Here is a 72,089-nt window from a genome sequence, read left to right on the forward strand (position 1 = left end):
TAGCGATGTCGCTAATGGGTAGCCACCATATGACCTGGCAGCCGTTTTCTGACCTGCACGAAGCCCCACGCGGCTAGTACCAAACTGGAGCGTGCAGGCCTGGTGGTCGTTTTTGGATTCTGGGCTGGCGTCATTGGAGCACCGTAGCATGTGCTACAAGCTCCTCTACCTTCTTTTGTGCCTCTCTCGCTAGTTGCCTTTGCCATTCCCCTCCTTGGCTTCACATTCCATTGCCTTGTGGGCGACCCTTGGACGGCCCAGCCCCTTTTAATATTGGGCGGGTGGCCTCCCTTTGGTTGCCTTTGGGCAGCCATAGGTTGAGGCCCCTTGGATAATTTTTGAAGGGCATCACATTACAACATCTACTTGACTGGGCTAGATGACCATCAAGAATTTGTTGTGCTTCCATGATCACATTGTATTCGGCATACATATGCCAAAAAACACTGCCAAGCACGAAGTATTTCTGGAACAGCTCCATAGTGATCTCATTGTCAACTATCTCACCTTTATCCATGTCTTTCAGATGCCTAGAGGCCACGAACAGCAAGTATTTTTCTTGCTAATGCATTGAGGGCGTCATATTTGGCATACATATCGGCACCGCACTAAATTAAGCATGTATACTGTCCAACTAGAAAATACACTACTAGTGGAGACGGGCCTTCAATTGCCGCCAATTCTGCTTTGACAGCTCCATTTCCCAGAATCTGTCTGAAGCTCAAAAATTACCAGATGAGCTTGACTGACCAAGGCGTTCAAGGCAGTTCGGAACCGGCCCCTGAACTTGCCATATCTTGTCAATCGAAACCCCTATTGATGAACTGGAAAGACCGACATGCTCCTGGAAGTGAGCACTTCAGTCCCATGCATTTATATCATCCTTGACCTTTTATCAGCAGCTACTCAATCCGGTACAAATCTGCTACCGACTCAACTTCAAACTGTCATAACTTCTTATATGTAGCTTCGATTGACGAGCCGTAAAGATAGGCATGCGGAGACCTTCAAGTACTTCAACTTTGATCAATAAAATCCTAGTTATGACCACTTCAAGCATACTCACTGTTTAGCAATACCAAGACATCCTTTGGCCCTTAGAGCCACATCTGGCATATTTTATCTTAAAGTTGGCTTGTTAGCAAGCCCTTATTACTGATGAATAATCATGTAGGATTCAAATAAACATGATTGGCATCCCTTTGCTCATTTTCTTGTCATGGAAGCAGAGTGGCACGACACTGTGGTTTAGTGATTTAGATGCGCTAAGTTGGTTATGAGCAGGAGAGAGGTCGTCAACACCAAACAGCCCATCTTGCTAGACGACGATCTACTCCGACTGCTCCTCTTGCTAGTTGGAACTTGTGGCTTCAACACACACACAAATAAAAGTGTTGTTTTCAATAATTATTTTGGGTTTGTTACCATGCCTTTAGGCTATTTTCCAGGATGTTAAAATTTCTAACTTCCCATATGCTGTCATGCCACGGGTAGGACTATAAGAGGGCACGGCCCTGGCCAAGGTCCGATAGATACACATGTGGTACAGGGGCTATATATAGGAGGGCCAAGGGACTTATTATATGTACGGTTGGGTGGTTAGTGGCATGTCTATCTCCCTATGTCCTTTCACTGGTATCAGAGCAAGGTGGGAGGAGGAAGAAGGGAGCTATGGAAGAGGGGAGATGGAGGTCTCGCATGGAGTTTGTATGCTCTCTCTCTCTCTCTCTCTCTCTCTCTCTCTCTCTCTCTCTCTCTCTCTCTCTCTCTCTCTCTCTCTCTCTCTCTCTCTCTCTCTCTCTCTCTCTCTCTCTCTCTCTCTCTCTCTCTCTCTCTCTCTCGTTCGAGATTATTCGCATGGTGAAGAAGGAGAGCAAGGCGGTCTGCAAAAAGACTTTGGTTGCGAGGAAGGCAAGGCCCGAGGAAGTCAAGGCCCGATAAGAAGGGAGTGGAATCGGTCTCTTGCTTGTTTGGCGGGTATCGATTGAACTGAAGCCGCGGGAAAGCACCCCGAGAGAGGCCCATGCAGATCCAAACCTGCACCAAATTAGGCATGCAGGATCTCATCGGGTTTTCCCTGGGCCAAAGAATCGAAGTCGACACAGGGCCGAAGCCCGGGAGGCATGCCTTGCGGCGCTCGGCCTCTACTTCTCTCTCTGCGTTATTCGACCACCATGGCTGCTGTTAAACTTCGTTTTTTCCCCCCGCTTCATGTTGGGACAACTGCAAGGCCGCACTAGACAAGGGCAAGGCTGGGCTAGGCAGTGTGGAAAGAGAGTCCAACTAGGGCAAAGGGCTAGGAGCCGTGCTATATAGTGGCTGGTTGGGAGGTGGACTCCTAAGTTCTAGTTCCACTTGTCTAACATTGGTATCAGAGCTCAGGGTAGAGGAGGGCTATGGAGGAGGGAAAACTTGCTTGGCATGGCTTGGCATGCTCTCTCTCTCTCTCTCTCTCTCTCTCTCTCTCTCTCTCTCTCTCTCTCTCTCTCTCTCTCTCTCTCTCTCTCTCTCGATTTCAGCATGAGGCATGGCCTCTGAGGGGGTATCTTTCTCTTCCACACCCAAGGAGGCTATGGTGCTGTCAAGACGGGAGGTTCTTCCCTCGATACACTTGCTTGCATGCTCTAGAGCAGGGACGGGATCGTGGGAAACTTCCCCTGCAGGGCCGAAGGGGATGACTGCGGGAATACCCGCTTGCAAGGAAAACGGACTCGGGGTCGACCTCCACAGAATTGCGGGCAGCTCGGCTCAATATGTGCACGCTACTATGGAAGAGGTTTCTCAACACATGGGCAAACGCCCTCACGGTTTGCAGACGATTCCATCATCTTCTCTTTCCCTGCGCTGCAGACCCGCCATGGCGTTTCTTTACTTACACATGGTGGGCGCCCTATGGGTGCCCTAAGGTCACCACAGGGACCTCGTCCCACAGAAAATTCCTCGGATGTAGACATTACCTTGGGCTGCATGCAAGGTCGTAAGAGCAGTGAAGGACAATCTTCTCAGCTTGGGCTGCCAGGATTTGCCAAATTTATGATGTTGCAGCAAAACCACATAAAGGTTTCCACGTTATGTTTGCATGTCAATTCGGTATCGAAATTCAAGGAAATTCGAATGCACAAGTTATGTGCCCGACAAGGAGATTACGACAAGGATGATGTTATTGGTTGATTCAAGACGCGTTGATTGAGGTAAATTAAGAGTTTTGTTATCAAAATTTCATGTGAGCAAGGCTTATTACAGATATACAACACCAAGCAAGGCTACAATCGACAAGGATATACCCTACCATGGTAAGGACCATGGTTACGGCTACAACAAGTACTTAAGCACGACTCAAGAGTCAATAGAGATCATCGCCAAGGTATGCAATAGCTTTTGTTTTGGTTTGATCATGTTTTCAAACATGCTATGTAGCTCTTGCATGCAAGCACAAGCACAGCTTATGACAAGTTCCGTACGCATTAAACTTTTTTCCACTTCTTTGTTTGCAAAGAACCACTGTTTGGTTGAGGGATCAACATCGAGCATGGCTTGAGTAGACAATATTCAAGCCATGCAAAAGGAACTGGTACTTATAGGGATCGGCACGGCCAATAACTCTTATTGCTCGAGGGTACAAAGTTGTTTGGCATGGCCGCTTCTTTGTCGATTCGACAAAGCTCTTTTCCTCACGTCTAGGCTTGATTGATGATGACAAATATGTTCTGCATGGCCGACTATTTGTCACCATTTGCAACAACCGACGGTAGATGTGTTTGCGGATCTCTCGCATAGTGATTTTCCAAGTGCTGACATGACAGCACTTTGCAAGTATTTATGGAGGATCTTTCAGTATGTGTGAAGCCAAGGGGCATTCATTACCTATTGGAAACCATGGCTATGAGCCAGAAGGGCTCCAGTTTATCACGTACACCGCAGTCTACAAGGACACAAAAGTACTTATTGGAAGTACGACTTCCATTTCGGAATCTTGCATTGAGCGTTTCCCCCTCTGGGGTATACTATGAGCACATGTCCTTGGGAACTTCCTCCATATGCCGGCAAAATCTTTCATGGCATGTATATGATACATACGCCAACTCTCCCTTGTGCAACACAAATGGCTATGAACTACATTTGAACAAGCTTTTCTTTCGACATCTCCAGACAACTGGTTACAGCAGGATGACCAAATTAGACCATGTTCAGTATTGTTTATTTTTCCATGTTTATACCTTTACATTGGAAATTAATGCTTTTGGGCAAAGCAAAGTTCTTTGACAATTTTACATAAAGCAAGGCTTCTCCCTTGTACCAAGGTACTGCCCACTGACTTGGAATCACAGGCAGTGGCACACAAGTTTGAAAAACTGGCAAAATAGGGCATATCACCTCACAGAATCCCTACCAGTTTAGACTGTGCAAGGCACTAAAGGTTTTGGCTCTCACATTTGAGGCCATCACGTTCGCCAAGGGCTTAAAAATCTGTATGCAAGGCATGCTAACCAAGTGGCATGAATTCCACCGCTTCAGAGATTACGCTTCCGCTATCACACCAGACACTCTGTCACGGAAAAACTAAGTTCTGGATTGTTTAAATTTTTGGTTGCTGTCAACACAGAATACCACTAAATGGAACCTAAATCTAGGACTTATTTCACAGGCAATATTAAGTCATTTTTGTAAAGTCACGACCCCATACGTGGTAAGAGGGTCAAGCTATGGCTTATGTTTTCTGTTCCCTCTCTCGATGAGAGTGTTATACAGGCAGATTGTTGCATGCTTATAGGATAAGCTGGAAGTAAGGCATAAGATGCGTCAGAGCACACAGATTGGGCACAATATATACAAAGTCATCACGTAAGGAAAGTTACTCAGCCCAGCATTTTCTCTCTCTCTTTCTTTCTTCCCTCCATGAATAATGAAAACTTTCTATGCAGTTTTTGATACATGTTTTGTTTGGGAGTCAGCATGAGCCAAGGTTCTCTAACTCTCAGCTAGCAATTGGGCAAGACGTCCTCTACATCACTCTTCATTGTTTAATGGATTTAATACGAATTTCCATAAGGGCTAGGAGCCACACACGCTGGCTACGAGTCATTGTCAGACCTTGGGTATGACCCAACTGTTGGCATTCCTTGGGTGCTTGTTCTTAAGATCGAACAGACATACCCAGTCTAGTACACAACGACGTTAATGGACAAGCAAGAGTCTTGTCATTACAGATGTTTTTGATGTCATTTTTGCACGACATGGTTTCAGTGTGACACTTGAGTTGAGTTTTTGATAACCATAAACTCAACTCAAGTGTCACGTTGAAACCATGTCATGCAAAAATGACACCAAAAACATCTGCAATGACAAGACTCTCGCTTGTCCATTAACGTCATTGTGTACCACGTCTCTCTCTATAGCACTACGAGTGTCTATGGACGCACTATTTTGGGGTAAGACCCCATGGTTGCTTCCTAAATCACCCATAGGCATTGAAGATCACAGTTTGATCTATTCTTGTTATACTTTCAAGGAAATAATTCCGCAATCTACCACGCGGTAGCGGACAAATTCAACTTTTCAAGTTGATTCTCATCATTCTGTACACAGACTATGTTGGTTACCATTACCTTCTAGTTGAGCAGTTTCTACAAAGGGTCTTACCAAGGGGTTGACTACGTAGATTCTACCCAACGGGTTTGGATAGCGAAGGCAACACCCAAGGTTTTCAGTGCAATGTTGCTTGGTTTTTTTCACAGTGGAAGACGTGCTCCTCTGCATTTAAATACGAGTAACTGAACTTTCAGTTCAATCCCCAGGGCCATGCCAAGGGCATGTCAGAACAAGCATTTTGGGCCGTAGTGTCCAATGTACATTATGCTGTTATGAATCCACTTGTGGGACTCGATTTGGCACATGTTCTCACATGGGATGCAACATGGTCTAGGAAATCAAGGAGTTCGGTTTAGCCAGTGTGGAGCAAGGCTAATGAGGGTCCCTCTCACTTCCATCGTAGAGTGTTTGCAGTTACCTCCACGCACAAGTACATCTTGTACTTGAAGGATGTTCTTTTTTCAGACATCCTTAATTGAGATATATTCCACATGTGGTGAATATGAGTCTCTCGGACTGAAATTGGCGGCCCCTATTTCAAATATGTGTCACGACAAAGTCCCTAGGTGTTGGTCCAATCTGTTTTCTAGACCATTTTCAGCACGACGTATCAGGAGCAATTTGAGTGGCCAAAAATTGTCGGATACTTAGAATGACTACTTAAGGTACAAGTGTTGCTAAACAACATTACAGATAGTTGTTTTACATATAGAAAGGCTATGAGTTGTTAATGAAAAAGTTTCATAGTTTGTACCTAGAAGTGATCATTCTTTCACCTTCTATTATGGTTCAGACGTTTCAACAAGACTTGCAAATGATTGCAACTGAAAGTATTTAGTTTCTTTCCAGAACTATTTACATTCCTCTTTAATGTGTGCTAGGCGCATCATATTTTCCATAACTATTGGCAAGGATGATCGTGGATCGGCGGATCTGTTTTTTGCTAAATGCATGCACACTAGGTGTTATGGGCCCTAGTGTTTAGCAAGAGCTGATTTGGAACGGCATGCGTATTCATCAAGTTGTTGCTTATGAAGCATTTTATACTCTGTGTGCGGTATCTCTATGAGATTACTTTTTGGGTCTACTAATCACCAATAGAGGTCATGGATCGGTTTGCATGTTTGTGGATTTTTCAAGTTAACCACGATGGTTATTCCGGACATTGTTGATTCCTCAGCAATGTTATACGATATTATGATTCCCATTTACCAGTCATCTGGGAAGACTGACAGTAAACCATGAAGAAAACACACCTCAATGCTGTCAGCTATCCAAGGGGATATGCAGATTACAAAGTGTAATCTTGGGCTAAAAGATATGCAAAGTGCGTACATTAGCACCAAGCACTCCAATTAATAAGCATTTATTGCTCCACTTCGAGTTCACTTACTATCAGTTAATGCATGGTTGCGACTAAGTTTAGTCTCTTCATGTATAAGTCAGGTTCACAATCTTGAACACTAGTTATGGTGGGGTTGTTTACTGATGAAATTTGAGAGCATGTCAAGGACTTATACTTGGCGGATGAGTTATGTCACCAAGTACTTTCACGGAAAGTGAAAAGCGGTACTCTTATAGGTACATCTTTGTCGTGATAACTCGTTTAGCATGCTCATGTGCGTTCTAAATGGAGTCTACACACTAGATGGTTGCAAATGGACAACAATGTGCAAAATCGAGATGTTATTCTTGATTTAATTGAACCTCCTACTGCACCGTGTTTTCAGTCAAACAAATAGCCGGATCCATGAGGGATACCGCGGTGGAAAACATTAGTGTTCTTATGAAGATCCTACCACTTTTGTTTTCACGGACGAAAACGATTTTTCAATGGGGGAGTAATGTCATGCCAAGGGTAGGACTATATGAGGGCACGTCCCTGGCCAAGGGCCGATGGATACACATGCGGTACAGGGGCTATATATAGGAGGGCCAAGGGCCTATATATAGGTACGGTTGGGTGGTTCGTGGCATGTCTATCTCCCTATGTCCTTTCATATTCCATCATCCTCAGTCTTCGTTTTCCATCGCCTCTACTCCAAGGTCTCTTGGGATTATTACTTATATATATAAAGCTATTGTGCATTCTTGACCCCTTGTCTTCTTAAGATCTCCCCATTGTGGTAGATTGATCACCAAATTCCCTCTTGCATAGTATCTGTTGAATCTTGAGTACAAGAGTTGTCAAATGCAAAGTAGATCTTTGAATTCTATTGGTATTTGTTAGCATGCAGCTTTCTTATTTAGTTTCTCCATCTCTATCTTTCCCAAAGCCAATATACACACGAAAAAAAAATGGCCTTCTTTTTGTGAAAAGCTCCTCTTATCAAATTCTTATATGGGTACAAGAATTTTGATGTATCTTGTCTAATTCTTGTTCTTCTTCTTGGAAATGCTATAATATTTATACAATTCTATAGATAGTATCTAAATACTAATGATTAGCATGTGTGCTTCATGCTATCCTTGCCAGGTTACAAAAGGCAACAAGGACACATCCTTTCATGCAAAGAGCATCCTTACTTGACTTCTAGAAGAAAAAAATGTAAATAAACAACAACAAAAAGTAAATTTAGCTTTGATTTCTCTAGGAAAACTTCTCCATAGCCATGGTGGTTGCAAACCCAAGAGTTTAGCCATAGCTCTGATACCACTGCAACAATCGGGAGCGTAGGGGGCCTGCAAAATACACAAATAACATTCTACAAATGATAAAATGAACCAATCTGTATTCTAACAAGCCGCACATACGCACAATCAAGAACAGTACATGATCTAAGAGATAAAGAACTAGAGAGAGGGCAAAAGAAGAGCAAGTGTAGGTGCACCTCATAGAGCAGAGTTCTAAACAAGCACGGAGAGAGAAGAGAGGTGAGAAGGGATGAGAAGGACACAAGCACTAGGTGCAATCTTTCCATATGCAAGAGTGAACATTTTTCTCTTGCACGTGTTTATTTATAGATTTCTTGAATACTCAAAATGAGTACAGACTGTCCACATGGACGTAATAATGACCATAGCTCATAAAAAGAACTTAAATAATAAAGTTTCTATGAACCTAATATCCTTTTGCATAGTCCCGAGTTTGCTTATGCTTTGTTATCTGTCAACTGCAATAAATAACTATTTATCAATTTCCGTTACAGCTCATGCGCAATCGTCTCACCATAGATTGTCTCAATTAGAAGATGCAAATCCATGATAGATTACAACCTAATCAGGCCATGCTCTATGATTTTTGTATCGCTAATGTTGTCTTTCAAATGGATCAAAAGCTTTTAAAAGCTGGTTCTACAGAAGTGAACGAGAAATTTAAGAGGATCGTAATGAAAGTCGCAGAAGATAAGAGGATGGAGACAACAATAGATATGATCAACACGATAAAGAGATCGTGGACGACATGAGACCCTAATAATTAATTCCACCTACAATGTCAATGCTTGCCACAATATTCTTCAAGACTTTTCTTAAACCCTTCAAGAAGTATCATGCTAACATCTCATCTATGGGTCTTTCATTGCCTTGCAATCTATCAACCAAAGTTCTAGATTTTTGAGCATAATCTTCCACTAATATATTCCCATGCTTGATGTCTTGATTTTCTTCAAGAAATCTGTTGGAGTCTTCTCTTTTCTGAATCTTTGCGAAAATGCTACTCTTAGTGCGTCATATGTTGCAAAATGTACAATACAAAACCAACTCACGGCTAGTCCTTTCAATGTTGCTGCTTCTTAATATCATCAAGATACAGAACTTGATATCTACTTGCTTCCCACTTGGTCTCAATTTGAGCCACGTGACAATCAGCATAGATAAGAGCAACAGAGCCTTGGACGTGAGGGATTATCTCAAATTTTATCCTGAAGGTTTTGGACTCTTGTATCAAGACGAAAGTGCCAAAGATTGACATGTATTCATAATAGCGGACATTTCAACTACACAACCACAAGTCCACCTCGATAACACTACAGGGTATGTCGTCTACATCCAATTCCCCATGCCTATGCATTTGCTTGGTCCAACACATAAAGCCTATGGCGCAAGGCACGGCTTCCGTTTCTTATCATTTCTGGAGAGACCACAGCGCCAACTCTCCACCATACTTTTCTATGGCACTTCCGCATGACATGCACTATATGTTTAGTATTTTCACTCTGTGACGCTTCATTGCAAGATGAAATGTTTAACTATTCACATTGCTTTTATATAGGTCGCCACAAACACTGTCCTCTAGCTTGCAGAACTAAACGACATCCATACACGATTATCAAGTCGATAGTGTAGTTTAATTTTTATAGTGTGATGATGATTTCCATATTTTTTCACTTTGTCAATGTTTCCTTAAGTTTAATTTAGCTACATGTTTTCCTCCCTCAATCTTGATCATCGTATCTATATATCATATACACATGCACTTCTTTTTAACAATTCGCTAATGCACTAGATGCTTGATGTCAAACTGCATATGTCTTGTTATGTTCTATAGCAATGCCCACCAAGCAAGACTTGTTTAGTGTGATTGTGGCCAAAGCTCAATTCTTGGGGTGTAATCATGGAAAGAATTGTCAAGTATATGTCAACATGGCCATAATAAGGTAATGCTCAATTAATGCCCCTCTCTACGAGAAATAGAAAGAAAGAAATTTTGTTAGCAAAGTGGTGAAGTGGTGCTAATCCACCGAGCGTTAATCCAACGGTCCACAATTACTCCCAAAAGTTGCTTGCTTTGGGGGCCTAAGACATGAATCATGGAGGGTATACACAAAACGAGTAATTGACATACTGTAGTGAGAAGAGAAGGGAGTTAGATTTTCATGTATACAAAACTTGGACAGGGGCACGGGGGCACCCCACCCTACAACTTATCTTTGATCGGAATGTCATGGAGCCTTAATTGAAGAGACTTGCGGTCCCTTTGAAAGGCTTGCTGCAAACTGCTGGGCTTGCCCTTTGAATTTGTTCTAGAGCTGTAGTCTATTGTTTGCGCCTTTCCAAGGCCCCCTTTGTTCTGCAAGGAAGTAGCTTTCTTCTCCATGGACAACTTTGATCCCTTCTTGCCTCGCATTGCACTCATGGGCTCCTTTGCCATCACTTCCACCTCCTTAAGTGCACTGCTTATATTTGGCTTGCTGTTCTTCATGGTACTCCCTTTCCCCGCCGCCACTGCCGTCGTCGCTCTCGCTTGCTTCTCGTCTTCCAATCCTGCACTCGGCCCTGCCGCATCATCTCTGCTCATGTCATGAAACCGTGTCCTTTGCTCGACCTCTACTGGCCTGCTCAGCCCGTCCTTTTTAATATGATTGCCCAGGACAACCACAGAGGAAGAATGGGCCATCTTCCCACTGCCTGCATTAGCCCTCTTGTCATCAAATTCCTTGACACATGCATCAACGGCGGCTGATCCGGCATCAGGACCAGCATATGTGGCTCTTCTGGTGTACAAAAGCGATCCTCGCGGTCGCGGCATAGTTCCGGACTTTGTAGCTTGCCATTGTGGTTCAAGCCAGTTCTTGATACCATGTATGCTAACACATGCATTTCTCAATGCCCTGTCATTGTCCATCTCGGAGTCGGTTATCATGAGTGCCAAATTGCCCTTTTGATCGAACCCTGCCGATCCGCGAAGCCAAGCCTCCTCCCTCGACCTCATCATAAACCCGGCATTGTCCTTTGTAATGACATAGCCGCATCCGACTGAAAGCCTAATAGGAGATCCCCTGTTTCTGTCATGCCCCAAAACATACACTTTGCTGCCCACTTCATATGCTTTTAAGTCCACTTTGCTGGAGTCAAGCCCTAGAGGCTGCATTTCTGGGTTCACAAACTCACAAGCTATGACTGTTACATTGAGCTTCGAATCAGTGGCAAAGAACCTGTGCCATCATTACAAAACTAGTCAGAAGGAGGAATGGCTTGAACTACTACGAGAAAAGGTTCATTATGAAATATGTGTGTGTGTGTGTGTGTGTGTGTGTGTGTGAGTGAGAGAGAGAGAGAGAGAGAGAGAGAGAGAGAGAGCAGGTGCACAGTTTGCGCATAAAGTCCAGAGTGCGAAACCGCTCTGGCATGTGCAACAGCTCGTTTAGTGGAGAGAGAGAGAGAGAGAGAGAGAGAAGAACACTTAGAGAAGTTTTAACGTTGTAGGAAATTGGAACAATCCCAAAAGACTTTGAACCCAAGTCGTGGGTGGAGAGAGAGAGAGAAGAAGAAGAAGAAGAAGAAGAAGAGAGTTTTAACGTCGTAGGAAATTATCCCAAGAGACCTAAAGATCTAGCCGACGAGGAGTTCGAACTCAAGACCTGTTGATCAAGAGGAAAATGGCATAACCAATATACCACACTTGGGTGATAGAGAGAATATACCACTTTCCTCTTATAATTACACGAGTGCGTGCGCCCCCCCCCCCCCAAGAAGAAGAGAGTTTTAACGTCGTAAAAAACTATCCCAAGAGACCTTAAAGATCTAGCCACGAGGAGTTGAACTCAAGACCTGTTATTCAAGAGAGAGTATTGGTGTAGTCTGAGAGCTCTAAACTTTTTTAACACAATTGTGCGCAAAATGGCTATACGTTAGCCGTCTAATTGTCTTGTGTATGTGTGTGTGAGAGAGAGTGTGAGTGTGTGTGTGTGTGTGATACCCTTCACTTGTTTGGATTGGCAGCAGGTCTCAAAGTTAACTTTTGTAAATCCAAGCTATTGCCTCTGAAAGAGTGTGACTGGCATAAGATAATGTGGCCTAGGGAGATTGTTCCTCCCCATGTTCTAGTTCGCCATTTGGGCTGGGTTGGAATGTATCGGCTATGAAGAAAACGGATTGGGTGCTCCAACGTCTACATTCCAAGTTAAATTATTGGAAATTGTCCACGTGGCCACTTCATGTGTGTCTCAGGATTTTCCAATGCATCCTTGTGGCTTATGTGCAATTTTACTTGCCTTTATTATCTTGGCCTCGGTTGCGGTTGCAGTCTCTCATGTCCAATATTTTAGAACATTTTTGGCGGACCTCGTCTACCAAGAAGGGAATTCGGCTTCTATCTATGGATAAGTTGTGTTCTCCCAAGCGGCTTGGAGGGTTAAATATTTTGGACATGGGACGTCATTTTCTGGCTCGGAAAGCTATGTTGTTGCCAGTTTTGGTGGAGCAGCAGCAACCCTGGGCTCTCATGGTCACCCATTTATGTGCGCACATTGTCACCCCTTCTTTTGGTCATTGGCAACTGACTTATTGGGATGTTGTTTTTGGGAAGCTTGAAGGACACATTCCTGGATGTCCCTTCACTTCTTCTCTAATTGTTGATTGGAAGGTTGTCACTTCGCATTTGGCTTGGGATGGTAGACAATCCTCTGGGGGTAACTCTCTTCGCTTGGAGATTCTGCATTGGAGCAAGGTTTTTGCTTCAACTTTGGTTCAACAAGCTCCTCGCCAAGCGTATTTTCTTTCCCAAAAAGGAATCTGTCAGGTGCATCAGGTGCTTGATGACTTGGGTTATGTTCTTTCTTTTGTTGATGCCGTCTCCCGCTTTCACTTGGGCCTTCACTATTCTCCTCTCTGGCGGGAGATTCAAAACATGCTTGCTGCTCATTCGCTCATTCCTCCTCTGGATGAAGACTCTCGCTTCTCTGACTGGAATCTAGCTACTACTAGATTGGACTGCAGCTCAGCTGCCAATGTCTATGCCATTCTTCAGTCTGATGTATGGATTGTGCATCGGGGTAATCAGCTGTGGTCGCTTTCCGAGTCATCCTTGTGGTGGCAACACGCATTGTCTCGCATTTGGCAGAGTCATCTGCCTTTGAAGGAACGTGTTTTCTTGTGGCGATGCTTGGTGGGAGCTCTACCTCTTGGCAGTGTGTTGCATGCTCGACATATTGCACCTTCCCGCTGCCTCAGATGCCTTGAAGCTGAGGAGACCGTGCCACACTTACTGTGGTCTTGTCGTCACTCCAGAGTCTTCATTCGGCAAGTGTCGACTGCCCTTCGACTACATTTTTCTTCTGGCTCTTTTCACATATGATTTTGGCTTTTTACGGTGCTTCGATCACCACAATCTCAGTTTGCGGTCTTCTTCACCTGGGTCAGATTTTGGATTATGTGGGCCATCTTGCACCATCTTATATCTATATTAATTTGAGAAGGTCAATTGCCAAGTGGCAGCAACTCTCGCTCTCCAGTCCAGCCTACGTGGAGGCTTGCTCGTCGAAGTCCAGCCTACTGCCCTGCCGCGTCGATTGCCCTGCCAGTCTATAAGACGATTGCGCTGCCGCGTGGAGCTTTGCGTCGGGCTGCGGGTTGTGCAGAATCGGGTTGCGGGCTGCGGGCAGATTGAGAATCGGGTTGCAGGTTGCGGGCTGCGGGCAGATTGAGAATCGGGTTGCGGGTTGTCGGGTTGCGGGCAGCAATACGTCGAGTTGAATATTGGTGCAGCTATAAGAAGCCACACCTCAGTTGAGGTTATTTTCCAAGCGTAGGTTGTCTTTCCAAGCGCAGGTATGTGTGTGTGGGGGAGAGAGAGAAAGAGAGAGAGAGCTTGCTAACTCTGCCTTTGTGAGAGAGAGAGAGAGAGAGAGAGAGAGAGAGTGCTAACTCTACGTTTCCAATTTTTTTTGCAGGCCAGGGGTCAAGCTTAAAGAGCAGTAAGTCAGCGTTTCCAAAAAAAAAATCGACGTGCAGTAAGAGCGCTCTCTCTCTCTCTCTCTCTCTCTCACACACACACACACACACACACACACACACACACACACAGACCACACCACAAGCAGAAGGCACGACATGAAGCACATGACTCATAGTTTCTCCATATATTCTCTTTAGATAAGGGAGCACTTGGCACACAGCTGTTCTACACTCTGGCCGAGAAGCAAACTCCTCTGGCAAAGAAAAAACAAGTTAGCTTGATAACTTACAAACAAAATTACACATTCGCAAAGCTGTGATCATTTTTCAAAGTAAACCTTTTTCATCCTCAGCTTATCGAGAAGCCTTCAAGTGTTGATCCCTCCCTTGCAAATCTTTGGAAAAACACTACAAGCGTGAGTGAAACTGAATTGCTAGCCACAAATCAACTAAGTCAAACACACACTCACTGGAGTTAGAAAATGAATAGGCCAGTAGTATGATGATGCCCTGCATAGCCCACAAGAGTAAATTACTGGCATCTTGACATCCAAGCATAGACTTTGCTTCAAATTGTGGACACATAGTAACTCACCAGTACCACTAGACATACAGAGACCAAAGGTGATGTCCTTGACTTCAAAGGAGCAGCCACAGAGCTAAATGAATCTGCTATGTCAGACTCTGCCAGCCGTCTGGGCGTCACATTTGCTGGTCTACCCTCTGCGACCTTGCGTGCAATGATGCACATGGCGCATGCCCGCCTTTTGCAAGGCAACTTGCATGAATATTTGCTGAGAGGTCTTGCCGACACGTTCTTTGCCAGAGATAATTATAGTGTCGAACCGGGCAAAGACAGTCGGGAGTCAGCTCTGCATGTTCAAGGTGCTTGCATCACTGCAGGAATGCTGAGAGAGAGAGAGAGAGAGAGAGAGAGAGAGAGAGAGAGAGACCTTTGCAAGTGCGCACCCTGCGTGCAGTTTCACACCGGATGGAGGAGGCCAAGGCGGTCCTGCAAGCGTTAATGAGGACGCAAACGCAAAGCACGACTCTCTCTAATGACAAAATTTGAAGGTTTTTACACCAAAAATTACACTTTTTTTTTCAAATTTCTGTAGGTTTTCTCACCTTTAAATATAAAATTTAGAGGTTGTAGGTGGAATTACACTAAACCTAGGTTTTTTTCGAGCACTGAGCAGGACCCTCTCGAAGCTGGGCATGCTAGAGAGAGAGACAGAGAGAGAGTGCTGCCGGCCTCGACCTTTCAGGCAGTCGACATAGGTTTGGACCATGGACCTTTTTAATTTATGAGAAGGTCGACATAGGTTTGGACCATGGACCTTTTTAATTTATGAGAAGGTCGACATAGGTTTGGACCATGGACCTTTTTAATTTATGATTTTGTTGTGTGCAGACACTGCAAGCATGGGGAGTCTCTCTCTCTCTCTCTCTCTCTCTCTCTCTCTCTCTCTCTCTCTCTCTATAGCATGCCTTAAAAAAAAGTATTTGTCAACATAGGTTTGGACTATGGACTTTTTTAGTTTATGATTTTGTTGTGTGCAGACACTGCAAGCATAGGGAGTCTCTCTCTCTCTCTCTCTCTCTCTCTCTCTCTCTCTCTCTCTCTCTCTCTCCAGCATGCCTTAAAAAAAGCATCTATTAGTCGTGTACTTTTAAGGATTGAACTAATAGATGACCATTTTAGTGTAAACATTGCAAAATAAAATGAAATTAATAGAAATTGAACTTGATGCAAAAATAAATAAAGAATGGGATAAATAGAGAGAAATGACAAGCATGGCGACTCTCTCTCCCTCTCTCTCTCTCTCTCTCTCTCTCTCTCTCTAGAATGCCTTAAAAAAATCATCTATTAGTCGTGTACTTTTAAGGATTGAACTAATAGATGTCAGTTTTAGTGTAAACATTGCAAAAAAAATGAAATTAATAGAAAGTAAACTCGATCCAAAAATAAAGACAGAATGGGATAAATAGAGAGAAATGATACTGTATTAAAAAAGAGGTAGTAAAATTTTTTAAAAAATCCATGATAGATATAAATGTTCCGTTTTCAAATAACTCGTGTTTATATGTCCGTGCAGTGATGGATAGCCCTTCCAGTGGTTCTCCAATTGCTTCTATAGGAGGACATGGTGTTGATGAGGTTATCATGCCTACACCTCCATATCGTAATAGCCTACGAGCAACAAAGCAACTTGCTAGATCAAGAGGTTATGGGGATGATGAAGGTTCTTCAAAGCGTTTACACATTATTCAAGGATTTTGTGAACGCAATGAAGCTAACCAACATGAGTCCAATGAATATTTATGTAAAATTTGGAAAGAGGTTCAAGCACCTACAAGTGAAAGTGACCAAGAGACTTTCGAGAAGAGTTCTTCTCAACAATGAGACGTTTGGAGCTCAATCAACATGAGCTCTAACGGTTTACTGAAACCTTTCAGTATGAGGTCATGGAGAAACTCTCTTTACTCTTTAAAGAGCACAAGGAGCAAGTTGAAGCCTTGAAAGAGCAAGTAACCAAACTAGGGAATGAAGTTCAATCCTTAAAAGTATCTATTAGTCGTTTGAATGCAATTGACAAAAGGATTGGTCGTATAGTTATGCCAAGTGGTCCAGGTTCACCAAGTAATGCACCCAATATGTAAGCTCTTATTGAGAGATGAGCTATGATACTTATGATGTTTTGATGTTAAGAACAATTGATTTTCTTAAGAATGTTTTTGATGATGATGATGATGATGATGTATGTTGTTCATTTGTAATGTAATGTGATCTAATATTTAAATGTGAGAATAATTCAATCTCTATTTGAAACAAAAACAGATGGTGTCTTCCCGACCACGTTTTTTGACTCCTAGACATGCAAGACGTAGCAGATTGTGTGATGCTACTCGAAAAGCAAGACGGGAAGTTGCACGGTCTAGGGCTCGAAGATCTCTGCATGGGGTTAAATAATCTCTACAATACTAAAACTCATAGACCCTTGCAAGATGTCCACACAAATCCTCACAATGCTCTTAGAGAGGATGACTTCTCCAAAGTTGAGAAATATAGCCTTTCTTTTCGTACAGTGTATCCAGATTCCTTGTTCTTAAAGCATAGCTCCATGCTTTCTCTTTACCATGGTAAATGCGTACTACACAACTTGGGCATCTTGGAATTTAGATGTTCCATTTGTGGTGCTTTTTCTTGGAAGGTAGAAGGGAGATCAATACAAACATTTGTGGGAAAGTATTTTTGCTCATCGGGTAAAGTTTCTTTGCTTAACTTAAGTGATCCACCAATGGAGCTTAAAGAGTTGATGCAGGGGACAACTCCTAGAAGCAAAATATTTCACAGAAACATAAGGGCATATAATAATGCATTAGCTTTTGCATCATTGGGGGCTCATGTAGATGAGCAATTTTCTAGAGGTAGAGGTATATACGCTTTTAAAGTTCATGGATCTGTGTACCATAATATTGGGCCTATGACTCCAGGGAAAACAATAGATCAGATCCCTCGCTTTGCACAATTGTACTTTTTTGACACAGAGAATGAGTTGAATAATCGATTACACCATGTACCAAATGTGGATAGAGATGTTTTGCAAAGTTTGCAAACGATGATGCATTGTGAAAACCCATATGCAAATGCCTTTCGTCATGCCGCTACAATGATGCAAGATTCTGTAATACCTGAGATCCAAATGGTAATTACTGAAGCACGTTCAAATGGTTGGCATTACCTAGCACCCCATGGTTCAGAAGTTGCAACAATCATACCTGGGCATGGAGATGAAAGAAATGTGGGGCATCATGATATTTTATTGCAATATCAAAGAGGAGGACTTAAAAGAATTTCTTCCTTGCATCGCTCATATATGCCTTTACTATATGTTTTGTTGTTTCCAAGAGGAGAAGATGGCTGGCACCCGTACATACCTCTTCTCAATATCAATAATGATGCTATCTCCGATGATGATGCCGGTGGGAATACTGAAAGGAGAACACGCTTTATGACTCAAAAGCAGTATTATACATTTCGGATACAAGTGAGGAGTGACACGGCAGAGTGTCTTTTACGAGGAGGTAGGTTATTGCAGCAATACATTGTTGATGCTTACAGCACAATGGAGGAGTCTAGGCTACTATGGTTGAGAAACCATCAGAAGGAACTTCGTGTTGAAGCTTATCAAGGCCTTGCAGACATGGTGGCAGCTAGGGATGTGGTGGAAGGAGTGAGAGGTATTAATGTTGGACAAAGAATTGTTTTGCCTTCGTCTTTTGTGGGTGGCCCACGACATATGTATCAGATCTATCAAGATTCCATGGAAATTGTGCGCAAGCGTGGGAAGCCAGACCTATTTATAACTTTCACATGCAATCCACGCTAGAAAGAGATTGATGATGCCTTATTGCCAGGGCAAAGTGCTTCTGATCGTCCTGATTTGACATCACGAGTCTTTTATCATAAGTTTAAAGACTTGATGCATTTGCTTATATAGGGTTCTAGTTTTGGAGATGTCATTGGCCATGTCAGTGTGATAGAATTCCAGAAACGAGGACTTCCTCATGCTCATATTTTGTTGATACTTGCATCTCAGTACAAGCCCACTGATGTCTCACACTATGATAAAATGGTTTGTGCTGAGCTACCAGACAAAGACAGGTTCCCTGATTTGCACAATGTTATAACACGTTGTAACATTCACGGTCCATGTGGTGTCTTGAGTCAAAATGCACCATGCATGGTAGAAGGGAGGTGCAGATTTAAATATCCACGCAAGTTTTGTGCAGAAACTTGCATTGATGGCGCTGGATATCCAACATACATGCGACGAGATCATGAAAATTATGTGCTATCAAAACAAATGAAGCTGGATAATCGATGGGTTGTGCCATATAATCCACTTCTCTCATTGAGATATAAAGCTCACATCAATGTCGAAATATGCTCGACTATCACAGCTGTAAAATATATTTACAAATATGTGTATAAGGGCCATGATAGAGCCATAGTCTTGCTGCAAGATGGTGAAGGTGTTCTTGATGGAATTAAGAGCTATCTAGAGGCACGTTATGTATCAGCATCAGGCAATTTTGAGGATATTTGGATTTGACCTACATGATGCGAAGCTCGATACAATGCGATTACAAGTTCATCTTCCTTTACAGAATATGGTAGCTTTTAAAGATGTTGCAGATTTGGCGGGAGTAGTCACTAATGATGCAAATAGAAAGACAACACCGACAGAGTGGTTTGTGGCAAATCAAAGGTATCTGGAAGCAAATGATTTGCTCTACACAGACTTTCCTACTCAATGGGTTTGGAGTGCACGCAGAAAATTATGGACTCACAGACAAAAGGGCAACACCATCGGAAGAGTGTACAACATTGTTCCCACAGCTGGGGAGGTTTATTATCTTCGAATGTTGCTTAACGAGTGCAAGGGTTCACGGAACTTTGAGGACCTTCAAACTTTTAGTGGGCACACTTACCCTACCTTTAAGGAAGCTTGCAATGCTAGGGGCCTACTACAAAATGATGCTGAATGGTCAATGTGTCTACAGGAGGCATCCTTGCAACGATCGGGACCACAATTACGACAATTATTTGTGATCATTTTGGTGTTTTGTGAGCCTTTGTCTCCAGGTACTCTGTGGAATAATTTCTCCAAAGATCTTTCTGAGGAATTTTTTTATGCTTTGCGCACACGTACGCTTGATGAGCATGTTCGTCATGAAATAGCAAACAACCAAGCATTATCTATCCTAAATTATATGCTTCAACAATATGGAAAATGACTTGCTGACTATTCTGGAATGCCTAGCATAGATCAAGCACGTTTATTCCAGCGTAGTGGTGGATTGCTAAGTGAGGAGACAATATTCAATGCACATGAACAAAATGATTTGGCAGATAGAATGGAGAGTTCTTTGAATCAAGGGCAACACATTGCATATAATAAAGTCATGGAGGCAGTTGAAAAGGCACAAGGAAGTATTTATTTTCTAGATGGACCGGGTGGAACTGGAAAAACATATCTTTATAATGCCTTGCTCTCTCGCATTCGTGGTCAACAAAAGGTTGCTTTGGCATGTGCATCATCCGGCATTGCAGCTTTACTTCTTAGCAATGGAAGGACCGCTCACTCAAGGTTTAAAATACCATTAGAGTTGCATTCGGAATCAACATGTAGTATCAAAGTGAACAGTCAGCTTGCTAAACTTTTGAAGAGAGCTGCCTTGATCATATGGGATGAAGCTCCCATGACCCATCGATATGCTTATGAGGCACTAGATCGAACGTTAAGGGACGTGATGCAAAATGATGTATTGTTTGGAGGAAAAGTGCTTTTGTTTGGGGGTGATTTTAGACAAATTTTGCTTGTTGTCCGCAAAGGAAGTCGTGCAGATATTGTGAATGCATCTTTGTGTCACTCACACATATGGAAATATATAAAGGTTTTGCGGTTAACAGACAATATGCGTGTGTTTCAAGGCTCAAATAATGCACTTGCAAGAGAATTTGCAGATTGGATACTTTGCATTGGTAATGGTCATGGAGATTTGAATGACCGTGTCCCATTGCCAAATCACATGCTTCTTCCAGGAAATAGTCTTGAAGGGCTCATTGATTGTATATATGGAGATATGCAACACATTCAAGATTACAAGAGGTTTTTTAAGGATAGAGGTATCCTTGCTCCTCGCAATAAGGAGGTTGATGCCATTAATGACTTGGCCATGGGTAAAATGAGAGGAATATTCAAGGAATATGTGAGTGCAGACTCAGTATGTTCATCTGATTGCAGCAGTATTCTTTATACAATTGAATTTTTGAATTCTCTTGAGCTTGGGGGAGGTTTTCCACCACACTCTTTGCAATTGAAAGAGAATGTCCCAATTATGCTTCTTCGCAACTTGGATCCTCGACAAGGTTTGTGCAATGGTACAAGGTTGATATGTAAGCAGTTTCACCACAGGATTATTGATGCAGAAGTAATCACTGGGTCACATGCTGGAGAAAGGGTATTCATACCCAGAATATACTTTTTTATAGGGGCTTCTCAGGGACTACCTTTTGAAATGAAGCGTAGACAGTTTCCTGTGAGGCTTGCATTTGGAATGACAATCAACAAGGCACAAGGTCAAACACTCGAAGTTTTGGGTTTGTATCTAGCTACACCAGTTTTCACTCATGGTCAGCTATATGTTGCAATGTCCCGTGTGAGATCTTCATCTACCATCAAAATAGTTCTTGATGATGCTCAAAGATTGAATATAAGTGAATCCGCAGACCCTCCAATGGTTTACACTCAAAACATTGTGTACAAAGAGGTTTTACAACTAACAAATATATAAGGTTTGAGAGGTAACATTGGACCGTGGGTATTCCACGTGTAAGCTTGAGTATATTTTGGGTCTTTGTCATTCTATTTTTCGTTGTCTCTTATTGAAGGACTATAATTGAAATAATTGAGGGAATTGGAAGAATTTATTGTGTTTTAATGATAGCTTTTGGGAATGTTCTCTTCTTTTTTGTTGCCTTGGTGGCTCCTTTGTTGTACCAAAATGTGATCACAAATAATCATCACAAACACACACACTTGATTCAAACCAAATCATGTATGCTCTGGCCAATGTGTCCTGTGACCATGATGACATTGAGCACTGCACGAGAGAGAGAGAGAGAGAGAGAGAGAGAGAGAGAGAGAGAGAGAGAGAGAGGCCGCTGGAGGCGGCCGGCCATACTAGGAGGAACTCCTTAATGTTCCAGGGCACTTTTGTTGACCCCTTTCCCCATCACTCTTGATGCCTATAGGATTTACTTTGACTGCTCTAGCCTTAGGAGCCTCATAGTGCTCTGTCTTTTGTATCCCTTTCTTTTCGTGGGTTTTCCTCCCTTTGAGGTTTCCCACTTGTAAATTAATCAATGCAGATTTACAAAACAAAAAGTGTGTGTGTTAGAGTGAGAGAGAGAGAGAGAGAGAGAGAGGGAGAGACTCACAGCTCCGGAAGAAACCTTCGTCGCAAAATGTTGAGGCTGGTGTCGCTATAGCGCAGATTGATTTCCGCATTGTGGGCAGAGGCAGGGGAGGGAATGGTTGAGTGGGTGGTGAGCAACAGCGAGGGATAGATGAGGATACCGAGCCCATCACAGACAGGCGACGGGGACGACGAGCCACCTCGCGAGCCGCCGGAGCGAGAATTGGATTGTTGCTCGTTTGGGCTGAATCTGCCTTCCGGACTCGAAGAGCTGTTCCCTGCAGAGAGGCCTGTGATGATGGCGGCGATGGCGGAATGCTTCTTGGCAACGATAGTGGTGATCCCCGACTCCGACAGTCTATTCGACTGCCGTGGCTTGAAGCAACCCCACAGGCTTGCCATAAATAGCTTCCTTCTGCATATGGGCTATGCCAAAGAGCGAGAGAGAGCAGACGACGTCAGAGAGATCGAGAGAGTGATGACGGCGTTCTATCAGATTCTGTGTTCTTTTGTGTCGTACCCTTTCAATTCAGGCGCCCCTTGCACCAACAAAAAGATATTGAACACCCCATTCACGCTTAGAGGGGCTTATCCATAGGCCCTGTAAAGGTCCATTCTAATTTCTGAGGGCCTGCCCCTAAAATTCAAGTGGAGTTCCATCCTGACCATAAGTGGCACTTTGAAAGTCGGAAGGGATCAATGGCGGGGGTTTAATCCGCCATTGATCGAGTTTGGTTGATTGAAAAATTTAGGGTTGCATCGCGGTGCGGGTGCCCCTTGAACCCCCACCCTCTCACTCCACAGAGCAACTCCCTAACCAACTTAGCTAGCAGATGTCGCTACAGAAAATGTGGGGCTGCATATATAAAAACCTACCCCTCGCTGCAAAGATAGGATGTCCCAAATTTCTCACGCCTTGCCGATCAAATGCCTGCCATTGATTCATCCACTATGACCCCATGTAACTTATACATGAGGGGAAATCCATGCCCCTATAAAGTTGCCTTTGATTTACCTTTCGCAACTAGCAAGGTAATTGCTACTTTTTCATTGGGACACCCCCATATTTTTAGGAGCAAGCGATGCCCGATGTCATTGTGTGATTGGCAAGATCTATTTTATCAAAAATAGAATCCATTCCATTGTCTACCACTTGCCACTCACAGCCTCAAAGCGTTGTTCCCATGCTCTGCTCGCTAGCTAGTGTCCTTTGCAATTGTTAATGAACGGTTGCCTCCTATCCTCACTCTCTAAAGTCGATAGCAACGGCAAAAAAAATTACGCATTCTTGCATTTGATTAATTGCAGGCACCTTGACTGCATGCTTTTCAAGCCCACTTTATGTTGCCCATGGAGTGCAAGCACTAGTTGAGAAGAGAGCGCTGCACGCTTCTTCAAGCTTTCACAATTTTGTGTACGTGCTATGCCCCCTTGCAGTTTTGAATACTTTTAATTGAATTTTTGTCTAATTTATTTACGTTTGTAAGCTTGGAGCCTCTTCTCGTTTGCTCAATTTAGTGCATGCGCTACATTTCCTTGCAGTTTGCAAAAAATTTTACTTCATTCTTCATTTACTTTAAGTTTGTTTCAATGCCTAATGCCTTGCAAATTTTAGATATTATTTATTCAATTGGCATTTTATTTGACTTCCTTTGCAAGCGTGCTGCTCCGACATGGGCAATATAGTATCATAGTCAAGGAAAAATACCCATCTATATTGTGGATTTTCTCCAGGCTCTCCGTTATTTCTCGGAGGCAATGATTTTCCTTGCACCACATACAACGAGACATACAAACAGTGAATTTTAGTACCATGGATTTTATGATTTTGTTGCAAGCACCAAGTGTGTAGGACTTCCTTAATGTGGCATCCAAAACTGCATCTATTGACAAGCAATGTGTGGATGGAGGATGCGGATAAAAAAATACCCTCCTCCTTGCTAGCTATGGAGTCCCAAATCGAAGACACCAAGGAGATCAATGACGGTGATGCATTGCTTGGAGTATCAAGTGCATTGTTGTCCTTGCTATTCACCAAAGGTACTAGAGACTATTCATCGAAGATATCGGAGACTATCATAAATCTCACCAAGCTTGGTAGTCGAAAGCTAACCAACATTTTCATCATCCACTCATTACAGGTCTCGGCACCCCCATAGACAAGCTCATGTATGTTGCGTAATGGCTACTTGCGGCAACACCGCTTGCCATTTACCCCACAATGCACCTAGGGTCCACACTCAATCTGTGCACCTAGGGGAAACCTTTTGTCAATATCCCCTATGTGGACTAGCATGCAACTTCTTATTACCAATGTATCTAAACATAAGACTTATACCTCCCTCCACTGTTGATTACAACGTAACAACAAATGGTGCTAGTAGTGTGACCCCTCCATATGCCATGGTGTGTGTACATTGGCATCTATAGGAGATCATAGTCTTGATCAAAATCAAGAAGGAATTGGATGTGCTCGAAGAAGGGGGGGGGGGGGTATGCATTTGCTCCCATGATCAATGGAAAATTATTGAATACGGCTAGATGGAGATTTTTTTTGGTGACATGGTCAATATAAATACTGGAAGACTACTATTTGTCTCACTCAATGAGGACGTGATGCCAATAGGTATCTCTCACTATCTCTTGAGCTTCAAAATTGTACTTAAGCTATAGTTTTGAAGTTCAATAGATTGAAATATTTCTTGCCGTTGTAGGTGACAAAGATGTTAAGAGACAGAGAAGGAGAGATCTTGAGCTCTTGCAAGCGTGCACATGCACGCATGCGCGTGCGCGCGCGCGCGCACACACACACACACACTTGATGGATGCAAAACCTTCTACTTATTCTTCTTCACTTACTCAAGATAAGACATCTACAAAACATAGAAGGGACAATACAACATAAGAGGAAACTAGTACAATGGTCTGGCGTGAACTGCTAGTAAGCGAGTTATATGGATAAGTGTGTCATAACTGTGGTAGGTAGACCAATTTGATGTAGTTTAGATGTAGTATCATTGGCGAAGATATGCATATCCACCAAGACCTGCCAATGATGATGGCTATAATGATAGTCATCTAGGAGAAGTACATGTTGAGCTTGACATCTCAAAACTCCACCTCAAGATCAATGCCATCTCCTATATACAAGATCATGTAGCCTCATATTCACATAACCTTGTGGTTGCAGTATATACACACCTTCCTCCAAGTCTCCATTCAGGAAATCATTCTTTGCACCCATTTGTTTCAAGACCCATCCTAGAACCGCATCCACTACAATAAATACATGAAAGATAGCCATCTTGGCTATAGGACTGAATTTCTTCTCATAATCAATCCCATACATTTGTGCATAACCCTTGGCCACAAGCCTTGCCTTGTAACTACTCACACTGTCATCAGACTTGTGCTTTATCTTGTACACCCATTTGCATCCAATTAAATTTGATACCATGGCACCAAATCCCATGTTCCAATTGCGTGAAGAACAACCATTCTCATCTTTGAAAGCATCTTCAAAACAAGTGGCTTCCACTTCTTGTGTAATATTCACCATATATGCACAATGATGAGCTACACAATTCTCATAAGTCAACCTTTGCATAGGAAGTAAGTGGCTTGAGATCACTTCAAGGTGCCTTATTCCATGCTTGCATCCTTCTTGCACCTAGAGTCTTCACAAAGATTACTACAAACTACTTGTCATGGATGCTTGAGAGTCAATCGTCGCTGCCTGCATCATCACCTATATCATCCCCTACATCATCGCTAGAAGGCTCTAGAAGAATCTAGAAGATTCTAGAAGTTCTAAAAGTATCAAGGAGATTCTAGAAGCTTGGAGAAGATTCCCGAAGAATCTAGAAGTCTCTAGAAATCTCTAGATAGTTGAAAAAGGATCTAGAAGGTTCTAGAAGAACTAGAAGGATCAAGAAGTTTCTATAAGCTTGGAGAAGATTTCGGAAGAATCTAGAAGTTTCTGGAAAGCTCTAGAAAGTTGAAGAAGGATCCAGAAGGTTCTAGAAGAACTAGAAGGATCAAGAAGGTTCTAGAAGATTCTAACCTCCTCAAGAAGAACCTAGAAAGTCCTAACCTCCTCAAGCACTAGTATAAATAGGGGTCTTGGGCCACAAGCCCCTCAATCTTGCCAACGCCAGTTGTGAGTCTCCTATGAGGAAATCCCTCTTCTAGTTCTTGTCTTATGTTCCAAGTCTTGTCCTTGCAATCAAGTCTTGTCTTGTACTCAACGCCAATTGTGAGTCTCCTATGAGGAAATCCCTCTTCTAGTTCTTGTCTTATGTTCCAAGTCTTGTCCTTGCAATCAAGTCTTGTCTTGTACTCAAGTCATGTAATCCAAGTCTTGTATCTAGATATCTTAATAAAGTATTAAGTCTTGTAATCAAGATTAAGCTTATCATCAAGTCCCAAGCTCTTGTACATTGTGAGCGCCTCCACTTGCTCTCTTCTAGCTCTATACTCGCTCATAACAGTTTGGCAAGACTCCCATCTCTTAATCTTCTCAAGCCATCATGGAGCCGACGATGGAAGGCGTCATCAATGCATTGCAAAGCATCCAAGCTCAGTTACAAGAACTTCGCGAGAGTAACGCTCAACTTCAAGCAGGGCAACCCCTAATCTTGGGACCGGCGTTGCAAAATCTTCAACATCAAATTCAAGAGCTTCAAGAGACAAGCACACATCAAGCACAAGCTGCAACATCTAGCTATTCTCAACAACATAAGAAGGAGCCGAAGGTCAGCATGCGTGAAAAATTTGATGGGACTAGATCAAAGTTTAGAGGTTTTCTCCAACAAGTGAGTCTCTTCATTCGAATTGTCTCTCTTGGTTTGCTCCCTTACTTGAAAAAGAATATCCTCTTCTTCATGACTTTGAAGCTTTTGTGCGGGAGTTTTCTGCAACCTTTGGGGATACTGATAGAGCAAGGGTTGCTAAAACCAAACTTAGAAATCTCTGCCAAGGATCAAGACCTGCATCCGTCTATGCATCCGAATTTCAACAGCTCACTTGTGATCTAACTTGGCATGAGGAATATTTCATTAGCCAATTTTGGTGGGGATTAAAGGATGACGTAAAAGATCTTTTATTGACTATGCCAAAGGTTCACACACTAAGCGAGTTCATCTCTCAAGCAATAGAATGTGATAATTGACTATTTGAGAGCAGACAAGAGAGGCGTCTTGGGGCACCATTGCGACCCCAAACAGAAATGACACATAATGGCTACACACCTCAACAGGGCCATGAATCAAGCATTGAGCCCATGCAAATTGATTCAACTTGGTTTCAACCTCTCTCAGCCCAGGAGAAGCAAAGGCGACACATTAATGGCCTATGTATGTATTGTGGGGAGTAGGGGCACATAGTTCAACGGTATCCAAGGAAGAGAAGGATGAAGGTTCATGGTGCAATGGCCTCAACGTGTTCGGAAAACATGGACGTCCAACCCCAATAGAGACCGACCGGTTGGACGAAAGACAAGCAAAAAAAGGTCTCTTTCTTCCCGCTGATTCCACTTCAAGTTTTATGCTACTAGTCAAGATCCATATGCCGGATAGGCACATGGATTGTGAAGCATTACTAGATTCAGGTGCAATGGCGTGCTTCATGGACAAAGAATTTTCAAAAGAACAAGGCATACCACTTGTGGAGAAGTCTAATCCAGCAACAACTGTAGAAGTCATTGATGGTCATCCCCTCGCTTCAGGGGATGTCAGGTATGAAACTCGCCCCATAGAAGTAACATTACAGGAGCATGTTTCAAGAATAGCGTTCAATATTATACAAAGCCCAAGCAGTCCAATTGTTATTGGGCTACCTGTGGCTTGAATTACATAATCCTGACATCGATTGGAGGGCTCAGAGAATTGAACCACGAAAAGTCCAAAAGAAGAAGGGAAGGCATAATAGGCCTATATATCTTGCAGCCAAGGATTTCATGCATGCAGCCAAAAAGTATCCAACTTTCCTGATATTTGCAACACCAACCGACACGTCGATAACAAAAATCATGGAGGCATTGCCACGTCAATATCAAGATTACAATGATGTTTTTGAGAAGAAGAATGCAGACCTCTTACCGGAGCATCGACCCTATGATTGTGCTATAGAGCTTCAGGAGGGAACCCAACCCCCTTTTGGCATCTCAAGATGAATTGGTAGAATTACGGAAAAATATTGATGAGAATCTTGCTAAGGGGTTCATACGGCATTCAAAGTCCCCAGCAGGAGCTCCAATACTGTTTGTAAAAAAGAAGGATGGAACTCTCCGGATGTGCGTGGATTATAGGGGCCTAAACAAGATCACCATCAAGAATCGCTATCCCCTTCCCTTGATCCCAGAGCTTCTTGAGCGCCTTGGCAAGGCAAGAATATTTACAAAAATAGATCTTCTTGGTGCTTAAAACCTAGCAAGAATCAAAGAAGGTGATGAATGGAAGACAGCCTTTCGGACAAGGTATGGCCACTTTGAATATACCGTCATGCCATTTGGTCTCACAAATGCCCCAGCTGTTTTTCAACATTTAATGAACGATATCTTTCGGGAGTATTTGGATTATTTTGTGGTAATATATTTGGATGATATCTTGATATTTTCCAAGGATCAAGAAGAGCATGAGCACCATGTACGATTAGTGCTTGAAAAGCTTCGTGCGTCAGGGTTATATGCAAAGTTGGAGAAGTGCTCTTTTCATCAATCCGAGGTGGAATTTCTGAAAAGGGAATCTCCATGGATCCAAAGAAGGTTCAAACCATCCTTGATTGGGAGACACCCACCTCGGTAAGAGATGTTCAAGGTTTCCTCGGATTTGCAAATTTTTATCGTATCTTTATATAGGGATACTACAAGGTGGTTAAATCACTCACAAGGTTGACAGGCCATAATAAGTTTGTCTGGGACTCAGAGGCCGCGAAAGCATTTCAGACTCTCAAGCAATCTTTCACGACCGCACCCATTCTAATTCATGCAGATCCTACAAAGCCTTTCATCCTAGAAACAGACACTTCAGATTTTTCCCTTGGCGCTATTCTATCCCAAGTAGGAGAGGATGGTCGAGTACATCCAGTGGCTTTTCATTCCCGCAAGTTCTCAGCTGCAGAAATCAAGTATGAAATCCATGACAAAGACCTCTTAGCAATCATCAACTCCTTCAACACTTGGCATCACCTACTTGAAGGAGCTCCTCATAAGATCACTGTCTATACAAATCACAAGAATTTGGAATACTTCATGACATCCCACATCTTGAATCGTCGCCAAGCCAGGTGGAGTGGTATCCTATCAAGGTTTGATTTTTTTATCTCTTATAGACCTAGCCGTCAACAAGCTAAGCCAGATGCCTTATCAAGAAGATCCTACCTTGCACCTAGAGAAGGCGACGCAGCATTTGATCAACAAGAGTCAGTGATTTTGAAACCTGAGCAGCTTAAGCTAAATGCCACCATGAGCCAAGATCCTGAAGATTCTTCTTTACTTTCTAAGGTGAAGACGCAAATTGCCAAAGACCCACTTGCTCAGAATATTAGACAACAACTACAAGGACAAGAGGTTAATGAGGACTTTCAAGAAATTGATGGACTAATTTATTATAAGGGTCTTCTCTATATTCCGCCAGGAGCAACACGCTTGGAGGTACTTCAACAACGACATGATCTTCCATCAGGAGGGCATTTTGGGGTTAATAAGACAATTTAGCTTCTCTCCCGTGACTTTTGGTGCCCTCAAATGTGGAAGCTTGTCAAGGAGTATGTAGGCACTTGTGACACTTGCAATAGATCAAAGGCCCCTCGTCATCGTCCTCATGGGTTACTCCATCCCTTGCCCATTCCAACCAAACCATGATCATCCATCTCCATGGATTTCATTGTAGAGCTACCCTTGTCACAAGGATTTGACTCCATTTTAGTAGTCATGGATCGGTTTACAAAAATGGCACACTTCATTCCAACCACTAAAACCATCACCAGCGAAGGTACGGCCAAAATCTTTCTACAACATATCTATCATTATCACGGATTATCGGATGACATAGTTTCTGATCAAGGCCCACAAATCATCTCTAGCTTTTGGAAAAGCTTATTCAAGCTACTCGAAACACAAATCAACCTCTCCTCAGCCAATCACCCACAAAGTGATGGACAAACAGAGAGAGTAAACCAAGTTTTGGAACAATATCTCCGCTGTACTATCAATTATCACCAGGATAATTGGGTCAAGCTCCTGGGTCAAGCTCCTACCGCTAGAAGAATTCTCCTATTATAACAGTTTTCATGCCTCAACCCGTCACACTCCATTCTTTGCTATTTATGGACCACATCCCAAACAGGATATCCACAGACACTATCAAGTCAAGAATCCAACTGTTATACATCTTACACAACAATTATCTGCAATTCACAAAGAACTTACAATTCATATCAAAGAAGCTCAATCCAAGTATAAGGAAAGTGCAGATCTCCATCGCATGCGGCATCCAAAATACAAAGAAGGGGATAAAGTGTGGCTCCTTCGACGTGATCTGCATTCATCTCGTCCCTATCAAAATCTTGATTATCGAAGGCTTGGCCGGTTTAAAATTATCCGTCAAGTCAATCCAGTCACTTATCGACTCCGATTGCCCTCATCCATGAAAATCCATCCGGTCTTTCATGTCTCAGTCCTAAAACCTTATCACACATGTAAGATCCCAGGAAGAGCCCTACAACCACCTCCTCCGGTTGAGATTCAAGGACATGACGAATATGAGGTCGAGAAAGTCCTAGATTCTTGAGTCTCGCATAGCAGGTTACAGTACTTGGTGCATTGGAAAGGCTATGATGTTAGTGAACGAACCTGGGAACCAACACACAATCTACAACATGCATCTCTCAAAGTCCAAGAGTTCCATCAATAACATCCATGGAAGCCCAACTCAAGGAACACCACTACTCCTTGTGGAACTCGTCGCTAGATGCTTGAGAGTCAGTCTTCGCTGCCTGCATCATCGTCTACATCATCGCTAGAAGGCTCTAGAAGAATCTAGAAGGATCTAGAAGATTCTAGAAGTTCTAAAAGTATCAAGGAGATTCTAGAAGTTTCTAGAAGTTGGAGAAGATTCCGAAAGAATCTAGAAGTCTCTGGAAAGCTCTAGAAAGTTGAAGAAGGATCTAGAAGGTTCTAGAAGAACTAGAAGGATCAAGAAGTTTCTAGAAGCTTGGAGAAGATTCTGGAAGAATCTAGAAGTTTCTGGAAAGCTCTAGAAAGTTGAAGAAGGATCCAAAAGGTTCTAGAAGAACTAAAAGGATCAAGAAGGTTCTAGAAGAACTAGAAGGATCAAGAAGGTTCTAGAAGATTCTAACTTCCTCAAGAAGAACCTAGAAAGTCCTAACCTCCTCAAGTAACCTCCTCAAGCACTAGTATAAATAGGTTTTTGGGCCACAAGGCCCTCAATCTTGCCAACTCCAGTTGTGAGGCTCCTATGAGGAAATCCCTCTTCTAGTTCTTGTCTTATGTTCCAAGTCTTGTCCTTGCAATCAAGCCTTGTCTTGTACTCAAGTCATGTAATCCAAGTCTTGTATCTAGCTCTCTTAATCAAGTATTAAGTCTTGTAATCAAGATTAAGCTTATCATCAAGTCCCAAGTTCTTGTACATTGTGAGCGCCTCCACTTGCTCTCTTCTAGCTCTATACGCGCTCATAACACTACTCATCTAAACTCTACTCAAAACCACTGTTGTCACCATCATCTTGACTAGCACTCAAATTTGGCAGTTTAGGGGCACCATCAACTTTTTCCTTTCCTTTTAATGATATATTTGACAAGATAGTAGGACTTGTGCTATCATGCAACCTGTCATTCCATGACTTCTCACCATAACCTACCCTAGGTGACCCTTGCAACCCACTCAAAACCCATGATTGTGTCATAAAAATTAATATCTAATTCTCCTAAATGATTTTCTCATGTTAAAATGATCATTTAATATGGGGAAGTTCCAGGAGAGAAAAAGCTAGAATATTGGATAAGCTGGCAGACCGGTGTCGAGATATTTGCGGTCTTGCCAGGAAAGCACCGGGCTTATGGCTGTGAGAGTTTGTGAGAGAACTCAACAAAAACTATATGAAGGATTTAAACCATAGATGCCATGAAGACTAGGGTTTGGAAAGAAGTGCAATCAAAGAAGACTCACTCTTTCTCTCTTGCACTCACACACACAAAGAAAGAACACAAAAGAGAACGTCAAAACAATACGAAGATGAAAACATCAAGGCTATGGTCATATCGTATCATGGGTAATATGAAAGGGCTAATAGATGAGTTAATGGCATTCAATCTTGGCTGACCAAATAGGCTACAAATTGTTCTTTGGAATTGTAGTTTTGTGCTTACCATAATATATATATTTTGTCTAGTGATTGGGATTAATTGTGTGTACAAATCCTCTTGGTTCATAGCAAGATGACTATGCTTACGTCAAAAGAAAAGTTATAGTCTATGAGAGGAAGTATGATGGGATCCGGTGATAGAAGTATTTCATTGAGCCTTTCTGGGCCAAAGAGAAACACTATACGTTGTTGAAAGTGTATTTTACGGCTAATCCATACGTTAATTCTAATAGATCGTACAGAGTGAAAGCGATAGAAATTATCATCATGTGGGTTATTCATCTAGGATAGTATGTGAGAAATGTAGATAAGAGAGAAGTGAAGAGATGAGAAGTTTTCCTCCCAAGCCCTATTCTTGCCCGTAGGCAATAAGGATACTGCGGGGAGAGATGTACCTGTAGCAAAGAGAACCTAGAATTTGTAGAGAGGATGAATTACTAAGAGTGAGAGAGATAGATTTGGTTAAGGAGATGATATTAGATATATATATATATGTTAGATTAGAGATGAAAAAGAAAACAACAAGAAATCAAGAAAACATCAATGTAGAACACATCTTACTCGACAAACCCTTTGGCACCATTATTGATGGAGATAGAAGAAGAGGGGAGAACTTCAATTTGATTGATACGCCAAGTGCAAGACTTTCTTTGATTAGAGTTCATCTTCCAAGGATAGCGTACAAGAATGGCTAGTCTTCCTCTGTAGGCTTGGGCTTATGTTAATGGCTAAGTACAATTAGGCAATACTACTCACTTCCTCAAGAATTCCTCTCATCAATGGCTTGAATGCTTGAGTTCTTTTCAAAGAAGAAAAGGTACCCTTTTATAGGTGAAGGGAACCCCCAAGGGTTTACACAAGAAGAGAGGAGCCAGTGTGAACAGGAATTGGAAAAGTTGGAAATGAGCTGTCCCTGCATGATGTGGGCAGACTGGGGTCCAGTATTTTGATCATATCTCCTCAACCGTGGCTCCAAATAAAAAAGTAAAAATATGGGTAGAAAATTCAGCTCTTTAGCTACGATTTTCATTTTAAAATCGTTTTCCAATTCGGATTGGACCTTGTGTAAAAAATTCATCAAAATAGGGTCCATTTCTTGTAGCAAAAGTCTTCTTGTGGTTCCCTTAGCCTAGACTTTCATTTGATTCCAAAGGACACCTCATGCCATATTAAAGCATGACATTGCTCCTTGACAAAGTTTTGTAATCATGCTTGCAATAATGCATTAAAATAAGTGTATCTTTGAAATCATGCCACCTAGTGTCCCACTAGGATTTGATTCCCTCCTAGTAGCTATTTAAAAAGAAATATAAGAAAAATATGAAAAATACATAGAATATATATATATTGGAGTTTACCCTAGATATAGGATCTAGCTAGGGTGTGAGATGATAATGAGATAGTAGAAATAAAGAATCAATGCTTTTTGCCCCAAGTTAAAGAGGTGGAGCTATTGACGCTTTTCCCTAGTATTTTTTTATGGTAAAGTAAGAATAGGTTACCCTTGAGATAAATAATAGGATGAGATAGAAAGCTTATTATTATACTTAAATATGCATATCTACATTATAGGAAAGATAATTATGTATCTAAAAAATTACAAGATAACTCTTGTAGGATGCGTTCCCACTATGTACGTTTCACAACACGACACCGGCCACAATAGGGGTCCAAAGGAGGGAAAATAGGGATCCAAAGAGGGGGCCATCTGCAAAAGAGAAATGTGCAACAAATGGGCTTAAAAGACCCTAAGGTTCAGCCCATTAAGACTTCCAAAATGCTAAGGTTCCAAAATTCAAAGGTTGTCTCCAAAGGTCAAACATTAGGGAAATTGGATGCTTTGTGTGTGTCCCAAAAGTCTTCATGCATCCCTACATGTGAGGAGGCGAGCCCTAATTGTAGGAGATGAAAGAGAAACTCACACACACACACACACACACACACACACACACACACACAAGCTCCCTTTACAAAAAGGGAATGAGGGACACATGTCAGACCCCTAGCCCAGATGCCCACAAGGTGTACTCAAATCCTATTGAATGACCTTGGAGGTGGACCAATGAGAATTAGGCTATAGTAAATATAGTTAGTCAATTTAAAAGCACTTAATAAAAGAATCAATAATAATTAAGCTATCTAGAAGACTATTGGACAGTCTCCCAAGGGGTCCAATGAGCATTCAGCAGCCCAATGGCTTGCCTGATTCCTATTGGCTGGGAGGCAAAGGGGTCCAATGAGAGTTTAGTAGCATTTATCAATTACCTAAAGCTCTCACAAAAGGGGAGAGGGGGTCACATGTCAGAAGGCTATCACTTATGCTGCTTAATTTCCATTGGCTAGGCCTGGGGAGGTCCAATAGGGCTGTAGCATGAGCAATTAGCAAGGGGGGTCGACCAAGAGAGAGAGGAGACTGATTTTCTCAAGGTATTATTCACTTACACACTCACACAATCAATGTGTGAAGCAAGAAGACTCTCTCTCTTTCCTTCTCAAGCTTTAATGGAAAGCTTACCACCTACTCCAAGCTTGTGAGAAGGGAGGCCTACACCAACAACTCTTGGCTTTGTGATGCAAATCCAACCAAGAGCCAAGCTTCAATGCATGCTCATCTCCTCTAACATGCTAATTACTAAGCTAAGTTATGCTAATATGAGTGATTATGTGAGGAGATGTATATCTTTCTCGTAAGAATACTCCTTCTTCCTCTCAATCTACTCTCATACCCCGCTAGCTCTCACCATCTTCCAAGGTGTGTGAGGTCTTGGGTCTGAGACCATGAGGGAATTGATGTTGTGTTTAATAACTGTTTTGCTTAGTGCTTGAAGTCTCCATCTTCATAGCACTAGCTAGTATTGAAGGAACACAAAGAATTGTATTGTAAAATGTCTCTCTTGATAGGAGAAACCATAATACAAAGCCTTTTGGAGGGGGGACCAGCTCCATTCAAATCCGGTCCTCAACTGTTGTCAATTGCTTAATTTCTCTCTCTTTTGAAGTATTGTTCATGCTATCTAACTAGGTGTTATGCTTTTTGTTGCTCTCTCCACCCAAGCACTCTTGTTATTCTCATTAGGAATCTATTCTAATGAAATGCTCACTATGTTCATGTTATTTTCTGCTACACACAAGTTACTAGGCCATTAAATGTAACATTAGTATCAGAGCACAAGGTTTCTCTTTTCTTGCTCAAGAAGGGAGGTCCTCAAGCTAGCTATAAATGGTTGGTACTATTAATTGCATGTGAGTAAGTAGAATAGGGAATTTTCAGCCTTGCAATGCGCTTGCCTTTGTGCAGTTAACAGGGCATCACCGTCGAGAGCTATGGTCTTAATAGTGGAGTCCTACTGGGATTGCCTACGCCTTAACCACTATTGAGCTATTAGAAGCTTGACAGGAGCCGGTGTTGTTTTGCTGTTGAACGACCCTCTCTTCTATTCCTTGTAATTAATGGTATTCGAGCCACGGGTATAGTAGCTTGAGTTCTTTTTCTAAAGGGGTAAAGAGGAGTTGCAACTAGGTCTTGAAGTGCCAAAGTACACCTAAAAAGTTTACACCTAAAAGTTGTTAGAATGGCTGACAATAGTAAAGAGAGTGAAATTAATGTTGATAACTTTGATTTGATTTTGCTAATGAGCAAGCATCTAATGATGCCCCGATGCTTGTTATCTATCTTTTTTCTAGGCTTCAACAAGCCATGGGCAATCCATCCCTCCAAAGTGAAGTGCAATGGCAGCTTCGTGCTCATGGGATTCTCCAAGCTCCCCACCATGACAAGAGAGCACCTAGGAAGCCTCCTTGCGAGACTTCCAAAAGAGGCCTCTCTCCGATTCGGGAAGAAGAAGAGGATCCATATGAAGGGCTCATAAATTTGCTCCTTGATGACGCACCATGACAAGAGAGCACCTAGGAAGCCTCCTTGCGAGACTTCCAAAAGAGGCCTCTCTCCGATTCGGGAAGAAGAAGAGGATCCACATGAAGGGCTCAGAAATGTGCTCCTTGATGACGCATCTCCTTCTCAAAGGAGAGAATTCAAGAGCCTCCACCAAAGGAACGAGAAAGAAGTGAGTCTCCTGCCACCTCGACGGAGATGGCTCCACAAAGATGGCGGGCTAAACGTTCTTCATCACCTCCAAAACGGAGAAGACCATCGCATACTTCTCCACACCATACTTCAAAGAGAGATGACAAAAAGCAAGAGAAGAAAAAGGCAAGAAAGAGGACACCCTCTTCTCCATCTTCTTCATCTTCTTCCTCTTATGAAAGTGATGGTGAAGACAATGAAGCTCAAGGGAAGAAAAGGCGAGAAAGAGGTCACCCTCTTCTCCATCTTCCTCAAATTATTCATCTCCTGAGAAAGTGATGGTACAACTTTTGAACCATCAAAAAGAAGAGGCCATAGGAAATCCTATGCCGCATGGAAGAGGTCGTCCAAGATCAAGAAGTTCAAAGAGGGAGGGAAGAGCATCTCTTTCCTTACCTATGATGGAACCTTTGGTGCTACGGAGAAAGTCTTGGCCTTTATCCAACAATTCGATGCGGCATTTGGAGATGAGGGCTTCACCGAGTCCTCTAAGCTACGCCATGTAGCTATGCACTTTCAGAAGTCCGCCAGGCAATGGTGGTCTAGCCTATGGGCCAACGGTGAAGCTCCATGAACATGGAAAGCTTTAAGAGCTTCCATTATGAAGCAGGTTTTGGCCACCGATGAAGCTCCACGAACATGGAAAGCTTTAAGAGCTTCCATTATGAAGCAGGTTTTGGCCACCGATGAAGCTCCACGAACATGGAAAGCTTTAAGAGCTTCCATTATGAAGCAGGTTTTGGCCACCGATGCCAAAGACAAAGTACTCACTGAATGGTGAAGCTTGAAGATCTCTCCCTACGGATCAATTCACAAATATGTAGACAAGTTTTGGGACTTACAACTCAAAGCCACTGTCTTCAAGAAGTTGGATTTTGGAGAGCAAAAGCAACAATTTTGTGCGGGCTTAACTGAAGAAATGGCAGAGTATGTCAACTCCCAAAGGCCACGCACCATATCAGCGGTTATACACCATACTATGGTGGCTTCTCGAATCAATTTCCAAACGGGGGCTAAAAGAAATTCTAAGCCCATGGAAAACAAGGGTTCCAATGAGCCTAAGGGGAAGGACAATGTCCAAAAGTCTCCTAAGGGCAACTCCAACAAAGCTTAAGAGAAGGGAGTTTACAAAGGCAAAAATAAACTCTCTCCTGAAGAGCTTGAACATTATCGCAAGGATAACCGGTGTTTCAAGTGCGGCGAGCAAGGGCATGCATACCGCACTTGTTCCCAAAAGAACACCCGCCATGAACCTCCTAGAGCTACCTTGGTCGAAATCCAAGAGGAGGAAATTCACCACAAAGGATCTCCTCTATGCCATGCTTGGGGCCCGGGGGATTCACTATGGATTTCCGTATGGTATCACGTGAGTGTACAAGAGGGGGGTTTTTAGAGGTCAGACATAAGCGTATACAATAGGGGTAGCCCCCCATTATTTCACGCTCGTACCGTATGCATAAGGGAGGGGGGACCTACCCCGCGGGGGGGGGGGGGGGGGGGGGGGGGGGGGGGGGGGGGGTATTAAGTGCTTATGCCATAAGACACATGCCCTAACAAGCCAATTAAAGAATCTTTCACATGAGGGTGTTGTTCTTGGTATTTCAAAGAGTTAATTTACTCCTTTAGCAAACTAAGATAGCTATACCAATGAAAAAATATGGTACCTCCCTGTCCTCTCCCTTAGCTAACATCTTTAAGACTTGTTCAACAAGCTTCTAGATTTGTTGGGGTCAATGCTACCATAAACTTGACTAATCTTCTTCTATGTGTGCTTTGAAAGGAAGGAGAGAGAGACAGATTTGTCTGAGACTCCTATCTGCCTGCTCTGCCCACGTGTCTTCTTCTCCCTTCGTCCACTTGACTGGCTCCTCGCTATCTCCGTGAAGCCTTCCCCTTTTCCATTTGGTGGCATCTGCTTAGATACCCATTAATAAACCACTTTCAAAATTGACCACACATACGACATACTTGAATACCCATACTAATAGAGATCAATTATGGATGTTGTACTTGGCAAATATACTTGCTCTTCTATTCAATGTTCGGGAAAGATGTGTGTTAGCTTAATATCATGCCGTTTTCAATTTCAAAAAGTCCGGTTAAGGGCAAGGGGAAAAGGAGAAATTCCGCCTCAAAATAGAGAAAAATAGTGTAAAAATCCAAGAAAAAATCTAATTTTCTAAAATCTCCTCTTGAAAAATTTAAGGAAAGAAATTTTGTATGTTTGGAAAAATGATTTTTCCCGAGCACTGCAAGTTCTATTGAATAGAGATCAATTGTACATATCATTTGGTGTCTACCTTAAACTTGGTAGGCCTCGTGACTTTGTCACTTGTTCCCTAGGCACTAGTAAGGTCTCTGTTAGACGTAGGCGCAAGACAGGGCCCAAAAATCCCTGCTTGGGTGCTTTGGCTGTCACACACAATGGAGGCTCTCTCCTTTCGAACGTCTACATCAGCAAATCAGCTGGTTCCACTTCCGCTTCTCCAGGCACGAGCAAGAATTTGTCGCCTATTTTCACATGTCGTGCCCTTTTTGCTCTTCATGTCCACTACTAGGCGAAGATGACCGAGGGGTCTAGGCCGGGTGAGCATTCGTTGCAGCGGATGCACACAATAGCCAATACCTTTTTGCCATGTCAATTGCACACACATACGGGCGAACGTGTGTGACATGAGCCTAACTAAGTTCCAATTTCCAAAAGCCAGGGCCCGAACTTTCCAATTCATTAAAGAGTGAATGGATGGGGTGCTGCTCATTTCCAATTTCCAAGGAAAGGAAGAGAGAAAGACTCAGTTGGAGCCTGAGAGGCTAGAGCTAGAGCCAGGACTGAGGAGTAAATTGCTGAATGCCCATTCCTTGGGCGAATCTAGAGAGAGAGAGAGAGAGAAGAAGAAGAAGAAGACGAGCGATTGCAATAGCCTGAGAGGGGGAGAGATGGCAAGCACAACAGTAGCCATGGCTGGCATTGTGTCGCCCACCACTCCTGCCTTGAACTCCACTGCCAAGGTCTCCACCTCTGTGGCGCCCTCCTTCAAGCCTGCTATGCTACCCATCCGCGCCAACAGCTCTTCCTAACCTGCCTGCCAGTGCTCCCGCCGTGCCCTCCTCTTTCTTCTCGCAACCGCCACCCCTGCTGCCATCTTCGCCAAGGAGGCTCTCGCTGTTGCTACCATCATCAAGGTGGAAGGTCCCCCTCCTCCCTCCGGTGGCCTGCCTGGTCAAGCCTGAGACACGGACCTTCCATTGAAGAAGATTCCAACCACCTGACAGGCACCATTCCTGACGAGCTGGGAAGCATTAGTTCTCTAGAATCGTTGGATGTCAGCCGTAACAACTTGTCTGGTCCGATGCCAGAATTCTTGTCTGCATGGTTCAATCTGAAAAGCCTTGTGCTCTCCTCAAATACTTTCAATGGCAGTCTTCCTAATCTGTTGGTGAAGCTCGTCAATCTTCAAGTCCTCGACCTAGCAGAAAACAATTTATCGGGTAACATTCCTTTCTTTTTAGGCTCATTTGGCTCATTAAGAGTGCTAAATTTGACTGGGAACCACTTCAGGGGTGGGATACCCTCATCTCTGGGGAAGCTCTTGGCCTTGCAAGTTCTGGATCTGAGAGGGCAAAAGCTTTCTGGGCCCATTCCGGTCGAGCTTGCCGGTTTGCCGAACTTGCAAGTTCTTGCTCTTACTGGTAACTCTCTCACAAGTTCTGTCCCTTCAGTTCTTAGCAGCCTTTCTACAGCCCAGGTTTTTGATTTCCAGAGCAACAGACTGACTGGCAACATTCCCTCTAGCTTGGGTATGCTACAAAAGCTGATGGTTCTCTCCTTATCAGACAACCACTTGTATGGCTGCATTCCCTCAGATATTGGTAATTGCTCCCACTTAATGGTTTTTGAGGCCAGAACAATGGGCTAAATGGATCGATACCAACAGAGACGGGCATGTTGGTGAAGCTACAGAAGTTGGACATAGGCATGAACAACCTTGCAGGTTATATACCCCCACAATTATTCAATTGTACAGCCTTGTTAAAATTGGACCTTGATTACAACCACCTGACAGGGCACACACGCTCACAATGGGAGGCCATCACCTTGCAAGCGAAGCGATGCATGACTTGTGGTCGTGCTTGTGATGGCCATAGCAATCTAGGGATGGGCCAAGATGCATGACTGCTATTTGCGCCGCATAAAAATGCCAGACTAAGCTCATTAGGATCAGGTTGGGCTGGCACTCGAAACGGATGAGGATGGCGGCATGATGCATGAAGATGTATGCGCTTCCCACCCCTTATTTGAAATTGGAATCTCTAAACAAATCAATGGTTTTTATTTTTTAAATCCATTAGGAATACATATCAATTAGGTGGTACTAGCTGCAAGATAATTGAAAAATCCTAGAATCTTCGAAAATGCTCTCTCAGGTGAGTACGTAGGTCCTTGGAGATGTCCTGGTGGTGTTAAGCAAAAGAGAATGAAAACAAAGGTGGAGACTGATCGTAGGTGTCGGGGAGGAGAATACTTCACCATGGAGCATAGAGCGAGCAGTGAGGCTAGGCACGACAGGCTCAGAGAGCCGGGTAGGCATGGCGCAGGACGAACGTTTTTTTTTTTAATAACAAACAAAGCGCCTTCATAGTCTAGGCGCTTCGATGCAACGGTTAGCCAGTATGATTTGTTTACGAGAATTCCAGAGTTCGATTCGCATGCTAGTTTTGCTTGGAAGGTGTGTTGTAAAGGTGAGGCAAAGAATTATTATATAACTGGTTTTAGGAAAGGGGACATAGGTCAGGTACAATATAATGGTTAAGATAATCATATGAGCATGTTTAGCTCTCCTCAGGTTACAAATTCTATAGTCTCAATTTGTCACATGGTCATATGGCTTGACTAGGTGTGCCATCTTGAGCTATCGATTTTTACCTTCAGTTCTTCTACCTATGCATATGGCTTGATCGGGTCTCTTGAGCTATCCATTCTTACCAAATGTGTAGTTGTGCCTTTTTACGATAAAAAGCAATAAATTTTTTAAGACTGTTAGTTTTTTTTCCATGTAGTTACAAATTCTATAGTCTCAATTTGTCACATGGTCATATGGCTTGACTGGGTCTCTTGAGCTATCCATTCTTACCAAATGTGTAGTTGTGCTTCTTTTTACGATAAAAAGCGTTAAAATTTTTAAGACTGTTAGTTTTTTTTCCATGTAGTTACAAATTCTATAGTCACAATTTGTCACATGGTTATATGGCTTGATCGGATGTGCCATCTTGAGCTATCGATTTTTACCTTCAGTTCTTCTACCTATGCATATGGCTTGACCGGGTCTCTTGAGTTATCCATTCTTACCAAACGTGTAGTTGTGCCTCTTTTTACGATAAAAATCGTTAAAGTTTTTAAGACTGTTAGTTTTTTTTCCCATGTGGTTACAAATTCTATAGTCTCAATTTCCCACATAGTCATATGGCTTGATTGGGTGTGTTACCTTGAGCTATAGTTTCTTGCCAAGACACGTCTAGCATACCTTGGGTCTATGTGTCACACATACACAATGTTTTTATTTTGTATATAATTACAAATATAGTCTCAATTTGTCACATGGTCATATGACTTTGAGCGGGTGTGCCATCTTGAGCTATCGATTTTCACCTTCAGTTCTTTTAACTTTCAAAGTGAAATATGGTATACCAATGTGTCACATTAGGTTAATGCAGGAGCTTTGATGTGATAGTTTGAAATAGAATCGAAAATATATATATATGTGTAGTTTGACTTGAATGCTTCTTTTTTTTAATAGGATATCTATATAGTCATTATGACAGAGGGTAAGAAGAAGGCATTTCTTTAGTCTCTAAGGTTAACTCTCTGCAAGGTGATTAGTGAATTGCCGAAGAAGCAATTAAAAAGTATCGTGCAAAATGAGACACTCATGGATAAAATGCTTGAAAAGCAATTGTAAGTGCGGTCTTCAAGCAATTGTAAGTGCGGGCTTATCCTAGATTTATCTAGGTATACTTTTATGTTTTCATTTTTTGTTTGTTTTGTACATGATCGCCTATCGATGTGGACATGACCTTTTGGTAATTGTGTGATTAGACTATGTGATTGAAGGTTTCTTATATGCTATGATATGCAGGTTATAATACCACTTTGAAGTTAGATTACTTTGACTCTATTGAAAATGTGCTTGATTTTAATGTGTAAGATAATCCTTAAATCCCACATGGGAGCCCAAGATGAGGTGGATAGTGTTTTTGGAGAAAGAAATTATGTGATGAAAATCCCATGTGGGAGCCCAAAAAAAAGGGTGTACTAATTTTTTTTGAGAAAGAGGTCTCCTTACAAAGGAGGCTCTGGCGAAATTCTTAAGATTTATATTTTATGTACAAACTCAAAATTAAATACAGATGGTGCTTTTTAAAGGGCATTTTGCTTAAGCATAGACGTGCATTCATATCACATATAATTGTTTTTGTTCAAAAAGATTAATCTTTTAACGAGTTGCTTTGTAATGTGTTTTGATTTGAAAAGTGAAGTTTTTCATGGTTGTTTAAGAGTATGCATTATTTGTTATTTAGAGAACAATCCATTTTATATGTGTGTCTTAAATCTTATGTGGGAAGCTTACTAAGTAGGTGGCTAGTATCATATGTTTTGAGATTGCGATTTGTATCAATTTACAAGGCAAATGTTAATCGTTTTTTGACAAATTACATTGAAATGATTGGTTTATTTTAATTTAGTATTCATTATATTTGTTGTTTTTCATGGTTTTTTCTCTTAACATCTATTGCAAATGAAAACACAATACAATGTACACTTCTGTTCATTTGCAGTTCAACATGTATTTTTGCAAAAGCATGTGCTTTTAAAATTGTTATGTTACTAGAGTGAGTCATTACATTCCGTACGAAATCCGTATGAGGGGGGATGAATGTCCGTATCTTGTGCGTATGTAGGGGGGTAGGTTAGCATGTAAGATACCGTACATAGGGGGGTTTCTCTAATTTTGACGCACGCAGGTGACATCCCCCCATTACTAATAGTGAATCCCCCGGGGCTTGGGGAAAGGTAAGAGAACATGATGCTTTTATTCTCTTTGACCCTGGTTCTACTCACAATTTTATATCCATAGAGTTGGCCACCAAGCTAGGCATACAAGCCTACGAGATGGGAGATGTCCTACCTGCCGCCCCCACAGACGGTGCTTTGAAGGGGCAAGAAGCTTCAGTCACTCCCTTAATCGAGAAATTGAGGCTCCATTTCCAAAGCTATGTGGACAAAGAGGACTTCTTTATCTCCTCTCAAGCATGAGGATGTAATCCTAGGGGCACCATGGTTTGATTGCATGGATGCCAATGTTAAATTCCCTGAAAGGAGAATCTCCTTTAAGTTCAGGGAAAAAGATATGTATATAGATGCTAAGGAAATGGGTAACACCATACCCATTGTACATATGCAAGCTTTCAATAAGTCAATAAAGAGCTCTATTTCCATGTACATGATTTTTGTTAAAGACTCTCAAAATGAACCAAATGTTTTAGCAAAAGAAAATATACACAATCAAAAGGAACTAGAGTTATCCAATTTTCTCAAGGGGTTTCAAGATGTCTTTATTGACGACATCCCTTGTGATCTACCTCCTAAACGAGGCAATGATGACCATGCAATTGAACTTCTTCCAAGAAGTTCACCGCCTAACAAACCTCCTTACAGAGTTTCTCAAGCTCAACAAGAGGAGATTATGTGGCAAGTGCATGAGTTAGTTGAAAAGGGCATGGTTAGGCCTAGCTCATCTCCATTTTTTTCTCCTCTGCTTCTAGTGCAAAAGAAAGACGACACATATTGTATGTGTGTCGACTATAGAGCACTAAATAGGATCACTATCAAGAATAAGTTTCCCATTTCACGGGTAGAAGACCTGTCACCTATTTGATAAGCTACAAGGGTTCACCTACTTCAGTAGGATTGACCTAAAAAGTGGCTATCATCAAGTAAGGATAGTTGATCAAGACATTGTAAAGACCGCATTTTGCACTAGGTTTGGTCTTTACGAATACATTGTCATGCTTTTTGGATTGACCAATGCACCAGTCACATTCAACCGCTTGATGGAGAAGCTATTCAGGCCTCACCAAACCTTTACTGGAGTGTTCTTTGATGATATCATCATCTACTCTAATTCATTAGACGAACACAAGCAACACCTCCAGGTAATATTTCAAGTTCTAAGAGAGAATAAACTTTATGTTAATCGAAAGAAAAGTGAATTTTTCTTACAAGAGATTCAGTATTTAGGTCACATTATCTCTCAAGATGGCATCCAAATGGATCCATCAAAGTTAGAGGTAATAAAAGGATGGCCTAAACCAAGGAATCTTCATGAGCTAAGAAGCTTTATAGGCATGTGTGCATACTATAAACGCTTCATAGAAAAGTTCTCACAAATAGCAGGACCATTACATGACCTAACAAAGAAAAACATTAGGTACACATGGTCTGCCAAGGAGAACAATGCTTTCAAAAAGCTTATCTCTCAATCTATTCTTCCACTACCGGATCTCTCAAAGCCATTTGAGGTCCAATGTGATGCTTGTGGTGATTGTCTTGGAGCTGTTTTGCTCCAAGAAGGGCACGCCATAGTCTATGAAAGTCGAAGGCTCGACCCTGTTGAGAAATCTCTAGGCATATATGAAAAGGAACTCCTCGCAGTTCTACATGCCTTAGACTCATAGAAGCACTATTTATTGGGGATTCCTTTCATTCTACGAACGGATCACCAAAATCTTAAGTACTTCATGACACAGACCAAGCCCTCCGACAAACAAATGAGGTGGGCAAACTTTCTTTCGCAATTTCATATTCATATTGCTCACATTGCTGGCAAGCATAATCAAGTAGCCGGTGCACTCTCAAGATGGCCGAGAGTGAATGGGGTTTCCATAGCAACTCACAATGGTCTATCTTCTATGATAGATGAGTATGCTACTGATCCCGATTTTAGAGATGTGATTTCAGCCCTTGCACTAGGGAAGGAAGAGGAACCATTTACTTTACAAGATGGTTATCTTCTCTATGGCAATAGACTATGCGTTACTAACTAGCTCCGTGAGAAAGTAATGTATGAATATCATGCTCCTCCTTATGCAGGGCATAGAGGGATTCAATCTACACTAAAGGAGATAGAAACATATTTCTATTGGCCTACCATGAAAGCAAACATACAAGAGTATGTTTATAAATGTGTGGTATGCCAAAAGACGAAGTTTGATAGTGGGAAGCAACCTGGATTGCTTCAACCTGTGCCAATCCCTAATTCACCATGGGAGAGCATATCCATGGATTTTATCTTTGGATTGCCTTAGTCTATCCATGGGAATACGAGAATATGGACGATAGTAGACAGGTTGAGTAAACAAGCTCATTTTACACCTATCAAAAAGACTATCAAAGCCCATCAAATGGCAACCCTCTTCATGTCACAAATCTTCAAGTACCATGGCTTGCCAATGTCCATAGTGTCGGATAGAGATCCTAGAATGACCAGTAATTTCTGGAAGGGTCTCTTTGAGAATTTAGGAACAAGGCTAAATTTCTCTTCCGCCTATCACCCACAAACGGATGGCCAAAGTGAAATAGCTAACCTAACAATTCTCGATCTACTAAAAGCCTATGTAAGGGAAGTAGATCAAAGATCCCAATGGGAGAAGTACTTACCCTTAGTAGAGTATGCCTACAATAACACTATACATACTTCCACGGAAAAGGTAATAGAGGGAAGATCAAAAAGTCCCTTGCTACACGGGAAGATCTTCGCTGCAGATGAGTATAGCAGAGACCTACAAGAATCTTTCCAAAAGATTAAGGATGCTATCTCTATCTCACAACAAAGGCAAAAGGCTACTGCTGACAAGCACATAAGAGCCCAAACCTTTAAAGAAAATGATTGGGTCTTATTAAAATTTCCCAAGGCTCGATTAAGACACACGACAGGCAAGAATCCTACACGACACCAAAAGTACTATGCTAAATTAGCAAAAAGATACTATGGTCTCTTCCAGATTCTTAGGACAATCAATGAGATGGACTATCAACTCAAGTTGCCCAGCCATTGGCTCATACAGAATGCTTTTCATGTGAGCCTATTAAAGCCTTACAAAGGAGAACCACCTCAAGAACCTTCTATTGAAGACTAGCGGAGATCGAGGACCAAGAAGAGATGCTGCAGCCCAAGTCCATTCTCTGACATGAAGACAAGGTACTAAGAGGCGGTAAGACTATCCGAAGATATCTTATTAAGTTTAAGAATTATCCTTTTGAAGATGCTAGATGAATGCAAGGCATACAATTAAAGGATAACCTAAACCTTGTCAATGCTCACAATGCTTCCCTAGAGTAAGCAAATGTACAAATGTTAAAAATGAACAAGTTCTTTTTTGTCTTGTAAGACTCTCTTTTTCTTTATTGTGCACAAAAAATGAAGTAGTATGCATACTTAGATCAAGTTTGCAGAGATGACCTCTCCCAAACACCAAGTAAAACTTGTCACTCTACTATGGAAGATTGATATGACTAATGTGCAGACATGCTTGCGGCAGCTTAAGCTCTCAAGCGCCAAATGGACTAGTCATCCATTTTGGAACGATGTCGTAGGGTAACATAGGGATCCTCTACCCGCTAGAAAAAGGACGAATCATATGCTTTATTTTCTCTACCCCATAGTCAAGGATGACTATGATTTCAAGAGAGAGAAGACCATATTAGGTAAAGTGGGAAAATCCCAATTCCCAGGTTGGACAACTTTCAATATATCATGTATAAAATATAGAGATTTTGTCAAAAATTTGAGTTTTCTTAAGGTCTCATTCCACTTTATGCACATACAATACACAATGAAAACAACTAAAATATCATGGTTTCAATCAATTGGATTATTAGGAGAGGAGTATATTGCATCCATTATCGTTGTCTATGTTCTACTGTCCTACCTACAACTTATCTCAACATGGAGAGCTTGGTTTCTAGGTCCACCACTTGTCCAAGTTAATGTAAAAGTGACTCAAGGTTCACAACTTGTGAAAGCAAGGATCCATTGAGGAATACAATCCACTTGGCTATTTTTCCTTAATTTATTGCATGTGACATTTAAGCAAGGTCCACTTCTAATCTATAACTTCTTAATTTGAGGCATGGGGCATACATAAAATATGTAGCATATGCTCTATTGCCTCATAGGAAGGTTGGTTTCAAGGTGCACTTATCCATGCTAGCCTATCTTGGAGAAATGATGGAGCTTGCTTCTCTCCTTGTTTCAATGGAGACTAGCTTGGACAAGTGGTGGACCTTTGCTTCTCTCTATGTTTCAATAGAGTTAGCTTGGACAAGTGGTGATCTTGGAACAAAACCCCCATGTAAAACATATCATGGGTATTCCAAGTGATTAGAAAGATTACCATTTAAGATATAACCTTATAGGTTGGACAACTAGATCTTGGCTTGGAGAAATGGTGGACCTTTGATTCTCTCCATGTTTCAATGGAGTCTATCTTGGAGAAATGGTGGAGCTTGCTTCTGTCCATGTTTCAATGGAGCCTAGCTTGAACAGTTGGTGGACCTTTGCTTCTCTCTATGTTTCAATAGAGTTAGCTTAGACACGTGGTGGATCTTCAAATATACCAACTACTATCAATGTTGCCTAGCTTGGACAAGTGGTGGAGTGTTTCTCTACTCCATGTTTCAATGGATCTTAGCTTGGACAAGTGTTGGACCTTAAAACAAAAACCCCATGTACAACATAGAATGGATTTTCTAGATTTCAATGGAGTCTAGCTTTAACAAATGGTGGAGCTTGTCTTCATCCATGTTTCAATGAAACTAGCTTGGACAAGTGGTGGACCTTGTAACAAACCCTCCCATGTACAACATATCATTGGTTTTCTAAGTGATGGGAAGGAATACCATTCAAGATATAAACTTATAGCTTGGATAAGTAGTTGACTTTAAAACCAAATTCATCATAATACAATGAAATACAGGTCAGCCAATTCCTAAATCTTGAGACCAAACCTCCCATGCTATTAGAGATAATATATTGGATAAGTGGTGGACCTTCTATTATTTTCCCATGCCTAGTTTAGACAACCGGTACACTTCGCAGCTATAAAGGTTGGACGAGTTGTGGAGCCTTGTTTCTATCCATGTTTTAATGGATCCTAGCTTGGACAAGTGGTGGACCTTGGAAAAAAGCTTCCATGTACAACATATATGAGGTTTTTCATGTTTTAATGGAACCTATCTTGGACAAATGGTGAAGCTTTCTTCTCTCCATGTTGATTTTGGAACTACCTTAGACAAGTGGTGGAGCTTTTCTTTTCTACTCTTCATAATACAATGAATTATATGTTGGTTACATGGTGAATCTTAAGGCCAAACCTCCCATTTTACTAGAGATGATAGGTTGGACAAGTGGATCAACCTTCTATCATTTCTCCATGACTATATTGGACAATTAGTAGACATAACATCTCTCTATGTTGTCTAGAGATGAGCTTGGACAAGTGATGGACCCTGCTTCTCTCTTCCCTTGGTTTACTAGTTTAAAGACTCAGTATATATACTTTCTTAGATCTAGCTTGAACAAGTGGTGGACCTTGCATCCACAATCTTAATTCAGTATAAAAAAGTATATGAAAAAATAACATAGGAATCTTGGTTTGAAGGTCAAGCAATTAGGTTCCAAATGCACATAATAATATATTTTCCACCCATATTAAAAGAAAGTTAAATATGCACATAATAATATATTTTCCAAATGCACATAATAATATATTTTCCACCCATATTAAAAGAAAGTTAAATATGCACATAATAATATATTTTCCAAATGCACATAATAATATATTTTCCACCCATATTAAAAGAAAGTTAAATATGTTATTACCAAATTGACAAAGGTAACGTCCAAGAATTATATCTTTCCATCTTATCAGATCTAAATCTTCATCAAGGCGACATGCATGTATACATCAACTTTCAAGCCATTCAAGAATACATGCACTCAGATTCCATAGTTTTGTTTTCAAAGTCTTTTAGGTTCTAAAACTCTTTCACATAAAGTATGTAATGACAAAATTCTTGAAGCAAACATTTGTGCCCAAGAAAAAGATCCCTCTTACATATTTAAAGTCCATGAATTCTGTGATCCACACTTACAAGTTTTATTTTGACATCAAACATCAATTCTTTCATAGTTCCAAATAAATGCAACCTCGATATGAATTGACAAAAAATGAATTTCTTTTACTATATGACCCAACATAGGCCCCAATCAAATAAAAAATGAGTCCCCAAAAATTTGGGTGCACTCTAGCAATACATCAGAGTCCCCTTACAATAGGATGCACTCCAATAGTACATTGAAGTCCCCTTAGAGTAGGGTGCACTCCATTCAAGTGTTCATAAAATTGACACACCTTTTATTTTAAAAAAAAAGACTATATCAAATTATACAAATGTTGAAAGATACACACTAGAATAAAAAAAGCATCTTATAGCCATATTTATTCAATGCTTTCGTGTTGACAAGTACACACCAAGGACATAATTTGTCTCAGAATCACTATACTGATTTACAATTGTGTTGTATGTATAGACTCTCTTATCTCTTGCATACAACCATCCTACCAACCATGGAATTATGGTTCTCTGCAAGAAGTTTTGAAGTTGCTCGGAAGTTTGCCTCCACATCTTTGGAAATATAAGATATGTCCCTGGCATGTTCCACATCACCCTATATGGAGTGTCATCAAAAATTAAGGTATTGTTTGCATCCAAATCCTCAAATATCTTCCAAATATCACTCAGATTTTTGTGATAAACCCTTGTAAATCCTAACATGATATTTGGATTTTGGCAATTTTTGTTACTCATAAACACCTTGAACTTGGTATACTGCTCAGGAAAACACTTTTGTGTGATGCGTTGCACCCTTGTTAAGTTATAGCAACTCCATATCCATAGCTCAAAGTATTCAGCACAAAAATCCAAAAAACTTTGTGCGTCTGGTCGCACCACATGATAAACTTCATCTTTGTCCTCCACAAGTCGCATGTGTTGAGCCCAAGATGGCATAGAATCTCCATGTTTCATTTCAACTGTCTTGAGAAGTAACCCCTCTAGATCCAAGATAAGTACTCTTTTGATGTCCTTGAAAGCAAGTGGTAGGTGATAAGGAGGTGATTCATTCCTTGGACAAGGTCTTGGAGGAGGTTGGATGGGTAATTCAATAGTTTTCTTCAATTTATGCCAGCATATAGCCAATCCATTTTTCTGTAATGGTTCTGAAATTAAAGAACAAGAACACTTAATGCAAACACAACAATAGACATGATTTTTACATTGTCTACCCTAAGGTTTTATTAGATACCAAAATCCATCTATGATCTACTCATTAATAGAAAGAAAGTCAAATTAAAATCCTGACTCTTTTTTATGCTACACTCTCTCTTAGTCTCAATACCATGGAGTTCAACTAGACTTAAGTCAACTAATAACTACTACTTGTTGTTAAAGGTATGCTTGAAGTGTATAAGGCTTAACCAATGCTCTAGTGTAGAATGGGTATTTAGGTCTCAAGGTCTACCACTTATCCAAGCAAAGATCCATTTAGATATGGAAACCCAATTTTTCTTAATATAATGATATAGAGTGGACAAGTGGTGAATCCTGAGACCAAGCCACTCATGCTACTAGGGATAATAGGTTGGACAAGTGGTGGACCTTGAATGTAAACCCCCCATGTACAAAGTATCAGGGGTTTTGGGTATTTCAATGGACTCTAGCATCTTGGAAACATGGTGGAGCTTACTTCTCTCCATGTTTCAATGGAGTCTATCTTGGATAAATGGTGGAGCATCATTCTCTCCATGTTTCAATGGAGCCTACCTTGGACAAGTGGTGCATGTTTGTTTCTCTCTATGTTTGAACAGATTTAGCTTGGACAAGTGGTGGACCTTGGAACAAAATCCCCATGTAAAACATATCATGGACATTACAAGTGGTGAGAAAAAATACCATTCAATATATAACCTTATAGGTTGGAAAAGTGGTGGACCTTAACACCCAATTATTATTAATATAATGACATAGAGTGGACAAGTGGTGAATCTTGCGACCAAACCTACTAGGAAAAGTACGTTGGACAAGTGGTGGACCTTGAATGCAAACCCCCCATGTACAAAATATTACTCATGCTACTAGGAATAATTTGGTATTAAGGTCCATGTTTCAATGGAGCCTAGCTTGGAAAAGTGGTGGACCTTTGTTTCTCTCTATGTTTCAATAGAATTTGCTTGGACAAGTGGTGAACCTTGGAACAAAACCCCCATGTAAAGCATGTCATGGGCATTACAAGTGGTGAGAAAAAATACCATTCAAGGTATAACCTTATAGGCTGGACAAGTGGTGGACCTTAGCACCCAATTCCTCTTATTATAATGACATATAGTGGAAAAGTGGTGAATTGTGAGACCAAACCTACTAGGGATAATAGGTTGGAGAAATGGTTGACCTTGAATGTAAATCACCCATGTACAAAATATCATGGGTTTTGCGTATTTCAATGGAGCCTAGCATCTTGGAGACATGGTGGAACTTACTTCTCTCCATGTTTTAATGGAGCCTATCTAGGAGAAATGGTGGAGGTTCCTTCTCTCCATGTTTCAATGGAGCCTAGCTTGGACAAGTCGTGGACCTTTGTTTCTCTCTATGTTTGAATATGGTTAGCTTGGACAAGTGGTGGATCTTGGAATGAAACTCCCATGTAAAACATATCATGGGCATTTCAAGTGGCGAGAAAGGATACCATTTAAGATATAACCTTATAGGTTGGACAAGTGGTGGACCTTAACACAATATAATGACATAGAGTGTACAAGTGGTGAATCTTGAAACCAAACCACTCATGCTACTAGGGATAATAGGTTAAACAAGTGGTGGGCCTTGAAATAAAACCCCCTAGAGTGTTTCAATGGATCCTAGCTTGGAAACATGGTAAAGCTTGCTTCTCTCCATGTTTCAATGCAGCCTATCTTGGATAAATGGTGCAGCATCATTCTCTCCATGTTTCAATGGAGCCTAGCTTGGACAAGTGGTGGACCTTTGTTTCTCTCTATGTTTAAATAGAGTTATCTTGGAAAAGTGGTGGACCTTGGAACAAAAACCCCATGTAAAACATATCATGGGCATTACAAGTGGTGAGAAAAAATACCATTCAATATATAACCTTATAGGTTGGACAAGTGGTGGACCTTAACACCCAATTATTCTTAATATAATGACATAGAGTGGATAAGTGGTGAAATTGGGACCAAACCTACTAGGGAAATAGGTTGGACAAGTGGTGGACCTTGAATGTAAATGTACCCCATGTACAAAATATCACTCATGCTACTAGAAATAATTTGGTATTAAGGTCCATGTTTCAATGCAGCCTAGCTTGGAAAAGTGGTGGACCTTTGTTTCTCTCTATGTTTCAATAGATTTATCTTGGATAAGTGGTGTACCTTGGAACAAAACCCCCATGTAAATCATGTCATGGGCATTACAAGTGGTGAGAAAAAATACCATTCAAGCTATAACATTATAGGTTGGACAAGTGGTGGACCTTAACACCTAATTCCTCTTAATATAATGACATAGAGTGGACAAGTGGTGAATCATGAGACCAAACCTACTAGGGATAATAGGTTGGACAAGTGGTGAACCTTGAATGTAAACCCCCCATGTACAAAAAATTATGGGTATTGGGTATTTCAATGGAGCCTAGCAACTTGGAGACATGGTGGAGCTTATTTCTCTCCATGTTTCAATGGAGCCTATCTAGGAGAAACAGTGGAGGTTCCTTCTCTCCATGTTTCAATGAGCCTAGCTTGGACAAGTGGTGGACCTTTCTTTCTCTATATGTTTTAATAGAGTTAGCTTGGACAAGTGGTGGACCTTGGAATGAAACCCCCATGTAAAACATATCATGGGCATTTCAAGTGGTGAGAAAGGATACTATTTAAAATATAACCTTATAGGCTGGACAAGTGGTGGACTTTAACACATATTTCTTCTTAATATAATGACATAGAGTGTACAAGTGGTGAATCTTGAGACCAACCCACTCTTGCTACTAGGGATAATCGGTTGGACAAGTGGTGGACCTTGAATGTAAACCCCTCATGTACAAAATTATGGGTTTAGGGTATTTCAATGGAGCCTAGCTTGGAGACATGGTGGAGATTGCTTCTCTCAATGTTTCAATGGAACCTATCTTGGAGAAATGGTGGATCATCCTTCTCTCCATGTTTCAATGGAGCCTATCTTGGACAAGTGGTGGACCTTTGCTTCTCTCTATGTTTTAATGGAGTTAGCTTGGACAAGTGGTGGGTCTTGGAACAAAACCCCTTTGTAAAACATAGCATGGACATTACAAGTGATGAGAAAAAATATCATTCAAGATATAACCTTATAGGTTGGAAAAGTGGTGATGGACCTTGACAAGTGGTGAAGGATACCATTTAAGATATACCCTTATAGGTTGGACAAGTGGTGGACCTTAACACCCAGTTATTCTTAATATAATGACATAGAGTGGATAAGTGGTGAATCTTAAGACCAAATCACTCATGCTACTAGGTATAATACGTTAGAGAAGTGGTAGACCTTGAATGTAAACACCCCATGTACAAAATATCATGGTTTTAGGGTGTTTCAATGGAGCCTAGAATCTCGGAGACATGGTAGATCTTGATTCTTTCCATGTTTGAATGGCACCTATCTTGGAAAAATGATGGAGGTTACTTCTCTCCATACTTCAACGGAGCCTAGCTTTGACAAGTGGTGAACCTTTGCTTCTCTCTATGTTTGAATAGAGTTAGCTTGGACAAGTGGTGGACCTTTGCTTCTCTCTATGTTTGAATAGAGTTAGCTTGGACAAGTGGTGGACCTTGGAATGAAACCCCCGTGTAAAACATATCATGGGCATTTCAAGTGGTGAGAAAGGATACCATTTAAGATATAACCTTATAGGTTGGACAAGTGGTGGACCTTAATACATAGTTCTTCTTAATATAATGACATAGAGTGTACAAGTGGTGTATCTTGAGACCAAACCACTCGTGCTACTAGGGATCCTAGCTTGGACAAGTGGTGGACCTTGGAAAAAAGTCCCCCTGTACAACATAGATGAGTTTTTTCATGTTTTAATGGAAGAGAGATTCGACAAATGGTGGAGCTTGCTTATCTCCATGTGGATTTTAGAACTAGCTTGGACAAGTGGTGGAGCTTTGCTTTTTTACTCTTCATAATACAATGATGTATAGGTTGGTTACATGGTGAATCTTAAGGCCAAACCTCCCATCTTACTAGAGATGATAGGTTGGACAAGTGGTCAACCTTCTATCATTTCTCCATGCCTATAATTAGACAATTAGTAGAACTAGCATCTTTCTATGTTGTCTAGAGCTGAGCTTGGACAAGTAGTGGACCTTGCTACTCTCTTCCCTTGGATTATTAGTTTGAAGACTCATTATATATACTTGCTTAGATCTATATAATTACTCATTAGTTAGGTTACAAGTGGGTATGTAATTTGTTAGCCTCAAGGGACTTTGAATATTGAATAGTAAGACCAAGTGCTGGTTTGAAGATCTTTTGCTTATCTAAACTAGACTCTAACTCAATAATAAGTTTCATAAGTTCCACGAATTGTCCTATCTAGGCTCCAAAAGAGTCTTAATTGGTTTGTGCTAGATTATAACTTCCTTGATGGGGTAGAATCCTAGAAAAATGAGGCACTATAAGTTTTACCTTAGCTCAAATGGATTTTTCACTTAAACTCGACTGCAATTTGGCTATCTAGTCTTTGTCTCGATGGAGTTTAACACTAGATACATAGTAGTGATATTTAAGCTTCATGTCTCTTCACTTGATCGAGATATGAGACCATACTTTCAAGGTCACCACTTGTCTTACCTAAAGACCAATGTGAGACATGGGAGCAAGAAAGCCATCCGATATTGTTTTAAGGACTATTACATAGGCAATCAATAACTTAAGTAAAGCAAAAAGACTTGGATCTTTCACAATTAATAACTTAAGTAAAGCCAAAAAGACTTGGATCTTTGACAGTTTTTTTCAAACTAAAAAAGCACAATCTCATGCTAACAAAACTATAAATCACAATTGAAAGGTTTGAACAAGAAAAAGATCAACAATCTTAATAAGAAGGATACTTTTCATTTCATTTGATGATTACAAACTAAAATAAAGTCTCTCAAGAAATTGATAAACAAAAAATGTAGGTGACTGCTTCATTATTTTGAGCAAAAATATCAAAATCTCTATTGATTGAGCTCCATCTAGTAGTATCCTTTGTAAGATCCTGCAAGAAGGAATAAAAAGAAAGATTTGTTAGATACCATGCACATGAGTGTTCAAGCATGTGTATCAAGAATATATGACATGTCACTAGTACCTTAGGGTTGCTTTCTATCCAGCCTTAGAAGATTGTTCTCAGCTTTCACCTTATTTATATAAGCCTTTGCTGTGGTTGCCTTCAAAACTCCTTTTGTGTTACAACCCAATTGCCTAGCTAAAGTGGTCAATTGTGACGCCTTCATGCTTTCAATGGGTGTACGCTCCTTTGCCAAGATCTCTTGTATTTGGGCTCTTCTCATTTCATTGCGGTGGCTTGTGTCACTTGCATCTTCAATGATAGTTTCATCTCTGTCACCTTTTGCAGGTGGTATTCTTCTTGTAAAGAACACCTTAGCTGACCAAACATCATTTTTCTGCTTCCAATACTCCATGATTTGTTTGTATTCACTATCATTTGTCACTATAGGTTGTCCATAACGATTAGAAGCAATTAAATCACGCACATCCCTTCTCTCATCAAGCTGAATCAAGTATGGCAGTAGCTCCTCCAAGAGCATATTGTCAACCATCTTCTCAGCATCAAATTGTGGTGGAAAAATGCAATTGTTTGCTGGTGAAATACATCCCTTGTAAGGAGAGTCATCAATAAGCACTGTTCTTTGTGGATCACATTCAAACCCCATGGCAATTTTGGCTAGAGGCTTGAACATTGCCTCAACGTTTGGATTGTCGGGTCTAAACAATTTTTGAGTTTGAGCGGTGTAGCAAACATCTTGCGACCAAATTGCAAAGAAAGGCAATGTATCCTCAGCTAAGTTGTTTAGTGCTGCAAGGATTTGATACACATTATTCCTAGTAGCTGTCGACCAAATTGCAACATTAAACCTTTGTAAAATAGTCTTCAAGAATTGGATGCAACCTGGCCTGAGTATAATATATCTTTTTGAATCCATTTGCACTGAGTTGTGGTGTGAGGATGGTTGAGGGGAACGTTTCAACAATAGACCATTTAAATCCAATATAATTGTAAGCATGGATTTCTCAACATCTACGCTACATGACGTAGTACCAATTGGCAATAGCTCGTGAGTGGACTTTTCAGTCTCTTTTGATGTATGTTGCATTTTTGAAGCATCGATTTCTTGGTTCTCATTATTGGAAGCTTGCTCAAGTTGCACAACACTAGACTCTAGTATAGAAATATCATCCATCTTGGGCACTTTAGAAACCATAGAATCTATGGATTCTATAGTTGTTGACTGAACCATAGGAGCGTTATCCATCCCAGTTTGTGAATCTAAGAAAACACACACACAAATGGTATCTCAAAACCACTAGAATTTTATTCACCATATTTATATGTAGAACTCCTAGTAAGAAATTTATTTAAGGTAAAGTCGTTGTTAGAATCCTTGCAACCATTTTCAGCATTCGTACACCAAACACCACTTGTCTAAAATACAATCTACTAACTCAACATTTTCCATCCTACACTTTATTAAAGATGAGTACTTAAAGTGAAAACTAAAAGCCACCCTTGTTGAGGAAACATGGATACAAGGTCCACCAAATGTCCAACCTAGACTACAAGAAAATAATTAGAGATTTGGCTTAGATTTGGATTCAAAGGCCACCACTTATTCAAGTAAGATAACTCCACTTGTTTAAGACAGTAATGTTTGAAGCCCCACCACTTGTCCAACCTAGACATTGATTAAATTTTGGTAAGATTTATCACAAATCTAGAGTAGAATCAAGATTCTATGGCCAAGGTAGTCAAATATGTTAGACAACACACAAAGCATAAGAGCACTCTAGATTCTCGTTGAGCATAAACTAAACAATAATCAAATGTTATATTCACTTGAGATTTCATCCATGAAAAATGAAAATGATGCATGTACTTGAGATTTCCATCCATGTACAATACTTTACAATGTCAAGTAAAGTTATAGTCAGCAAACAACTCTTCTCCTGCTTCAACTTGACAAATAGTCTCAATGCATACATGGCCATATTCTTCTGACTTGATGTGTGAAGAGGTGCATTTATGCCAAGGTGGCAAATTTGGATCAAATGTATAGCGTACGTTGGGACAGACATTTGTACTGTGAGAACTATTTATATAGCCCGACACGTTTCCTTCTTCTACACAACCAATAATGTATGATTGATCTTCCTCTTCTTCTATGTTTGGATCCTCTAGAAGAGAATATTTATAAGCTCTTGGAAATATTTTGCATATCTTTTTCCAGTCTTGAAATCTATACTTATGCCCTCCATAGTTTAGAATAGTCAAACCACTTTCCAGGGTAGTATGCACAAATAGCCCATAACCAGCTCCTTCAATACATGAAAGTCGCACTTCAAAATCCACACCGTTAATATGGAAAATTACATCTTTGGGAATAGGAAAAGTTGGTGTCCCAAAAGGATCTTCATGCCAATCATAGTGTGAAATACATCTAGTTTTTATATCACTTAACTCCTTTGTGTCTGCAAAAAGAAGAAAATATTATGCATAAAATAATGACAATATCAAAGAAAGATATCATTATTTTATAGTCCAATAGGTCCATTGTATGGAAGACTTAGAGTGCCTCTTACATGGTGCCTCCAAGGTTTCCAAAAAATAAAATCATTGGAAAAAAAAGGCCACTGTGTCTCCAATCTATTGCCCATTTGAAGCATAGAGAGAACCAAGGTCCACCACTTGTCCAAGCTAGACATGGAGCATTGACACAAGATCCAACACTTATCCAAGAACCCTATAGTATATGTGGTAACATGGGATGCATTGATGCAACAAAAGTAGTCTAGCCTCCTCATCCATCTCTTTTTTCTTGTAGCCTAGAGGGATTAGTTTCAAGGTCTATCACTAGTCAAAAACTACACATAGAACATTGATACAAGGTTCCACCACATGTGAAACCTATCATCTCTAGTAGCATGGATGGTTTGATATCAAGGTTCATCGCGTGTCCTACCTATACTCTATTGTAGCATATAGATTCTGGTTTGGTGGTACTACACTTGTCCAAACTTGGCTTGTTGTTGATATCTGGAGGTAATCAAGGGTCCTCCACTTGTCCAAGTTAGGCATATAAAACAATTGCAAGGTCCACCATGTGTACAACATATGATTGATTATAGCATGCATGGTCTTATTTCATGGGCAACCATCTTCTCTCCAACATGTGTCCAACCTCGGCTCCATTGAAGCATGGAGAGAAGCAAGGTCCACCACTTATCAAAGCTATTATTTTCTCCCAGTGCTTTCAAAACCCATAATACGTTGTACATGGGGGGGGGGGGGGGATTCTTGTTTCAAGGTCCACCCCTTGGCTAAGATTGGATCCATTGAAACATAAAGAGAAGCAAGCTCTACCATTTGTCCAAGCTAGGAGCCATTGAAACATGAAAACCCCATAATATGTTGTATACGAGGGGTGTTTTTCAAGGTCTACCACTTGTCTAAGCTATGGTCCATTGGAACATGGAGAGAAGCAAAGCTCCACCACTTTTCTAAGCTAGGATCCATTGAAACATGGAGAGAAGCAAGCTCCATTGTTTGTCTAAGCTAGGCTCCATTGGAACATGAGAAAACAAGCTCCACCACTTGCCTATTATTGCATAGAGATTCTGGTTTGAAGGTCCACCACTTGTCCAACCTTGCCTTCATGTATGGAGATAATCAAGAGTGCAATGCTTCTCTAAGCTAGGGACATAAAAGAGTTTCAAGGTCCACTACATATACGATCTATGATGGGTTGTAGCATGGGAGGTTTCATTTTAAGGTTGACCACTTCTCCAGCTCCGCTTGTCCAACCTCAGATCCATTGAAGAATGGAGAATAAAGGTGTACCAACTCTCCAAAATAGGCAGGACAATCTCTATAAAACCCATGAATTGTTAATATATGCTATGCTGTGGAGTTTTGTTTGAAGTTCCACTCCTTATCCAAGCTACAATCCATTGAAGCATGGAACTAAGTAAGATATATCTCTAGTCCAAGATAGGATCCATTGAAACATAGAGAGAATCAAGGTCCACCACTTGTCCAAGCTATGCATGGGTAATTGATATAAGGACCACTACGTTTTCACCTATACTATGCTCTATCATGGATGGTTTCATATCCCACCAATTTTCCAACCTATTTAGTAGGTTGTATTATGGGGGTTTGGTTTCAAGGTACTTCACTTGTCTAAGGTGGGTTCCATTGAACCATGGAGAGAAACTATGTCTACCACTTGTCCGAAATATGCTCCTTTAAAACATAAAAACAAGGTCCACCACTTGTCCAAGCTAAAGTTTCTCTCCATTGAAGCATGGAGAGAAACAAGGTCTACCACCTGTCCAAAATATGCTCCATTGAAACATAAAAGCAAGGTCCACCACTTGTCCAAGCTAATATAACAAATGGGTGTTGGTTACAAGGTGTACCACACTTGTCTAAACTAGTCTTCATGCAAGGTCTACCACATGTCCAAGCTATATGAGCTTGTTTTGAAGGTCTACCACACCTCTTGAAATTAGGATCCATGTAAGGTCCACCTTTTGTCAAGCTATGCATTTAATGAGTACTAAAACTAAGTAAATTGCAGTACTTAAATACCTTTCCAAGCTCATTAAGATTTTGGTCTCTAAGGCCGGCCACCACCACATGTCTAATCTATGCTCTAATTGATTACTTATGCTAGTTCTCAAAGTCCAAACATAAGCTCCCTTCTAGCAAGGTTAGTTTAAATTTAGGCTCCAGCACCTGTCTAAGCTAGGTTCAATTTATGAAGCATCACCATTTAACCATGCTACGATCTAATGTATCATATCAAGGGGGTATTGATAAAAGGTCCAAAACTTATTGAGTTCAAGCTCTTAAGTAATTAAGTCTTTGTGAGTATTAAATGTTTTAGTTTTAGTCTACAAATCCACCATTCAAAAACTCAAGTAATTTACTATTTACATTCAAACCTTGAATGCTTGAGATAAAAAATACAAGCTCAATCAATACTATATAAAGCAAAATCTAACATTAAGAGTATCAAATCAGTAACAAGAAACACTAACATGCACAAGAAACTCAAAACATACGTGTCTCCATTTCCAAAAAGTCCTCCATTGACAGAGGATGGTGTTGTTTTTGTTCTTCTTCTCTTTGTGGAGAGCACTCCTCTGTAACAGGCACAATGTCGCCTGATTGCGAAGTGGATTGTTGAAGTCCAGCCCATTTTTCTATATCTTCATGAGACTTAACAAAGTCTAGCAGCATGGTCTCCATGCTTTTTGCCTCCTCCACACTATCAATTAAGCAGATGACTTCTTTTTTCTGTTGTATTCCTTCTTGTGCAACCAAGGAGCCATCACCAAAAACATCAACAAGCTTGCGGTCTTCAAAACAATATGTACGAATGTAGTGCTTGACCAAAGCTCTTTTTTTGGCCTCCAAATATTGCAAATCTGACATATCGTTATCTGCTACTTGAAGAAGAGAACAATCAATTGGCATGGGATGTTCCTCTGATCTTCTTCTCAGGTCTTCAAATGCATTGCCTTGTCCCAAGAAGGCAATAACTGTTAGGAATTGAATTGCTCCTTTGCAAGGAGCTGATGGAAAGTGATGCAATGCACCACAACAATGGTAGCTCAGATTATCTCCCATGGCGTGAAAGGCACATTGCAATTTTGTGAAGTTAGTGAAATCCACAAATGCAAGAAAGACAAATCCAGGATCTGTTGACCCTCCAGCAATAGCCAAGATCCCATCCAAAGCATTGTTAAATGTCTCCTCACTCCACTTCAAATTGCCTCCAACGTTTTTTGTCATATCTAAAACACATAAGCCAATAGGCACTTTATTATTGAAGTGGCGCATCAAGTAGAGATTGCCTTCCATTTGTAGGCTCACCACATAGATTGACCATGGCAAATCTCTAGGCTCAGTTTTCTCCTTTTGAAGGTGAATTGCCCATTGCATGTATTTTATTGCTCCATCTGGAAAAGCCATTTTCTTTGTTCCACGCGTCAAACTAGATCTGATCCATTCCTCGCATAGCATTAAAATTGTTTTATAAACAACATCATTGATGTTATACATTTTGACCACCTCCTCCCAGTCTTTACATGGTGAAGACTCATTCAAATTGTTGAAGCCTTCAAGAAGTGCATCTTGAATCAATTTGTCTTGCTTCAACTGCTTGATTCGATCATACATGTCAGTTGCATCACCATCCTTTGCACTCTTTGACAGTAAAATCTTCTCATCTCTAATCTCTTCTTGAATAGTCTTTACCTCTGATTCCTCAAGGCCACAAAGATATCTAAATACAGTTGTTGGGGGTTTCTTATTCTCCTCTTCTAGATTTTCAATGATTTCTATCCAGCAATCATAAACTAAATCAGAGTAGGTGACCATGTGTGCCTGTTTAGCAATCCAACTTGCTGCTGCACTCATTCTTGCCAATCGAAGAAAAGCCTAAAAAGAAATAGAGAAATAATTAAACTATTGAGCAAGATTTGTTAATTAAACACTATCAAAAAGACAAAGAAAATAACTTACATCCCATCCGGCACGAGATGCATGTCCCTCTGCAATTCCACTTGCTGCCTTTGGTGGTCGTCCTGAGAAGATCCATTGACTCCGTAAATGTCTCAATATTTGGCTGTAAGGTTGCTTGACATACAATGCCTGAGCCTCCTCATTTGCAATGGCAGATATAGCAGTTGCAACAAATGGAGGAGCATTCACAACAATGCGAGCCTTTCTAAATTTATACACGCTAATCAGTCTTTCAAAGATCTCTTTGTTGTTTTTTCATTGTGAAGCAAAACTTTTGCAGCATAGATTGAATGCTGCCCATCAAGAATCCAATAATGATAATCTTTAATTTTTTGCTCCTCTACCTCTTCTACTGCCAAAGGAGTCCCCTTCTTTGATTTTGCATTTCGAACAGGCATCAAATATGCACATGCTGCAGGCTTGGTCGTACTCCGTGAAAATCCAAATAACACACTTTCAGCGTGTTTTTTATCCATAATACGTGCATTATAGTGATCAGGAGCAAGCCAACAATTTTGAATAGGGATATCAAATTCCCTATATTGGAAAGGAAAATAATTTATGTACTTATTCATTCCACCTGTATCTTTTTCTTGTCCTTTCATGGCCTCAGCTTCTAAAACATCTGGATCCACAATTCTCATCTTTGACATTGAACCCTCTGTTGATGAGGATGCCAAAGATGCCTTGTCTACATCCAAAATGGAACTAGTTCGCTTAGCTTCTACTTTCTGCACTTTTGCTTGCTTCTTTGTGGATGGTGGTCGTGAAGCTTTCACCTTTTTTCGTTGTAGTGTGGCAATGATGGAGCTTTGAAGTTGATCTGCTGTGATATTTGGATTTGATTCTGCAAACTTCCATCCTCGAGAAAACATTGTCTCTTCTTTGTTTCTAGACATGCGCTCCAATGCATATGCTCCTGGAGATAGTTGAAATTCTAGATTCATTGGAACTAGAATGTCAATGCATTCCACCTCTGGATGACTATCAACTACAGAGACAGATGCTTCCACAACTTGTCCAACATCTTCAAACAAGCTGTCATTCTCCTTTTTGGCAATAAATAGATGCACCTTATGAAATTGTGCACCCTCTATACCATGTATGTCCAAATACCATTTCCTAAGATCATTGCAAGTATAGTCAACTGAGACAGCAACCCTTGCAACCTGTTTTTTTGGAGCCATCTTTCCTGAAACAAAAAAAACCAAATGTTATTTTAACATATACTTTTTTGTAATGGATTAAGTTTGTGTGAATACAAGTTCCACCACTTGTTCAAGCTAGATCTAAGCAAGTATACATAGTGATCATTTAAGCTAGTAAACTAAGGGAAGGGAGAAGTAAGGTCCACCACTTGTCCAAGCTTAGCTCTAGACAACATGGAGAGATTGGAGGTCTACTAATTGTCTAATATAGGCTAACTATATTGAAACATAGAGAGAAGCAAAGGTCCACCACTTGTCCAATCTAGGGTCCATTGAAACATGGAGAGAAGGATGCTCCACCATTTGTCCAAAATAGGCTCCATTGAAACATGAAGAGAAGCAAGATGCACCATGTCTTTGAGATGCTAGGCTCCATTGAAATACCTTAAACCCATGATATTTTGTATATGTGGGGTTTAAATTCAAGGTCCACCACTTGTCCAACCTATTATCCCTAGTAGCATGAGTGGTTTGGTCTCAAGATTCACCACTTTTCCACTCTATGTCATTATATTAAGAAGATCTGGGTGTTAAGGTCCACCACTTGTCCAACCTATAAGGCTATATCTTAAATGGTATTATTTACCACCACTTGGAATGCACATGATGGGTTTTACATAGGGGTATGGTTCCAAGGTCCACCACTTGTCCAAGCTAACTCTATTGAAACATAGAGAGAATCAAAGGTCCACCACTTGTCCAAGCTAGGCTCCATTGAAACATGGAGAGAAGGATGCTCCACCATTTGTCCAAGCCAGGTTTGATTGAAACATGAAGAGAAGCAAGCTGCACCATGTCTCCAAAATGCTAGGCTCCATTGAAATCTTAAACCCATGATATTTCGTACATGGGGGTTTACATTCAAGGTCCACCACTTGTCCAACCTATTATCACTAGTAGCATGAGTGGTTTGATGTCAAGATTCACCACTTTTCTACTCTATGTCATTATATTAAGAAGATCTGGGTGTTAAGGTCCACCACTTGTCCAACCTATAAGGCTATATCTTAAAGGGTATTCTTTCTCACCACTTGGAATGACCATGATAGGTTTTACATGGGGGTTTGGTTCCAAGTTCCACCACTTGTCCAAGCTAACTCTATTGAAACATAGAGAGAAGCAAAGGTCCACCACTTGTCTAAGCTAGGGTCCATTGAAACATGGAGAGAAGGATGCTCCACCATTTGTCCAAGATAGGCTCCATTGAAACATGAAGAGAAGCAAGCTGCACCATGTCTCCAAGATGCTAAGATCCATTGAAATACCTTAAACCCATGATATTTTGTACATGGGGAGTTTACATTCAAGGTCCACCACTTGTCCAACCTATTATCTCTAGTAGCATGAGTGGTTTGGTCTGAAGATTCACCACTTTTCCACTCTATGTCATTACGTTAAGAAGATCTGGGTGTTAAGGTCGACCACTTGTCCAACCTATAAGGGTATATCTTAAAGGGTATTCTTTCTCACCACTTGAAATGTCCATGATATGTTTTACATGGGGGTTTGGCTCCAAGGTCCACCACTTGTCCAAGCTAACTCTATTGAAACATAGAGAGAAACAAAGGTCCACCACTTGTCCAAGCTAGGCTCCATTGAAACATGGAGAGAAGGATCCTCTACCATTTGTCGAAGCTAACTCTATTGAAACATGGGGGGTTTACATTCAAGGTCCACCACTTGTCCAACCTATTAACGCTAGTAGCATGAGTGGTTTGGTCTCAAGATTCACCACTTTTTCACTCTATGTCATTATATTAAGAATATTTGGGTGTTAAGGTCCACCACTTGTCCAACCTATAAGGCTATATCTTAAGGGTTATTCTTTCTCACCACTTGGAGTGACCAGCATAGGTTTTACATGGGGGTTTTGTTTCAAGGTCCACCACTTGTCCAAGCTAACTCTATTGAAACATAGAGAGAATCAAAGGTCCACCACTTGTCCAAGCTAGGGTCCATTGAAACATGGAGAGAAGGATGCTCCACCATTTGTCCAAGATACGCTCCATTGAAACATGAAGAGAAGCAAGCTACACCATGTCTCCAATGCTAGGCTCCATTGAAATACCTCAAACCCATGATATTTTGTACATGGGGGGTTTACATTCAAGGTCCACCACTTGTCCAACCTATTATCTCTAGTAGCATGAGTGGTTTGGTCTCAAGATTCACCATTTTTCCACTCTATGTCATTCTATTAAGAATATATGGGTGCTAAGGTCCACCACTTGTCCAACCTATAAGGCCATATCTTAAACTTTATTCTTTCTCACCACTTGGAGTTACCAAGATAGGTTTTACATGGGAGTTTGGTTCCAAGGCCCACCACTTGTCCAAGCTAACTCTATTGAAACATAGAGAGAAGCAAAGGTCCACCACTTGTCCAAGCTAGGCTCCATTGAAACATGGAGAGAAGGATGCTCCACCATTTGTCCAAGATAGGCTCCATTGAAACATGAAGGGAAGCAATCTGCACCATGTCTCCAAGATTCTAGGATCCATTGAAATACCTTAAACCCACGATATTGTTTACATGTGGGGTTTAACGTCAAGGTCAGTCACTTTTCCAAGCTATTATCCCTAGTAGCATGAGTGGTTGGTCTCAAGATTTACCACTTTTCCACTCTATGTCGTTATATTATGAAGATCTAGGTTTTAAGGTCGACCACTTGTCCAACCTATAAGGCTAGATCTTAAAGGGTATTATTTCTCACCACTTGGAATGACCATGATATGTTTTACATGGGGGTTTGGTTTCAAGGTCCACCACTTGTCCAAGCTAACTCTATGGAAACATAGAGAGAAGCAAAGGTCCACCACTTGTCCAAGCTAGGCTCCACTGAGACATTTAGAGAAGGATGATCCCCCATTGGTGGAAGATAGGCTTCATTGAAACATGAAAAGAAGCAAGTTGCACCATGTCTCCAAGATTCTAGGATCCATTGAAATACCTTAAACCCACGATATTGTTTACATGTGGGGTTAACGTCAAGGTCAGTCACTTTTCCAAGCTATTATCCCTAGTAGCATGAGTGGTTTGGTCTCAAGATTCACCACTTTTCCACTCTATGTCATTATATAAAGAAGATCTAGGTGTTAAGGTCGACCACTTGTCCAACCTATAAGGGTATATCTTAAAGGGTATTCTTTCTCACCACTTGAAATGTCCATGATATGTTTTACATAGGGGTTTGGTTCCAAGGTCCACCACTTATCCAAGCTAACTTTATTCTTCTCATAGAGAGAAGCAAAAGGTCCACCACTTGTCCAAGCTAGGCTCCATTGAAACATGGAGAGAAGGATGCTCCACCATTTGTCGAAGCTAACTCTATTGAAACATGGAAGGTTTACATTCAAGGTCCACCAGTTGTCCAACCTATTAACGCTAGTAGCATGAGGGGTTTGGTCTCAAGATTCACCACTTTTTCACTCTGTGTCATTATATTAAGAATATTTGGGTATTAAGGTCCACCACTTGTCCAACCTATAAGACTATATCTTAATGGTTATTTCTTCTGACCACTTGGAGTGACCATGAAAGGTTTTACATGGGGTTTTGTTTCAAGGTCCACCACTTGTCCAAGCTAACTCTATTGAAACATAGAGAGAAGCAAAGGTCCACCACTTGTCTAAGCTAAGCTAGGGTCTATTGAAACATGGAGAGAAGGATGCTCCACCATTTGTCCAAGATAGACTCCATTGAAACATGAAGAGAAGCAAGCTGCACCATATCTCCAAGATGCTAGCCTCCATCGAAATACCTTAAACCCACGTTATTTTGTACATGGGAGTTTACATTCAAGATCAACAATTTGTCCAACCTATTATCGCTAGTAGCATGAGTGGTTTGCTCTCAAGATTCACCACTTTTCCACTCTCTATCATTATATTAAGAATATTTGGGTGTTAAGGTCCACCACTTGTCCAACCTATAAGACTATATCTTAATGGTTATTCTTTCTCACCCCTTGAAAGACTATATCTTAATGGTTATCCCTAGCTATTATTGCTAGTAGCGTGAGTGGTTTGGTCTCAAGATTCACCACTTTTATTAAGAATATGTGGGTGTTAAGGTCCACCACTTGTCCAACCTATAAGGCTACATCTTAAAGGTTATTCTTTCTTACTACTTGGAGTGACCATGATAGGTTTTACATGGGGGTTTGGTTCCAAGGTCCACCACTTGTCCAAGCTAACTCTATTGAAACATAGAGAGAAGCAAAGGTCCACCCCTTGTCTAAGCTAGGGTCCATTGAAACATGGAGAGAAGGATGCTCCACCATTTGTCCAAGGTAGGCTCCATTGAAACATGAGGAGAATCAAGGTGCACCATGACTCCAAGATGCTAGGCTCCATCGAAAAACATTAAACCCATGATATGTCGTAGATGAGGGGTTTACATTCAAGGTCCAACACTTGTCCAAGCTATTATTGGTAGTAGCCTGAGTGGTTTGGTCTCAAGATTCACCACTTTTCCACTCTATGTCATTATATTAAGAATATGCGCGTGTTAAGGTCCACCACTTGTCCAACCTATAAGGCTACATCTTAAAGGTTATTCTTTATTACCACTTGGAGTGACCATGATAGGTTTTACATGGGGTTTGGTTCCAAGGTCCACCACTTGTCCAAGCTAACTCTATTGAAACATAGAGAGAAACAAAGGTCCACCACTTGTCCAAGCTAGGGTCCATTGAAACATGGAGAGAAGGATGCTCCACCATTTGTCCAAGATAGGCTCCATTGAAACATGACGAGAAGCAAGCTGCACCATGTCTCCAAGATGCTAGGCTCCATCGAAATACATTAAACCCACGATATTTCGTAGATGAGGGGTTTACATTCAAGGTCCACCACTTGTCCAAGCTATTATTGCTAGTAGCCTGAGTGGTTTGGTCTCAAGATTCACCACTTTTATTAAGAATATGTGGGTGTTAAGGTCCACCACTTGTCCAACCTATAAGGCTACATCTTAAAGGTTATTCTTTCTTACTACTTGGAGTGACCATGATAGGTTTTACATGGGGGTTTGGTTCCAAGGTCCACCACTTGTCCAAGCTAACTCTATTGAAACATAGAGAGAAGCAAAGGTCCACCCCTTGTCTAAGCTAGGGTCCATTGAAACATGGAGAGAAGGATGCTCCACCATTTGTCCAAGGTAGGCTCCATTGAAACATGAGGAGAAGCAAGGTGCACCATGTCTCCAAGATGCTAGGCTCCATCGAAAAACATTAAACCCACGATATGTCGTAGATGAGGGGTTTACATTCAAGGTCCACACTTGTCCAAGCTATTATTGGTAGTAGCCTGAGTGGTTTGGTCTCAAGATTCACCACTTTTCCACTCTATGTCATTATATTAAGAATATGCGCGTTAAAGGTCCACCACTTGTCCAACCTATAAGGCTACATCTTAAAGGTTATTCTTTATTACCACTTGGAGTGACCATGATAGGTTTTACATGGGGGTTTGGTTCCAAGGTCCACCACTTGTCCAAGCTAACTCTATTGAAACATAGAGAGAAACAAAGGTCCACCACTTGTCCAAGCTAGGGTCCATTGAAACATGGAGAGAAGGATGCTCCACCATTTGTCCAAGATAGTCTCCATTGAAACATGACGAGAAGCAAGCTGCACCATGTCTCCAAGATGCTAGGCTCCATCGAAATACATTAAACCCACGATATTTCGTAGATGAGGGGTTTACATTCAAGGTCCACCACTTGTCCAAGCTATTATTGCTAGTAGCCTGAGTGGTTTGGTCTCAAGATTCACCACTTTTATTAAGAATATTGGGTGTTAAGGTCCACCACTTGTCCAACCTATAAGGCTACATCTTAAAGGTTATTCTTTCTTACTACTTGGAGTGACCATGATAGGTTTTACATGGGGTTTGGTTCCAAGGTCCACCACTTGTCCAAGCTAACTCTATTGAAACATAGAGAGAAGCAAAGGTCCACCCCTTGTCTAAGCTAGGGTCCATTGAAACATGGAGAGAAGGATGCTCCACCATTTGTCCAAGGTAGGCTCCATTCAAACATGAGGAAGCAAGGTGCACCATGTCTCCAAGATGCTAAGCTCCATCATGAAAAACATTAAACCCACGATATGTCGTAGATGAGGGGTTACATTCAAGGTCCACCACTTGTCCAAGCTATTATTGCTAGTAGCCTGAGTGGTTTGGTCTCAAGATTCACCACTTTTCCACTCTATGTCATTATATTAAGAATATGCGCGTGTTAAGGTCCACCACTTGTCCAACCTATAAGGCTACATCTTAAAGGTTATTCTTTATTACCACTTGGAGTGACCATGATAGGTTTTACATGGGGGTTTGGTTCCAAGGTCCACCACTTGTCCAAGCTAACTCTATTGAAACATAGAGAGAAACAAAGGTCCACCACTTGTCCAAGCTAGGTCCATTGAAACATGGAGAGAAGGATGCTCCACCATTTGTCCAAGATAGGCTCCATTGAAACATGACGAGAAGCAAGCTGCACCATGTCTCCAAGATGCTAGGCTCCATCGAAATACATTAAACCCACGATATTTCGTAGATGAGGGGTTTACATTCAAGGTCCACCACTTGTCCAAGCTATTATTGCTAGTAGCTTGAGTGGTTTGGTCTCAAGATTCACCACTTTTATTAAGAATATGTGGGTGTTAAGGTCCACCACTTGTCCAACCTATAAGGCTACATCTTAAAGGTTATTCTTCTTACTACTTGGAGTGACCATGATAGGTTTTACTGGGGGTTTGGTTCCAAGGTCCACCACTTGTCCAAGCTAACTCTATTGAAACATAGAGAGAAGCAAAGGTCCACCCCTTGTCTAAGCTAGGGTCCATTGAAACATGGAGAAGGATGCTCCACCATTTGTCCAAGTAGCCTCCATTCAAAATGAGGAGAAGCAAGGTGCACCATGTCTCCAAGATGCTACTCCATCGAAAAACATTTAAACCCACGATATGTCGTAGATGAGGGGTTTACATTCAAGGTCCAACCACTTGTCCAAGCTATTAGTGCTAGTAGCATGAGTGGTTTTGTCTCAAGATTCACCACTTTTTCACTCTATGTCATTATATTAAGAATATTAGCGTGTTAAGGTCCACCACTTGTCCAACCTATAAGGCTACATCTTAAAGGTTATTCTTTCTCACCACTTGGAGTGACCATGATAGGTTTTACATGGGGGTTTGGTTCCAAGGTCCACCACTTGTCCAAGCTAACTCTATTGAAACATAGAGAGAAACAAAGGTCCACCACTTGTCCAAGCTAGGGTCCATTGAAACATGGAGAGAAGGATGCTCCACCATTTGTCCAAGATAGGCTCCATTGAAACATGACGAGAAGCAAGTGCACCATGTCTCCAAGATGCTAGGCTCCATCGAAATACATTAAACCCACGATATTTCGTAGATGAGGGGTTTACATTCAAGGTCCACCACTTGTCCAAGCTATTATTGCTAGTAGCCTGAGTGGTTTGGTCTCAAGATTCACCACTTTTATTAAGAAATGTGGGTGTTAAGGTCCACCACTTGTCCAACCTATAAGGCTACATCTTAAAGGTTATTCTTTCTTACTACTTGGAGTGACCATGATAGGTTTTACATGGGGTTTGGTTCCAAGGTCCACCACTTGTCCAAGCTAACTCTATTGAAACATAGAGAGAAGCAAAGGTCCACCCCTTGTCTAAGCTAGGGTCCATTGAAACATGGAGAGAAGGATGCTCCACCATTTGTCCAAGGTAGGCTCCATTGAAACATGAGGAGAAGCAAGGTGCACCATGTCTCCAAGATGCTCAGCTCCATCGATCAAAAACATTAAACCCACGATATGTCGTAGATGAGGGGTTTACAGTCAAGGTCCAACACTTGTCCAAGCTATTAGTGCTAGTAGCCTGAGTGGTTTTGTCTCAAGATTCACCACTTTTTCACTCTATGTCATTATATTAAGAATATTAGGTGTTAAGGTCCACCACTTGTCCAACCTATAAGGCTATATCTTAAAGGTTATTCTTTCTCACCACTTGGAGTGACCATGATAGGTTTTACATGGGGGTTTGGTTCCAAGGTCCACCACTTGTCCAAGCTAACTCTATTGAAAATAGAGAGAAACAAAGGTCCACCACTTGTCCAAGCTAGGGTCCATTGAAACATGGAGAGAAGGATGCTCCACCATTTGTCCAAGGTAGGCTCCATTGAAACATGACGAGAAGCAAGCTGCACCATGTCTCCAATGATG

The 72,089-nt window shown here is 41.2% G+C and overlaps 2 protein-coding genes and 2 long non-coding RNA genes across 6 annotated transcripts; 2 read left to right on the forward strand and 2 right to left on the reverse strand.

Annotated features, from left to right (window-relative positions):
• Window positions 1-10,281: 10,281 nt before the first annotated feature.
• Window positions 10,282-22,713, reverse strand: LOC147422151 (uncharacterized). Its single transcript, XM_086503619.1, has 2 exons — window positions 22,217-22,713; window positions 10,282-11,465 (listed from the first exon to the last, which is right to left on the reverse strand). Exons 1-2 carry the CDS (start codon window positions 22,594-22,596, stop codon window positions 10,448-10,450), a joined length of 1,398 nt encoding a protein of 465 aa, XP_086359745.1. The 5' UTR covers window positions 22,597-22,713; the 3' UTR covers window positions 10,282-10,447.
• On the forward strand, window positions 14,104-16,953 carry LOC147422152 (uncharacterized). Of its 3 annotated transcripts, none has more exons than XR_015186849.1 (4): window positions 14,104-14,261; window positions 15,186-15,279; window positions 15,405-15,530; window positions 15,620-15,683. It is a non-coding gene; the product is annotated as an uncharacterized LOC147422152 (long non-coding RNA). The 3 variants fall into 3 exon arrangements; XR_015186848.1 differs by lacking the exon at window positions 15,620-15,683 and adding an exon at window positions 16,305-16,953 and having other exon boundaries at window positions 14,105-14,261; window positions 15,405-15,486; XR_015186847.1 differs by having other exon boundaries at window positions 14,105-14,261; window positions 15,405-15,683.
• LOC147422153 (uncharacterized) lies at window positions 14,272-15,170 on the reverse strand. Its single transcript, XR_015186846.1, has 2 exons — window positions 14,801-15,170; window positions 14,272-14,715 (listed from the first exon to the last, which is right to left on the reverse strand). It is a non-coding gene; the product is annotated as an uncharacterized LOC147422153 (long non-coding RNA).
• A 17,298-nt stretch (window positions 22,714-40,011) lies between the features above and the next one.
• Window positions 40,012-40,578, forward strand: LOC147422154 (uncharacterized). Its single transcript, XM_086503576.1, has one exon. The coding sequence runs from the start codon at window positions 40,012-40,014 to the stop codon at window positions 40,576-40,578; it is 567 nt and encodes a 188-aa protein (XP_086359702.1).
• The last annotated feature ends 31,511 nt before the right edge of the window (window positions 40,579-72,089 follow it).

The sequence above is a fragment of the Adiantum capillus-veneris genome, chromosome 27, assembly GCF_014529385.1.
Source record: "Adiantum capillus-veneris isolate H3 chromosome 27, ASM1452938v2, whole genome shotgun sequence".
Taxonomy (NCBI): Eukaryota; Viridiplantae; Streptophyta; class Polypodiopsida; order Polypodiales; family Pteridaceae; genus Adiantum; species Adiantum capillus-veneris.

Coding starts and splice junctions, on each gene's coding strand:
- LOC147422151 (XM_086503619.1), bottom strand. CDS start 22,596: ATGGCAAGCCTGTGGGGTTGCTTCAAGCCACGGCAGTCGAATAGACTG. Junction 11,466..22,216: donor CGAAGGTTTCTTCCGGAGCT/GTGAGTCTCTCC, acceptor ATGATGGCACAG/GTTCTTTGCCACTGATTCGA.
- LOC147422154 (XM_086503576.1), top strand. CDS start 40,012: ATGCCAGAATTCTTGTCTGCATGGTTCAATCTGAAAAGCCTTGTGCTC.